We start from the raw sequence: 72,089 nt of genomic DNA on the forward strand, positions 1-72,089 counted from the left end.
TCTCTCACACACACACACACACACATACACATACACAAACACTCTAGCACACTGGGACCCTCGCCCAAACACTCTGGGATTCTCTCACACACTCTGGGACACTCTAATTCCCTTACACACTCTGGGACTCGCAAACACACTCTGGGACACACACACTCCGGGAATCCCTTACACACTCTGGGACACTGGGAGGCTCTCCCACACACTCCAGGTATCCAAACTGGGATTCCCTCACACACTCTGGGACACTCTCACACACTCTTGGACGCTCTGGGGTTGTCTCACAAATTCCGGGATTCCATTTCGCACCCTGGGACACGCCCTCGCACGCTGGGACACTTTGGGATGTGTCCTCGCCCGTTGGGACACCCTGGGACGCGCCCTCGCACTCGGGGATGTGCCCTTGCACGCTGGAACACCCTGGGATGGGCCCTCGCACCCTGGGTCACGTGGCAACGGGGTTGGACGGGATGGAGGAGGAACGGCGTTGCATGGGGTTGGGGGAAACGGCGTTGGGGGGGAACAGTGTTGCATGGGGTTGGGGTGGACGGTGTTGTGTGGTGGTTCGACGGGGTTTGGGGGTCGGTGTTGTACGGGTTTGGGGGGGTATGGCGTTGCAGTGAGTCTGTGGCGGGGAAACAGCATTGTACTGGGTCGGAGGGGGAAACGGCGTTGGATGGGGTTGGGGTGGGTGAGGGGACAGGAGCCCCCTGTAAATAAAGGTCCAGCCCCTCGGAGCCTCCTGTAAACACTGACACATTTCACCCACCCCACCCAACCCCTCCCTTGAAATGCCGTGTAAACACTGACATTTCCCCCACACCACCTCCCTCGGATCCCTCTGTAAACACTGACATATTCCTCTGGTGTATTAATCCGCTCCTATAAGTTTGTGTAATCATCCCCACAACCACGCTAAATCAGCTTCTCAAGCTCCCACTCACAATGAAAGCTGTAGCCCCCTTTTCAATTGGGTGAAATGAACAATCCAAATGATACCCTTCCATTCCCTACATCAGAGCAGTGACTACTCTTCAAGCTGACAATCTGGGCCTCCAATCAATCTCTCTGTTCTAGGAATTCACTGAGTAAATATTAAAGAAATATCCATTATGATCCTGACAGACCACTATGCAGGGATTTCCCCTGAGGGAAAATATGGGTATCTCCTGAATTGTCCCAATGGCTGGAAGTGTTTCTCCATTGACATCCTCTGATTCAGAGTGCAGAAACTGGGGTGTGTGGAAGGACAGGACTGTGTGAGCTACTGTACACCACATCTGACTGTGTCAGTCAGAAAAATAAATCTCTCGGTTTAGAGTCTTGTCATGGTCAGTGAGGATCAGTAATGGACGTTCGATTCCCTGTTTGGGAGAAAACCTTGCTATTTTGCAAGATCAACATTTTAAATTCAATATTCCCATGATTCAGAACTGCCTACAGAGTCAGCGATGAACAACGGACCCTAATTTACACCCAGACATCACTGAGACAAAGAAAGAGTCTTTGCTGTTTCAATAGCACAATCACAATGCCACAGTCAAGCAAATCAGGGGATTGTTTCTCCCCCCAAAAAAGTTAGTAACACAGACAGAAATATACCATTTAACACCAGGAGCCTGACTGCAGCTTAATAACATTCTTTGTTCTGATTAAAAGTTTGTGGGCGGCACGGTGGCTAGTCCTGGTGCCTCATAGCGCCAGAGACTCCCGTTCATTTCCCGCCTCAGGGGACTGACTGTGTGGAGTTTGCACCTTCTCCCTGTATCTGCGTGGGTTTCCTCCGGGTGCTCCGGTTTCCTCCCCCAGTCCAAAGATGTGCAGGTCAGGTGAATTGGCCATGCTAAATTGGCCGTAGTGTTAGATGTAGGAGAATGGGTCTGGGTGGGTTGCGCTTAGACGGGTTGGTGTGGACTTATTGGGTTGAAGGGCCTGTTTCCACACTGTAAATAATCTAATCTAAATAAATGCAAAACATTAACTCTGCTTCTCTCTCTCTACAGTTGCGGCCAGTCTGTTTCAAATTTCCAGCAGCCACAGTGTTTGTGTTCATTTTAGTAACTTCATTATTAACTTTTCAGAACTCACTCAGTTTCTGCAAGATCTTTTGATCCACTTAGCATTGCAACCATTGCAAATTATTGTCTGGAATGTAGTCAGTGGTTCCGTTCTTGAGGTGGAAATGATCACAGATTCCCAGGTGTTTGAGTGAAGTCATTCCTCCTTATCTCAGTCACTCAGTCTGCTCTCATTTTCTGAGACTGTGACCCATTGTTCTAGGTTCCTATCAGCAGAGACAGCTGCCAACATCAACCCTGCCAATCTCTTTGGTCATAATATCCAGTTCAATGAAAACACCTCTTATCACATGCAGTACAGGACCTCTGAATCTCACCCACTTAGTCAACAATCTCCAGAAACAGGAATAAGCCGGTGCCCCTCTGTTACAAACACTCTGATGGCAATGTGTGCTTCCTTCAGTGAGGAAAACAAATTTGCAACCATCTGTGTCCGTCTGTCTGCCTGAGGTTCCAATAAGTGCATTGATGGAAATCACATTGGAAAACCAAATCCCTTTCAGGTATTCAAATCACTTCGTGCAGAATTTACAGACAAAGGAAATCTGTGTTATCGGGAGCATAATCTTATTAGTGACAGTCTGTTGCACACAGCAACATGATCTTCTCACAAACACAAGCCATTGTTCTATGTTGAAATTGAAATGTGAAGCCAAAAAGGTCATGTAAACAATCCGCTGCTCGTCACTTTAATAAATGAACTTGCTGATCAGATAATACTCAAAGTGTTATAAAGTTGAAGGTGTGTACTGTATCTTTAAGAGGGAGAGAACACTCTTCTGAACTGAGAGCTTATAACTACCTGTGTGCCGTATATATGACTGGCCAGCAATCCCAGAGTGTACTGGGAAAGCAAACAAATGTAACATTTGGCTGTGAAATATAGACCTGAGTTGGTTGCTGTTTTGACAATAATTCAAATTTAATCTATCAGTTTAAATTATACCCCAAGATTCCAAAACCGAATCGAATTTGTATTTATTGTTTTGCCAGCATCAAGCCAATGAGATGATCTGTTGGGGGCATATAAAGTGCAGACATTTTAAAAATTGGTCAGAGAGTAACTGCTGTCTGGGAGAGTTAACATCTTGCTCACCAAGAAATTAGGAAAGTCTCTCAATCAAAGGGTACCTTTTCATATGAAACATACTCAGAATAAAAGAAGACAACGCCCCAGGGAGATCCTCAGACAGACGAAGAAAGACACAAAAGACAAGAGCCGCTATGTACTTTTGAAATTAAGTTGATGTAATTTTAATAAGTGTCTTATTGAAATAACATATTGTTATATAGCTGGAGGCTATAATAAACAGTGAAGAGAAAGAGGGAGCTTAGATTTATGATTAGTTGTTTAATATTCACTTTTCAAGTTAAAAATAATTTGATGCTATTTTCTTTAAATAGTGGAATTTGTGAGTTTTCTGTCACTCAGACTTTAACAGATTACGTGGTGAGGTGAACTTTTCTGGGTGTTTGGTTTAATTAACAGAGGGGTTCACTGTCATGTTGTAACAAAAGAAACACAATAAAGTACAGCACAGGAACGGGCCCTTCAGCACATAATGTTGTGCTGAATGTGACACCAAATTAAACTAATCCTTTCTGCCTATCTTTGTTCCACATCCTTGCATATCCACATGCTTACCCAAAAATCCCCTCTCATATCTGCCTCCTATACCATCCCTGGCAGCATGTTCCAGATTCCTACCACTCTCTGAGGAAAACATATTAGCCCTCACATCTCCTTTGAGCTCTCCCTCTTTCACCTTAAATGCATGTTCCATAGTAAAGATATTTCAGCTCTGGGTAGAACATTTTGACCGTTAACCCTGTGCATCTCATGACGCTGCGCTGACTGTCCCTAATTAGGCCATTCTTTCCCAAATGCGCATAAATCCTATCCATAAGAATTCTGTCTAAAGCTTCCCAACCACTGAGATGAGACTCACCAGGCTATAATTTCCTGGATTGTCCCTATTTCCCTTCTTGAAGAGAGGAACACCAGTCCTCTACGACCTTTCCAGTGGCTAGCGAGGACTCAAAAATCTTGGCCAGGGCCCCAAAAATCTCCTGTCTTGCCTCTCTCAATGACCTGGGGTAGCTACCATCTGGCCCTCGGGATTAATCCACTTTAATGCTCTTCAAGAAATCCAACGCTTTTTTCTCGACCTCAAAATTGCCCGAGCACATTAGCCTGCTCCACACAAATCTCAGTATCCTCGATATCCTTTTCCTGGGTGAATGCCGATGCAAAGTAATTATTTAGGATCTCGCCCACTTCCAGTGACTTCAAGCACAAGTTCCTTCCTTTAGACTTGACTGGCCTGACCTTCTTTCTAGTTCTGTGGAAGCTGTGGAAAGGGTTCAGAGGAGATTTACTGGGATATGGCCTGGTATGAAAGGAAGGTCTTACAAGGAAAGGCTGAGGGAATGGAGGCTATTTTAGTTGGAGAGAAGGTGGTCGAGAGGTGACTTAATTGAGATGTATAAGATAATCAGAGGGTTAGATCGGGTAGCTATTTTTTCCACGAATGGTGAAGGCTAACATGAGACGACATAGCTTTAAATTGAGGGGGGATAGATTAAGGACAGATATTAGGGGTACTGTCTTCACTCAGAGAGCAGTAGGCACGTGGAACGCCTGCCTGCAACAGTAGTAGAATTGCCGACGCAAAGGGCATTTAAATGGGCATTGGGCATACATATGGGTAATATTGGAAGGGTTTGGTTAGATAGGCATCAGATTATTTTCACAGGTCGGTGCAACATTGAGGGCCAAAAGGCCTGTACTGTACTGTAACGATCCATGTTCATATCCTCTTGTGGGTAATTATCTCCAGAACGATTTGGGATTCACTTTCACCCTACTTGCGAAGGGCATGCCCCCTCCTTGCTCTGCTAATTCACTGTTTGGGCTCCTTTGAGCTTTTGTTTTACACATTTCTCACGTGCCATGCCAATTCTAGCTTCCCAAAATTTGCATAGGCTTGTTTTTTATTCCCTTCTGACTAAATTCCCAGCCTCCCTCGTTATCCAAGGAGCCCTTACATTGCCAGCCTTGTTTCTCCTCCCTCCTGAAACATGCTGGTCATGAACTCCGATCAGAAAGCCTTTAACTAACTCCCACGTGCCCAATGTGGCATTGTCTGATGACAGCTGCTCCCAGTTAACACTGCCTCGCTCCTGTCTAATACTGACATCATTTTCAATCCCATAATTTAGAAACATCCCTCAGGGTCCTGTCCGTATCCTTATTCGTAGCTACCTTAAAAAAAACTTAAGTTGTGATCACTGTTTCCAAAATGGTCTCCCACTAAAAGGTCAGTCACCTGGCCAGGCTCATTCGGAAACAATGAAACCCTGAAGTGTTGAGCAGCCAGGTCTGTGCTTCTCCCAACCAAATTTCCGGAATGGCCACAATATCGGATCTGAGTTTATCTACCTTAGCTACGTTGCTCCTTGTGTTGAAATTAACACACTTCACCCCATTCGTACTATGGTGTTCATTTCTCTGTACTCCCTTTCTGATTGACTCGTTTACATCTTCCTTCCTTCCTTCCTCATCCCCAGCCCCCCAACGTGCTGCCCTGCTACTGTGGTTCTCATGCCCTTGCCATTCTAGGTTAAACCCTTCCCTTGTAGCAGGAGCGATCCTCCCTGTGAGGATATCAGTTCCCCTCTAGTTCAGGTCACCCATGCTTCAGAAGAGGTTCCAATGATCCAAGATCCTGAAACACCCACTGTACCAGCTCTTCAGCCATGCAGTCATCTCTGCTATCTTTCAATTCCTTATCTCACAAGCACATAGGACTGGTGGTAACGCAGTGATTACTACCCTCAAGGTCCTGCTTTTCAGTCGTTCCCTACTTCCTGTGCTTACTGCTCAGGATCTCATCCCTCTTTCTACCCATGTCGTTGGTAGCAATGTGCACCATGACCTCTGGTCTCCCATTCTCCCAATTCAGAATTTCATGCAAATGCTCAGAGATGTCCTTGACCCAGACACCAGGGATACAACACCCCATCCTGGAGTCTTGGACACAGCCACAGTAACACCTGTCTGTGCCCCCAACTAGCGGCTCTCCTCCTATTTTCGCTCCCTTGGATTTTGCCCGACCTTGTTCTACAGCAGAGTCAGTTATAGAGACATAGAGTCCTACAGCACAGAGAGAGGCCCTAGGAGCCAGACTGATCCCTGGCACCCATAATGTCCATCCGTGGCAACCCCATTTCCCTGCCCATGCCCCATATCCTTCTAATCCTTTCCTACCCATGTATTTGTCCAAATGCCTCTTAAATGTTGTTAATGTACCTGCCTCAGCCACTTCCACTGACAGCTCATTCCGTATGAGAATCAGTATCTGTGTAAAAAAGTTGCTGCTAACGTTCCCTTTTATTCTTTCCCCTCTAACCTTAAACTGATGCCCTCTAGTCCTCAATTCTTCAACCCTGGGAAAAAGACTGAATGTATTCACCCTATCCATGCCTCTCATGATCATTTACATTTCTATAAGATCTCCCTTATGTCTCCTATGCTCTGAAGAAAAATGTCCCAGCTTGTCCAACCTCTCCTGATAACTCAGGCCATTGAGTTGTGGTGTTATAGACCTGGCTACCGCTGTGCTACTCCCCTGAGAAGCTATCCCCAACAATACACCAGCTCTCCCTTCTTAAACATCCGCATCCAACCCCATCTTTATCCCCTGTATGATCCTCAGTGTGTCCTGCTGTTGCTCCAACCCGACCACGCGGACACCCACCTACCTGATGGAACCCGGATGTTTGGACTGGACAAGATCAGGGGTGTATTTAAACGCAATGAATGGAATTCTGAAATTACATTTGGAGTGAATGTAATGTAGAGCAGCGTGAAATGGAGGTGGATGACCAACGTGACTCGCTGTAAGGACACAGACAGGAGAATCTGAGGTGATCATGAGTATATGGAGGTAGAATGTGGGAGACAAGCTGGGACTGTATTGGAGTAGTCACTGTGAGAGGGAACAAATGCTGGATGGAGGGTTTCAGCAGCTGATGGATTGACGCTCAGGTGAGCCATCGGAAACTGAGCAAGTGACCACCATCTAATAGGACAGAGATACTGATCCATCAGCCTGAAACTGACTGACCACGTGGCTGTCAGTGACTCCAACACAAGTGAATGGAAACATTGCTCAGAGCCTGTTTCTGTAACATTCAACACAACCAGGAAATGGAAAGTGAATAATGAGCTGAAAACAAAGCCACTGCTCTGTTAGAGTCAAAATCATTCAATGTTCAGTCACTGAATATTCTAACCTGCAGAAAGGAATCTCCCAGAATCACAGCAGAAGGAGAAAACAAGCTTGGCAGAGACAGAATTAAGCCACCGCCTGCATCACAACAGCTCAGACCAAAGAGGCTGAATTCTCATCCAACTGACAAGCAATACAGATACTGTCAGAGTTACAGATCGAGTTCAGAATTATTCAGGAAACAGACTTACCAGATACACTGGTCGGTGGGGTGTGCCAAAAATCCATGAAATAGCTTTGTGATGTGCCATTTTTTCGTTGAGAAATGATTCTTTGTTTTCGCGAAGAAGAGCGGATGTGTAGTTCACTGATCACTAGATTTACAGACAAAGGAAACCTGATCAATGACTCACAGGTAAATTACACTGTTAGTGACAGTCCATCGCACACAACAACAGCCTGTTACACAGAGAACAAAACAGATTCTAGTTTAACAGAGACACTCTCACAATGAACATCTGTTGCTTTAATAAAAATGTTACCTGTTTGAAGAAAAGGAACATATCACCAATACAGCGAGACTTTTAAACTGCCCAATGTAACTACGGAGATTTTAACCAATTCAGTGATCACATTTTCTTTGTACTTTGAAGCTATTTTGAGCAGGGTATGTATCGTGGGTCGGTGTGGACTTGCTGGACCAAGGGCCTGTTTCCACACTGGAGGGATTCTATTCAATACAATTGTCAACCTGTCCCACAGCAGGATGGGTAAGGCCCAAGGGGACTCTGTACCGGACAGGGGTTGTGTCCTACAGCAGGATGGGTAAGGCCCGAAGGGACTCTGTACCGGACAGGGGTTGTGTCCCACAGCAGGATGGGTAAGGCCCAAGGGGACTCTGTACCGGACAGGGGTTGTGTCCCACAGCAGGATGGGCAAGGCCTTGGACAAGTCTGGAACCAGGATGGGTAATGTCCGAGGGAAATCTGTACCGGGGAGGCATTGTGTCCCACGTTAGAGTGGGTGAGGCCGGACGGGAATCTGTACAGGGGAGCGTGTCCCCCACAGCAGGATGGGTAAGGCCCGAGGGGAGTCTGTACTGGGGACGGGTTGTGTTCCACAGCAGGATGGGTAAGGCCCCAGGGGAGATTGCAACAGGGAGGGGTTGTGTCCCACAGCAGAATGGGTAAGACCTGAGGGGAGTCCAACCCGTAGAGGGGTTGTGTCTCACAGCAGGATGGGTAAGGCTTGAGGGGAGTCTGTACCGGGGAGCGGCTGTGTCCCGCAGCAGGATGGGTAAGACCCAAGGGAGGTCTGTACTGGGGAGGGGTTGTGTTCCATGGCAGGATGGGTAAGGCCCGAGGGGAGTCTGTACTGAGGAGGGGTTGTGTCCCTCAGCAGGATGGGTAAGGCCCGAGGGGAGTCTGTACCGGGGAGGGGTTGTGTCCCTCAGCAGGATGGGTAAGACCCGAGGGGGGTCTGTACTGGGGAGGGGTTGTGTTCCATGGCAGGATGGTTAAGGCCTGAGGGGAGTCTGTACCGGGGAGGGGTTGTGTTCCATGGCTGGATGGGTAAGGCCCGAGGTGAGTCTGTACCAGGGAGGGGTTGTGTCCCTCAGCAGGATGGGTAAGGCCCGAGGGAAGTCTGTATCGGGGAGGGGTTGTGTCCCACAGAAGGATGGGTAAGGGTCTGTGTCCCACAGCAGGATTGGTAAGGCCGGAGGTGAGTTGTACCGTGGAGGGGTTGTATCCCAAGCAGGATGGGTAAGGCCCGAGGGCAGATTGCACCAGGGAGGGGTTGTACCCCACAGCAGGATGGTTAAGGCCAGTCAAGAGTCTGTACCGGGGAGGGGTTGTGCCTCACAGCAGGATGGGTGAGGCCCGAGGGTACTCTGTACCGGGGAGGGTATGCGACCCAAAGCAGGACAGGTAAGGCTCAAGGGTAGACTGTACCGGGGAGGGGTTGTATCCCCCAGCCAGACGGTTAAGGCCCGAGAGGAGTCTGTACCTCAGAGGGGATGTGTCCCACAGCAGGATGGGCAAGGCCCGAAGGGAGTCTGTGCCGGGGAGGGGTTCGGTCCCACAGCAGGATGGGTAAGGCTCGAGGGGAATCTGTACTGAGGAGGGGTTGTGTCCCACAGCAGGGTGGGTAATGTCCGAGGGGAGTCTATGTGGGGAGGGGTTGTGTCCCACAGCAGAATGGGTAAGGCCTGAGGAGTGACTGAGAGCAAAGATTTACTTAGAGAGCTGAGGGGCAACATTTTCCACAGAGGACGGTTCATACACGGAATGGACTGCCAGTGGCGCATGGGAGAAACAAGAACAATTACAACATGGAAAAGACATTTGGGCAGGAACATGGAGGGGAGAAGGTTTGAAGGGCCATGGGCCAAACGCAGGGAAATGCAACTCATTCAGTTCAGGAAACCTGGTCAGCATTGATGACTTCGGCCAGAGAGTCATGCAGCACACAAACAGACCCTAAGTCTTGGGTTATTGGGGGAGTGGACTATCGTGACAAGGCATGTTGTCGAGCCTGAAGTAAGTTAGAGTGATATGTATGGTCGTCTGGACTGGAGCAGGTTTCAAATGTGTGAAGTGATTGGTAAGAGGGGAGGAAAGTACAGAGATAGGAACTGTTTTTGGCATTAGAATGATTGAAGACACTGATCCACAAGACAAGCCATAGATACAGTGTGGGAGAGGGAATACAGAATGGAACATTCCCAGAGAGCATTCCCACCCACTCGTGGAAGGCCTGCTTTCCCCTCTTTTGTACTAATGCTCACTAAGACAGCACAGGCTTGGATTGATAACTGTGACACTCCCGATGTTATCTTAGTACAAGAAAACTTGCAGTAAAGGCAGTGACTGAATCTGGGGTGTGTCTGTACTGTGCTCCCCCTCCAGCACTATAGCTATATCATGTCCTGTTAGCTGATGTTTGGAGCCCTCTCATTGCTCTCTGCTCTGTGCACTGTGAGTGATCTTACCTCACTGCAGGATTTATTGAAGGCTCCAGATCTCCCTGCCCTGTGTCTCTCTGGCTGACAAATCATCTTCAATGAGGGATGGATGAGACACCCAGCAGCTGGGAAGTCTATTAGATCAGGACCTTCCTGAGTACCTACAGACAGATAGACAGAATGGGAAATTAGACTGTTGCAGTGAGGGCTACTCATGTCAAATGGCACTGAGTCCCACAGAAATCTGGAACATCCCAGTCTCCATCGTCTATCTGGAGTGGAGAATTCTGTTTGCTCAGGATCTGGAGGAGCTACAAGAGCGAGGGACATTGACAGAGGCAGCAATTAGACCCACACAGTGAGGGATACCACATGGAGAGATACTAAGTGATATCACCAGAGTGCAAGATCAAACAATTGTGCAGGAAGAAAGGGTTTTGATTCATGTTGCACTGGGATGGGCAACCTGTGAGCAGGCGAAGTGATGGTCGAGTGGCATTAAGTGAGACAATTTATCCAGAAACTCAGCAAATGTTCACTGGACACAGGTACAAATCCCACCATTGCAAATGAGAAAATGAGAATTAAATGCTTCAAAAAAGATGTAATTAAAAACCTGTATGTGAGTATTAAACAATTGCTGATGTTATGAAAAATCCACCGGGTACATTCATGTCTTTAGTGAAGTGATCTCAGGTGGGTCTATCCTCCGATTGTCCTCGACCCCGATAGCCCCGCCCTCCTGCTCATTGACCTTCTCAAGATGGCGGCTCTGAGGCCCGCGCTCCCTCTTCCCTCAAATAAATGGCGGCCGTGACCCTGGGCCGCTTTCCCGACAGAGACCATCATCTCCTTATCCGGGTCTGCAGGGTCTTTTTCGGATTTTTTTCACCTATATCCGCGTCTTTTGAATTCTCTCCGCTCCTTTCTCCCAGCAAGTCTCCCACACACCGCTCTCTGAAGCCGATCGTAGCCGCACCCGGAGAAAGCTGCTCCATGACTCGCCGTGTCTTGGTTAATGTGACACTGCGCATGCTCTTCATAGAAACCAAACTGCGCGTGCGTCGGTGGTTGTCAGTGAGTTTATAGAGAATATTCATATCTACACAGAATCACGGGGGAAATATCCGACATTAACAAGTGCTCTGTCGAGTTACAGTCATTGAGATGGTTAATATGCAAATAGATTGTTTGGTCCAATTTAACCATACCAGCCAGGTATGTAAATTACCAATCGTTCTGGGAGTTTGAAAATAAGTTTGTTACTCAAGTTGTATAAATCGATTGGAAATATGTTCATTGTCAGATTTACATCTGAACTATTTCTTTAAAATCTCACATTGGTTTATGAGAGGTGTTTAATGCTCCGCTATGCCGTGGCAATGATCAATCCTGCAAAGCAGTTTGCTTTCTGACCAATCCTGAAGCGTTCACTCCACAGAATGCATTGGCCCGCTCCTCACTCATTCTGGTTGGAGGACCGGCCGCTGCTCGGTCCTTCAGTTCCGCCCCTTCCTTCCAAAAGCAGAGGTGATTCAGGTGCGACTCAGCAGTTAAGCAACAGAAACATTAAGGGACAAGGGAAGTTGGAGTCGATGCCTTGTGATGCAGGGAAAATATCCCGAATCTTGGACCGAGAGACCGGCGTTCAATTCACAGGTAGTGCAGGTGTGTGTAAAAACAACTTTGAACAGGTTCATGAGGGAAAATAAGGGAAGCCAGGAACCGAGTAAAAACAATAGAAAACCCATACAATGTGGTGGTGCTCTCAATAGTCAGATGATTTTAGTCTTTACCAAGTGTTTCAGGGTCCCAATACAGTCTGTTCCATTCCTCCTTGTGCACATATACCACGATTGTGGGGTAAAGTGTTGTGGTGGGATATAAAGGTGCTTTTCTAGAACTCACTCGGTTTTGGAGTTAAAAATGGGTGAGAAAGAGTAGGGTTTTGGATGGAGTTACCTGTTCCCCTCCGGCTGCAGCATCTCATTATTGTGCTGACTCTACCTCGTACATGTTTGGTAGAGAACACTGTCATTTCATCAGCCCACAATACAAGATCCGTCACTCTGTTTAAGACAGCAGAAATCTCTTTTAGCACTATAGTCATGACATGCATGAACCTGTTGCAGTGCTTCAAACTCCATGACAGGCTCGGTCTGGAACCTCCTCTATCCTTAAGACTTTATGCACTGCTTGCACTTTTCCATTTCCCCTTTGCATGTTCTCTTTCCAACCCACCCCACCTGTATCATTCCACAGCTGGAGCTGTCAAGGGCAGAAGTCTGCGGAATAGCCTCCCTAACCTTCTCTATCTTCCTTTTAAGATGTATCTTAAAATCATTCTCTTTAATCAATGTTTTGATCATCCATGAAGCACCTTAGGAGATTTGCCATTGTGAAAGTTCCATACAATGCAAGTAGTTGTTGTTATTGCCATACATTAGGTGAAACAGGAATGATGCAGTCAAAATTCTAACAAGAAAATCACTGATAGGCGCAATGTATAGGCCACCAAATAACTACATCACATTGGCATGGGCAATAAACAAATAAATAACTAATGCCTGTACAAATGGTACAGCTATTATCGTCGATGATTTTAATCTATATGTAGATTGGTCAAACCAGCTCAGTCAAGGTAGCCTTGAGGAGTTCACTAAGTGTATTCATGATAGTTTTTTGAACAGTATGAAATGGAACTGACAAGGGAGCAAGCTATCCAAGATCTGGCCCTGTGCAATGAGGCAAGAATAATTAATGACTTCAGAGTTAGGGATCCCCTGGAAAGAAGCGATCACCGTATGGTTGAATTAGAGAGTGTGAAGATAAAATCTAATAACTGGGTCCTGTGCTTGAACACTGGGAACTACAATAGAATGAGAGAGAATCTGGATAACGTAGACTGTAAACAAAAATTTTATGGTGGGAAGATGATCAGCAGTGGAAGATTTTCAAAGACATTTTACAAAGTGCTCAGCAAAGATATATTCCAGTGAAAAGGAAGGACTGTCTGAAAAGGTATTCTCGGCAATGGGTATCTAAGGAAAGTGATCAAATTAGACCCTAAGAACAAAAGACATAGGAGTGGAAGTAAGGCCATTTGGCCCATCGAGTCCACTCCGCTATTTAATCATGGCTGATGGGCATTTCAACTCCACTCACCCGCATTCTCCCCGTAGCCCTTAATTCCTTGTGACATCAAGAATATATCAATCTCTGCCTTGAAGACATTTAGCGTCCCAGCCTCCACTGCACTCCATGGCAATGAATTCCACAGGCCCACAACTCTCTGGCTGAAGAAATGTCTCCGCATTACTGTTCTGAATTTACTTCCTCTAATTCTAAGGCTGTGCCCACACGTCCTAATCTCCTCACCTAACGGAAACAATTTCCTAGCATCCACCCTTTCCAAAACATGTATTATCTTGTAAGTTTCTATTAGATCTCCCCTTAACCTTCTAAACTCCAATGAATACAATCCCAGGATCCTCAGCCTATCCTCGTATGTTAGACCTCCTATTCCAGGGATCATCCATGTGAATCTCCGCTGGACACGCTCCAGTGCCAGTATGTCCTTCCTGAGGTATGGGGACCAAAACTGGACACAGTACGCCAAATGGGGCCGAACCAGAGCTTTGTAAAATCTCAGTAGCGCATCGCTGCTTTTATATTCCAACCCTCTTGAGATAAATGACAACATTGCATTTGCTTTCTTAATCATGGACTCAACCTGCATGTTTACCTTTAGAGAATCCTCGACTAGCACTCCCAGATCCCTTTGTACTTTGGCTTTATGAATTTTCTCACCATTTACAAGGTAGTCCATGCTTGTATTCTTTTTTCCAAAGTGCAAGACCTCGCATTTGTTCACATTGAATTTCATCAGCCATTTCCTGGACCACTCTCCCAAACTGTCTAGATCATTCTGCAGCCTCCCCACTTCCTCAGTACTACCTGCCTGTCCACCTAACTTCGTATCATTTGCAAACTTCGCTAGAATGCCCCCAGTCCCTTCATCTGGATAATTAATATATAACATGACCACGCAGGTAACCATGCCTGGGATCCAATCAACGACAAGTCCAGCAGTAACTTCAGTGCATTTGCCGAATGGGCAGACTCTTCAAGTGCAAGGAGTTATCCAAGCAGCTCAGTCCTCAGTCATACAGTCCCCTCCAGTTCAGACTGTCCAGATCTCTACTATATCTGAATGTGAGGACTCCAAGGAATCTGTGGATAGCATGACTGACTCTCAGAAATGTAGAGAAACCCTATCGAGATGGCCTTCATTCAGGAAAATCCTGAATGAACTTTCTTCTGATCCCCTGGTGTGCCAAGAAATTGATGAGGAAAAATCAGAAGAAGAGTCTGTCTCAACTGTTACTACAATGACGATGCAGACACCCATCTATCAGACTATCAGCAGACAATACATTGCTATCACACAGCGGGGGAGCAATTCAGCTGGCCAACAATGGTTCAGATGGAGTGCAAGGACTCCAGACACTAACAATGACCAACGCAGCTACAGCCAAGGTTTGAGCAGCCATTGTACAGTATGCACAGAGCCCTGATGGACAGCAAATCTTTGTTGAAAATGTGTTGCTGGAAAAGCGCAGCAGGTCAGTTAGCATCCAAGGAACAGGAGAATCGACGTTTCGGGCATAAGCCCTTCTTCAGGAATCAGGCAGCATCCAAGGAATAGGAGAATCGACGTTTCGGGCATAAGCCCTTCTGTGCCAGGCAGCCAAGTGCTTGTACGAGGTGCTGCTGAAGATGTCCAAACCTATAAGATCCGTACAACTCCTAACTCCACTGCTGGCCAGGGAATGGTTATGGCATCTTCACCAGTCCTGCAAAGCCAGTCCCAGAATGCTGAAGAAACCACTCATAAATGTGAAATCTGCCTCATGAAAAACAGGGAAGCAGCTCGAGAGTGCCGTCGCAAGAAGAAAGAGTGTGTGAGATGCTTGGAGAATCGGGTTGCTATTCTGGAAAATCAAATTGAAAGAGAAGGTGTACAAAGTGGTCAAAAACAGCGTGAAACTAGAACTGGGAAAACGTTAAAAGTCAACTGAAAGCCACAAAAGAGCTATAAAGAAAAGTAATATAGAATATGAGAAAAATAAACTAGCACAGACTATAAAGACAGAGAGCAAATGTTTATATAAATATATATAATGAGAAAAGAATGGCTAAAGTAAATGTTGGTCCTTTGGAAAATGAGAAGCATTTAGTTATGGGATATCACAGTGGAGGATACTAATATCTTTCCGGTAACTAGCAAAGAGACAAAGGTAGGTGAGGATTTGGAAACTATCATTATTACGGAACAGCTAGCTTTAGACTGTTTGGAGGTAATTGAGCTAATGATAGAAAAGTCTTCTGACCTTGATGGAATGCCTCCCAGGGTACGAAAAGAGATGCCAGGAAAAATAGCAAATGCACTGGCAGTAATTTTCTAAAATTCACTGGACTCTGTGGCAGTCCCAGCAGATTGGAAAACAGCAAAAGTGATACCACTGTTTTAAAAAGGAGGTGGACAAAAAGTGGGGAATTATATACCAGTTAGTTTATTCTCTGTAGTGGGAAAGATGCTTGGGTCTATTATCAAGGAAGAAATAACAGGGAATCTCGATAGAAATTGTCCATTGTACAGATGCAGTATGGGTTCATGAAGGGCAGGTCATGCTTGACCAATCTTTTGGAATTCTATGAAGACATTTCAAGCAAGGTGGACAACAGAGACCCAGTGGATGTAGTGTACCTGGATTTCCAAAAGACCATCAACAAGGTGCTGTGCAAGAGGCTGTTGCACAATATAAGGGTGCATGGCGTTAGCGGTAGAGTATTAGCATGGATAGAAGATTGGTAAACTAATAGGAAGCAAACTGTTGGGGACAAATGAGTATTATTCTTGCTGACAATCATTGACACGTCGTGTGCCTCAGGGATCAGTGTTGGGACTGCAATTATTTACAACTGATACAGATGATTTGGAGTTGGAACTACATGTAGGGTGTCAAAGTTTGCATGTGATACCAAGATGATTAGCAGGACAAAGTGAGCGGAGGACTGTGAAACTTTGCAGAGCAACATAGATACATTGAGTGAGTGGGTAATGGTCTGTCAAATTAAATAGAATGTTTGTAAGTATAAAGTTTATACTCTTTGGTTGTAGTAACATTTAAAAATAAAATCACTTGAATGTTAAAAAGTTGCATCATTTGCTCTGCAGAATGACCTGAGCATCCTTCTGCATGAAGGTTGGTCACCAGGTACAACAATCAGTTCAGAAAGCAAATGGAATTTTGTCCTTCGTTGCTGAAAGGAATGTGTTTAAAGGCAGAGGTTATGTTCCAGCTGTATTTGAGTGCTGGTGAGGCCACCCCTGGAGTACTGCATGTAGTTTTTGTCTTCTTACTTGAGAAAGGATGTACTGGCACGAGAGGGGGTGCAGAGGAGGTTAACGAGGTTGATCCCGGAGTTGAGGGGTTTGGCTTAAGAGAGACTGAGTAGATTGGGATTATATTGATTGGAATTCAGAAGAATGGAAAGATATAAAAGATATAAAATAATGAATGGAATGGATAAAATAGAAATAGAGAGATGTTTCCACTGGCAGGTGAAGCAAGGACAAGACAGCATCACCGCAAGATTGGAGGCAGCAAATTTAAGACTGAATTGAGCAGGAACTTCTTGACCTCGATGGAATTCATTGCCCAGGGAAGTAGTTGATGCTAGTTCAGTAAATGTTTTTAAAGCTAGGTTAGATTTATTGAAACTTAATTAATTAATGGACACGGTGAGAACGTGGGTAAATGGTTCTGTGTCCACGAAATGATCAGCCGTGATCTTATTGAATGGCAGAGCAGGCTCGAAGGGCAGGATGGCCTTCTACTGTTCCTAGTTCTTCTGTTATACATCCCTCCCTCATTCGTGACTTGGAGGTGTTGGTGTTGGATTGGGATGGACAAAAGTAAAATTCACAGAACACCAGATTATTGGTCAACACGGTTATTTGGAAGCACTAGCTTTTCTGCTTCTTCATCAGGTGGTTTTGAGATGCTGTTGTGTCATTTTTAACTCTTGTAACTCATGAACAGCAACAAAAGCCACGACGCAATCCGTGTGCTCCAGCCAACAATGGGTCCCGGGTGATTGATGTCAGAGGCGGACCAATGGAAAGGCAGGGACGGCGCTGGAGGACCTGGCGAGGCAGTTGGTCCTCCGATCAATCAGGATGAATGAGGGGCGGGAGTAGACTATACCACGTGATCATCCTCGCGGTCGGTTCGGGATGTGTGGACAGAGAGCTGTTGGTAAAGATAGAAATAAACAGCAGCAAGCGGGTGGGAAATGGGTGTTGGTATGGGACGAGAGGGTTCACAGACATTTGGTGCAACATCGGAAACTACAAATTTGAAACTTAGAGTCCCGTTTTTGTAGTACACGGGAAAATGCCTCATCTCGCGATTGACTCGAGTAAGCAACACCATCTTTATTCGGGGCAACAATTCACTGGGCACGTGCAGCCGCCAGCTTTGTAGGGGGCAAAGTTCTGCGGGAGGCATGTGCAGCCTTCTCTGGTAGACAGTCATAGGGTAGGATTTACATAGAGCATATTCACACCCAGAGAAATGGATTTTTTTTTCTCGATTTGTTTTGTCATTCATTTAAATGATTTGGATGTGAATAGAGGCGGTACAGTTAGTAAGTTTGCAGGTGAAACCAAAATTATTGGTATTGTGGACAGTGATAAAGGTTGTCTCAGGGTACAATGGGATATTGATCGGATGGATCAATGGGCTGGGGAGTGGCAGATAGGGTTTAATTTAGATAAATGTGAGGTGCTGCATTTTAGAAAAGCAAATCAGAGCAGAACTCACACACTAAATTGTAAGATCTTGGAGAATCTTGCTGAACAAAGAGACCTTGGAATGCAGGTTCATAGTTCCTTGAAAGTGTCGCAGGTAGATAGGACAGTGAAGAAGGCATTTGGTATGTTTCCCTTTATTGGTCAGAGCATTGAGTAGAGGAGATGGACAGGACATTGGTTAGGTCACTTTTGGAATATTTTGTGCAGTTCTGGTCTCCCTCCTTTCAGAAGGAGGCACCGAAACTTGAAAGGTTTGAGAATTGATTTTCAAGGATGTTACCAGGGTTGGAGGATTTGAGCTGCAAGGAGAGGCATAATAGACTGGGGTCATTTTCCCTGGAGTGTCATAGGCTGAGGTGTGATGTTATAGAGGTTTATAAAGTCGTGAGGGACATGGATAGCATAAATAGACAAGGGTTGGTGGAGCCCAGAACTAGAGGATATAGGTTTAGGGTGAGGTGAGGGGGGAATTCAAAAGGAGCCTGAAGGACAACTAAAATTGTCACATTTCAAAGGCATTTGAATAGGAAGGTTTCACAGGGATGTTGGCCAAGTGCTGGCAAATGAGAATAGATTAGGTTAGAATATCTGGTTGGCATGGATAGGTTGGACCGAAGAGTCTGTTTCTGTGCTAGACACCTCTGACTGTGGGATCATAAAAGTGAACATTGCTCTGATTAATCTCCGGGCTCCTTGATGTCCATTTGTTTGTTATCTAGCTTCCTCAGTCTCTTGTGTGTATTTTTGCTCGGTGTAGTATTTTACTATTACGATCACAGACCTCTTTGTAAATGAATTGTCCACTGCTGCCTGGCTCCTGACCATCTGCTCCATTATCAGGTTATTTTTTCCACAATATCTTTGACAGTCAAGAGTTCTTTTTTCCAATAAATGAGTGGATTTTCCTTCCATTTCTGACAGTCAAATTCTGCACCATTTTCATTCCCTGTAAATCATATTGCACTCCCTGAAACATCATGTGTATTTCTCCTTCCACAGATACCAGTGATCAAGGCCAAAGCTCTGTTTCCTGTTGAGAAGGTGATGTTTGACTTCCTTGTACTGCTGCAGTTGGTATGGTGAAGGTGCGCCCACAACGTGGTTGGGTAGGAGACATTACAGTTTATTCACTCAGAGATAGTGCAGAGTTAAAGATATCTGTACAAATCAACACGTTTTAATTTCACAAAAATATTGAATTTTTGACATAAGGCCACAGATGGAGAATATTATGTCCGGTGACCAAAACTTTTGCGAAATAAACATTTTTTCAGGAACGACTTAAAGAAAGAAAGCAGATCTTAGAGGGTTAGGGTGGGAATTCCAGACGGTGTTGCCTTGGAATCTATAGAATCTATACAGTCTCACAGCTGAACTCAAAAATAAACACGTCATTGGGAGTCTGAACTAAAATGAGTTATTGAGATTTGAAAGGGTGTGTGGTGCAGGAAGATAGGAATGATTACAGCCAGGAATTAAACCAAGGGTGTGAAAGTAGACTGCTGTTGCTTATAAATGGGAGCCTTTTGATGGATCAGCAAGTTCTGGTACAAGTGAGTACTTGGGCGGTAGAGAATTCAATATTCTGGAGATTATAGGGAGGTGATTGTGGGATACTGGCAAGGAGTGGGTTTAGGTAATGAAATCTAGAGTTAACAAAATGAATGAATCAGTGTTTCAGTAAATGAGCTGAGACTGTGGTGAGGTCAGGTGATATCACTGAAGTCGAAACAGTGGTCTGGAATTCAGCTGTTTGTCAGTTTGTGAATCAAGTCTGTAACAAGACCAGGATCTGAGTGGCCCTGGCAGAACCCAAACTGGGTGTCACAGAAGGTTATTGCTGAGCAGCTGCTTGACAGCACTGTTGATGACACCTTCCATCACTTCACTGCTAAGCGAATGTCGACTGATGGAGGGAAATTGGCTGGGTTGGCTCTGTCCTGCATTTTTGTGTTGAACATCCCTGGGAAATATTCCACAATGTCAGTAGGTGCCAGTGCTGGACTTGTCTTGGTGGGCAGCAATTTCTGCAGCACAGCCATCAGTATTATTGCCACAATGCTGGCAGGGCCGACAGCCTTTATACTGCTTCTCCATTTCTTGATCTGATTTGAAATAAGTTTTCAACCAAGTTGATTCACGTCTGTGATGTCAGGGACCAATGTAGAAGGCTCATCCACTTGACACTGCTGGCTGAAGATTGCTGCAAATGCTGTTGTCTTGTCTGTTGCATGGATGTGTGAGACTGCTCCATCAGTAAGGGAGGGGATATCTGTGATGCTTCCTGCAGTGAGTTGTTTAATTGTCCATCACCATTCCTGACTGGGTGTGGCAGAACTGCAGAGCTCAGATCTGAACAATTGGTTGTTGGATCACATAGTTCTATTTGGTATTGCTTGCACTGTTTGGCATGTAGGTTGGGTAGCTTCACCAGGTTGGCACCACATTTTTAGGTATGCCTGGTATTGCTCCTGGCATGCCCTGCGGAACTCTCCATTGAACTAGGGTTGATCCCCTGACTTGATGTTAATGGTTGAGTGGGGGACATACCAGGCCATGAGATTTCAGATTGGGCTGGAGTACAGTTCTGCTGCTGCTGTTGGCCCACAGTGAGATAGAAGTTGCAGGGTCAAGAGGGCTGATTGTGTTGTTGTATTTTCCAGTGCATTGGTAGATGTAATGTTTTTGGTAGATGTAATGTTTCATTCCTTTGTTAGACTGTGCAGTGATTAATACAATGAGTGATTTGGTGGCCCCTGTCTGGAATTAGATTAGATTAGATTACTTAGATTACTTACAGTGTGGAAACAGGCCCTTCGGCCCAACAAGTCCACACCACCCCGCCGAAGCGTAACCCATCTACATCTACATCTACCCCTTACCTAACACTACGGGCAATTTAGCATGGCCAATTCACCTGACCTGCACATCTTTGGACTGTGGGAGGAAACCGGAGCACCCGGAGGAAACCCACGCAGACACGGGGAGAATGTGCAAACTCCACACAGTCAGTCGCCTGAGGCGGGAATTGAACCCGGGTCTCCGGCGCTGTGAGGCAGCAGTGCTAACCACTGTGCCACCGTGCCGCCCATATGCAACTTTTAAAAAACGGTTTTGTGATTTACACATGAAAGAAGTGAAACGATCATGGTATTCGAACAGATGAAAGACTCAACAGACAATCAAGGTATTTTTCAATGGAGAATTTCAGTTACATCACACTATAAATTTTTTTTGCTATAAATTCTGCCTTAGAATTGTGCCCTCCACAATCACCTGATGAAAGAGTGGCGCTCCGATAGCAAGTGTGCTTCCAATTAAATCTGTTGGACTATAACCTGGTGTTGTGTGATTCTTAACTTAGAATATGACAGCACTACTAACAGGACTGCATGTAAACAGGCTCAGTCCAGTTAATCAATACATTCAGAAGGATTTCCTCCAAGTTTGATGACGCAATATTAGTCAAAACCGTCAACTTCAACCTGCAATGATGCTCTTAATAAAAACTTCAGGCTGACACAAAGCTCCACACCCCACTGCAATGTGGTAACTAAGCCCGGCCCAGGAACTGGAACTGTGACTCAAAACTGTGATCTCAAAGGAAGTGAGCAAACACAATTCTGACAGATTCGTTCTCAGAGATGAGTAGCAAGTTTGAGACAAGGCAGGTGGTATGCCTTCTTGCATTTAGCTTAACTGCATTTCTTATTTACAGTTGTGTTTTGCAAAGTATAAAGAACTGTTTTTTTCCATAGTTGGGGAGTTTTATCCTCATTGATCACAGTTGCTGCCTCTCACTCCCCAAGTCAAATCATAGGATCTATAACAAAACAATACACTGCAGATGCTGGAGATCTGAACCCCAGAAACCAAGTGCTGGAGAAACGCAGCAGTTCTGAGGGCATCAGTGAAGAGAAAAACATGTTACATTTCAAGTTCACTGACTCTTTGTCTGAACGGACAAAAGGTCATGAGACTTTGAACTTACAATGTTTCTTTTCCCCTCAGAGATGCTGCTGGACCTGCGGTTCTCAAACTCTGTGCTTTCTATAGTGAACTTTATTTACAAAACAGATCGGAAAATACTAATCTGCAAAAGTGAAAGGTTCATTGTAAACATGACCGTGGTGTCCACACTTGAGTTACAGACGCACGCCTCAATTTAAAAAACAAGATTTAACTCTGTGACATTCCATCTCAAAGTTAGCCAAGTTACACCAGTAATAAAGCTCATCCACCCAATGATGCACTTCAGCACAACATCCTGCAGTGTTACACACAGCCACCTTTACCAAAGAATGATCACATGTCACAAAATTGAAGGCCGAGAGCATGTCTCTTTAAAGGAGCTGAAGTCAAACTCTCAATTTTTGGAAGAACTTTTATTAAAACTGAACATTTAAATCTCAGAGCATAATTTTTGCTTTTTAAAACAAAGTGTGTGGGAAACATCCCACATTTTGTTAAAGGTTCTGTTCAGTCTGATACATAGAGCCAAAGGTCAAGCAAACATTACACTTTCCATTCACTTCTACAAAGGGCTGACATCACATTTCTTCAGGATTTAAAGTATTTTATAAATTGTTAGTAAAATCATTTGTCACGTTAAAGAACTGGACAATAAATGTCATTGTATGCAATAAGAGTGAAGCCTGTGACAGCAGATTTAGCTTTGGAGGGCAGTGTATGTGCTTTCTAAATTCTGGGAGCACTTTGGGAGACTGCTCCCAGATGGTGATAGTGAGCATATTTGGAATGCACTGTTTAGATTTGGGAATCCATGGGAGACAATCTGTGGTTTCACTAATACTTGGCTTGCGTTGTTGGCGTACAGTAAGCAATTCATAAAGTTACTTATGTATTGTTGTTGACTACCTGAATGGTATTCAAATCTGCCAGGTTGCCTTCAATAGTGTGAATGCATCTATTGTAAATATTTGGAATATTCCAGAACTGCCCAGTGCTTGGCAAATTCAGGAGGGACAAAAAATAACATTTGAGTAATTTGAAATTAAGAATCTAAGAGGATGTAACCACTGAAGTATTCAATTCAAATAGTTAAATGGAGTGCTCACATTTAAAATACCTCTTATCCAGAGGAATGGATGGACTGACAGAATTGGGACCAAATTCCTAGCTGGGGCGTGTGAAATATGCTTTGATAAAGTCACCTGCATTTACCAACAATAATTTGGAAAGCTCGGAAATTTAAAAAAAACTATACGAGCTTCATTGCTGCTCCAGTCGGGTCACAAGCTCTGTGAAAAAATAACTATGTTCAGGTTTATTGCATACACTCTGAAACACGTGTTTCTTCTACAGATCCTGCAAGTTTCCCCAATGAGCAGAGTCCATCCAAATGATGTTGCTAACTTTGGCCAACTCATTTCTTTCCTAGCCTCTATAGCCTGAAGAGCGACCAGAAGCAATTACTCCACATTATGTGAGAACATTACCAACGAGGATTCTTTCATTCAGAATTGTCTTCCATATATTCAGTGCCCAGAACAGATAAAAAGCTTGTTACCTTTTATAGAGCAATGATTCAGTGGGAGTAAATCCTGTTCTTGCTTAACAATCATGCTGTCTAAATTTTAAACATGAACACTTCTTAATAGTTCACTAGATCCTAATGAAATATTTGGTGCGAAACAAATCACATGATACATAGTTATTCAGATAACAAAACAAGTTTGTTCATTGAAGAACCTAGAGGAAAAGGTCATGAAATAATGTGAGTTTGATATACCTCAATCATCATTGCAAGTGCATTCTCTGCATAAATTCTCCTTTTCCTCCTCGAACTATTCAACTTCTTGAATAATTGAGAGAATGAAGTCACAATTGTACAACACGAAATCAAACCCTTCAGTCCAACTTGCCCATGCTGACCAGATATCCAAAATTAATCTAGTCCCATTTGCCAGCATTTGTTCCATATCCATCTTAAACCCTTTCTACTGATTATCAGTTTGTTTTCCTTTATCAGCACTTGAAATACTGACATTTTCTTTTCTCCCAACATTGGTTAAAGAAATCATAAGTTCGTTCATCCAAGTTAATTTTGTAATCTTTCACAAAGAAACAAGTGAGGACAACATACAGCTGAGTGCAAAATAAAATACTGCAGCTGTGCGATATCTGGGAACACTCTAAAGGTAAGGCACTGATACTGCATAAGTTTGTCAGCACAGTTTCAATTACTGACAATAATTTAGTAATGTCTTAGCCTTCACATAGTTCAGGTAAATGTGAGATATCTGAATTTCATGAATTGGTTCCTATCGCACTTTGATCAACAAAAATTATTCTTGGTTTAATCTACTCAAAGGAGAAAGTGACGACCAAAGAAGCTGGACATCAGAGTCGAAAAGTGTCATGCTAGAAAAGCACAGCAAGTCAAGCAGCATCCGAGAAGCAGGAGAGTTGATGTTTCAGGCATAAGCCCTTCATCAGGCATCACAGGCTTCAGAAAAATAACTGGCATAGACTTATGCCAATACATATGTAGAAGGGTCAGACCATGTTCCTACCAGATTAGAGACTAATTTCAGATTTGGTACCATTTAGTGCAACATTTCAATATGATATTTACATATGTACATGAAAGAGAAGTTGTCTAAAATTACAAGCTCTAGAATGATTTTACGATTAAACTTGGAAATAAAGCTGGTGACCCAGAATGGCAAAGTGAAGTCCCATCAGTATCGCCTTGGGCAGCATCAAGTAAGAATTTGACAACAGAGTTGCCACTTTAGTGTAACCTGCAGTCTGGTCAAATTGCAGCAAAAATGTGTTCAATTTTATCTGCAAACTATTGAATGCAAAATCCTCCTTGCACAATAATGAGGCAGCATTTTGAGATGTCATTTTTAAAATATATTATTTTCAAAGTTACTCAATTAAGAGTGCTCATTTGGTGCTGTCTGCATAACACAGTACGAAAAGGAATTAACAAAAAAAAACATTATAACCCAAATTCAGAGTCACTAATTCATTGATATTGCATGGGTCCAGCATTTATAAGTAATCATTTTTAAAAAATAAATACAGATCCATTTACTAACTATATTGGAGTACAGTCAAGTTTCTTACTGAACAGTGACAGGATTGGACAGAGTCCACATGGATTTAAGAGAGGGGAATCATGCTTAGCAAATCTACTGAAAGAATCTACAGAGTCGAATATTAAATTAAGAAATTGCAGGACAATTCGAAAAGCTTATCAATAAACATGGTAGACTGGGTTTTGTGAAAGAGAAACTATATTTGACAAACTTATGACAATTCATTGAGGAGATAACAAGCAGGGCTGATAAAGGGCAATCCAATGATGTTCTGTATTTGGATTTGTAAAATGCAAATGATAAGGTGTTACATAAAAGTTAATTGCACAATTTAGGAGCTCATGGTATCAGGGTAATGTATTAGAATGGATTGAGGATTGGTTAACCACACTGGTTGTTGCTGAGTCCTCAATTGCAGTGCTGTATACAATGTTAGCTCCCATATTTAATAAAGGATAAACCAACATCAGAGACTATTCAAAAAAGATTCACTTAGCTACTTCGACGATGAAAGGGTTGACCTACCAAAAATAGATAAGCAGGTGTGATCTTATGGAAGCAAGATTCTGAGGAGTTTGACAGGCTGGATGTTGACTAGATCTTCTAGCACCAGTAAAGTCTCAAACCAGGGGACTTCACAGAAGGGATCATTGATTTTAGAAAAAGTAAGTGTTTTTTTCTCTCACTGAATGGCTAGAATTTTCTCGCCCGAACTTTTGTGAAAGTTAAATGTGGGAGGGGAATGGTTGGGTTACTCTTCGGAGGGTTGTTCTGGCTTGTTGGGCTGAACGGCCTGTTTCCACACAGTAGGGAATCTATGATTCTATCTCAAATTATTTTAAAAGAGGGCAGATAGATTTTTGAAATATTGAGCAGTTGAGGGCTATGCGGATCAAGCATAAAAGAGGTGTTGATGCCTGGGTTGGCCTAGCCATGATCTGATAGAATGGGGCAACAAGCTGAAAGAGATAAATTGCCTACTCCTGCTCCGATTCCTTGAGGCTCCGTTTCATGTTTTTCATGTCTCCACAGAAGAGTGCGATACAATGTGCTAAAGGTCTCAGATGTTGTGAAAATGGGGTGTTTATGTACTGATTCAGATGGCATTGACTCATCAATCACAGCTATACAGTCATGAGTAGGAAGGTAAGTCCCTCCATGAATATAGGAAATCTACTGCAGAGCTCACACTAAAGGAATTCCTACCCTCAGTAAACTCTCCCATCACTTTACCCAACACATCAGCAAAAGTAGGATACACTGCGCATGCTCTATCTAACAAAGGGCCCTCGGGTGATTGATGTCTACACCGGACCAATGAAAGGACGGTGGGCGGGGCTGGAGGACCTAGGGGAGGTTGGTCCTCCAATCAATCAAAGTTAATGAAGGGCGGAGCTAAACTAAACCATGTGATCACCCTCGCGCGCGGTGCAGAGTCGCTGTAATGAATGTTCGGGAAGTTATGGAGAGAAAGGATACGGTAAGGAAAGAAATAAACAGGGAAACGGGAGAAAAACTGTGTTGCTATGAGCGGAGAGGTTTTACAAATTGTGCACGTCGGAAAACATAAATTTGAACGTCCCAGTCCCGTGTTTGCAGTAAATGGGGAATTGCCTCAGCGCGGCTACAGGGCTGAGTGAGCGCCGCCATCTTTATTCGGGACAATGACTCACTGGACACGTGCGGAGCCGCCATCTTTGTAGGGGGCAGAGTCATTGGGATCATCGCATCCAATACTGCTGTGATTCACCTCTGGGCTCCCTCATGACCACTTTGTCAATATATAGCCTCGTCAGTCTCGAAAGTAATTTATAGACAAAGGGTTTTTCTCTGCGGTCCAGCCCCTGACCATGTACTGCTCTATTATCAGATTACTTTTTTCTTGAATATTTTTGACAGTCAAGAATTCTTTTTTCCAACAAGCAAGTGTATTTTCCTTCCATTTCGAACTATCAAATTCTGCACCATTTTCATTCCCTGTAATCCGTTTTGTACTCCCTGAATCATTAACTGTGTTTCTCCTTCCACAGATACCAGTGATTAATGTCAAAGTCCTGTTGCCTGTGGAGAGGGTGATGTTTGACTTCCTTGTACAGCAGCAGTTTGTGTGGTGAAGGTGCTCCGACAATGTGGTTGGATAAGAGACATTACAGAGTATTCATTCAGCAACAGTGATGATGATTTGAAAATAATGTCCAAATCAACAACTGTTTGTATTTCTATTATCATGCTTATAATTTCACAAAAATACTATTGAGAACTTTAGCCATAAGGCCAGAGATGGAGATATTAGGTCAGGTGACCAAAAGCGTTGCCAAAAAGCAGGTTTTGAGGGATGTCTTAAAGATGGAAAGCAAACCTGTGAGGTTTTGGCTGCGAATTTCAGACCATGCTGCTTCAGCAAGTGTAGAAACAGCCACACAGGTGAACTAATGAATTAACAAATGGTTGGGAGTCTCGAAGAAAATGGGTTGTCGAGGTCTCAAAGTGTGTGTGGTGCCGGGAGCTAGGGATTATCACAGCCAGGAATTAAATCAAGTGTGAAAATTTTAAATTGAAGGATATTGGCCAGGTGCTGGCAGGTAAGACTACATTGGGTTGGTGTATCTGGTCGGCATGGACAGGTTGGACCGAAGGGTCTGTTTCCTTGCTGTACATCTCTATGGCTGTATGCTGTTGATTCTAATTAGGAGCCTTTTGATGAATCAACAAGCAGAGATTTCGACTTTCTTGAGATTACAGGGAGGTTGAATGTGGGAAGCTGACCCTGAGTGTGTTTGGAAAATGAAGTCTGGAGATAACACACAACGGATGAGAGTTTCAGTACATGAGCTGAGATGAGGGTGGAATCAGCTAGAATTAGTGGTCTTGGAGTGGGACTGAGTTGTCACACTCACCTCACCTCACCTCTGGGATTCACCTGGTTGTCAGGTTGTGAATCAGGGCAGTAACACAATCGGGAGCTGAGTGGCCCTGGTGGTGCCTAAAATGAGTGTCGCTCAGCTGGCTGTTGCTGAGCAGCTACTGCTTGGTAGCCCTGTCAATGACATCTTCCATCACTTTACTGCTGGTCGAGTGTGGACTGATAGATGGAAATTGGCTGGGTTGGATTGCCCTGTGTTTTTGTGTTGAACATCCCTGGGCAATGTTCCACATTGTTGGTAGATGCCAGTACTGGAGCGGTCCTTGGCTTGGTGGGTGGCAAGTTCTGGAGCACAAGATATCAGTATTATTGCCAGAATATTTGCAGGGCATGTAGCCTTTGCACTACTTAACCATTTCTTGATATTATTCAAACTGAATCGAACTGGCTCCAAACTCACATCTGTGATGTTGGAAACCACTGGAGAAGGCTGAGATGGGTCATCCCACTTTGCACTTCTGGCTGCAGATTGCTGCAAATGCTGTTGTCTTATCTGGTGCATGGTGTGTGAGGCTCCTCCATCAGTAAGGGTGGGGATATCTGTGATACTTCCTCCAGTGAGTTGTTTAATTGTCCATCACCGTTCACTACTGGGTGTGGCAGAACTGCAGAGCTCCGATCTGTTCCATTGGATGTAGGATCACTTAGCTCTGTTGCTTGCTGCTGATGCTGTTTGATATGCAGGTAGTTCTGTTTTATAGCTTCACCAGGTTGGCACTTCGTTTTTAAGTCTGCCTGGTGCTGCTCATGGCATGCCCTCCTTTACTGTCCATTGTAATGGGTGAGTGCGGGATGTACAAACCCATGAGATTACAGATTGTGCTGGAGTACAGTTCTGCTGCTGTTGATGTCCCATAGTGCCTCAGAGATACCCAGTTTGAGATCCTCCATCTCTTCAAATCTGTCCCATTTAGAACGGTGATAGTGCCACTCAACACGATGGAGGTTTTTCTTAACTTTAAGGCAAGACTTTGTCTCCAAAAGGAATGTGTGATGTTCGCTCGTACTGATACTGTCATGGACAGATGGATCTGCCGCTGGTCAATTCATAACAATGAGATCAAGTATGTTTTTCTCTCTTGTTGGTTCCCTCCCCACCCGCTGCAGATTCCGTTGAGCAGCTATATCCTTTAGGACCTGGTCAGCTCAGTCAGTAATTCTGTTGCAGAGCAAGTCTCGATCATGGACATTGAAATCCTGTACCCAGAGTACATTTGACACCATTTTACTTCCTCAGTGCTTCCTCCAAGTGTTGTTCAAAATGAAGGAGAACTGATCCATCAGCCGATGGAGGACGGTACGTGGTAATCAGAAGGAGCCATGAGACCTACTGGTCTCCGGAGCCAATGCTGTGTACTCCCAGGGCAAATCCTCCCTGTCTGTACACCACTGAGCCACCACATCTGCCTGGTCTGTCCTGCCGGTGGGACAGGACATATCCAGAGATTTCAGGAGAAAGTGAAGACTGCAGATGGTGGAGATCAGAGTTAAGGGTCTGGTGCTGGAAAAGCACAGCAGGTCAGGCTGATGAAGGGCTTAGTCTTGAAACGTCAATTCTCCTGCTCCTCGGATGCTGCCTGACCTGTTGTGCTTTTCCAGCACCACACTCTCGATATCTAGGGATGCTGATGGTGGTGTCTGGTCATTGTCTGTAAGGGATGATTCCGTGGGTATGACTATGTCAGGCTGTTCCTTGACTAGTCTGAGACAGCTCTGCACATTTTGGCACCAAAATCCATATGTTAGTCTGGAGGACGTTGCACCATCGAGAGGGCTGATTCTGTGGTTGTAATTTCTGGTGCCGTGTTAGTTGCCAACTGGTCCATCCAGTTTCATTCCTGTGTTGAGACTTTGCAGTGATTAATACAGTGAGTAGCTGGCTGGGCCGCTATCAGGTTGGCAGAATTTTTTTTCGCCATTGACAATGGTTTCATGGAGATCATGAAATTCCTAATACATTGTTTTTTTTCTTGAATTCAGATTCCACCGTCTGCCAAGATGGGATTCGAATCAGGACTTCAGTCGTTTGTTTTAATATTCTGGATAAAAGCTAAATACATCAGGTTTGTTCACTTATTTTAAATTTCACTAACCCTGGTTTTGTTTCTTTGTAAAACACTGTCCATCACCCTGTCTCCTCCATCCTCCCCTCCAACAACAAGTGAGGAGCACATGGAGTTTCTCTGTCACTAAGACTGAGATAATCCGATCTGCTGTTTCTCTCCCTCCCACTAGCCCACTGAGCCAAACTGCCTCACGTGGTGTTCCTGGTTTTTGTCCTAAACCTACATCTTTCTCCAGTCTCTTGTCAAGCCTTATCAGAGCTCACCTTGACCCTTTACCCTAATTTCGTTAAACTCACTTTCCAACTCTCTTTCCTCCTCTGCCGCCTCATCACTCCCCTTTGCCAATTCATAGATATTGTTCCTTGTTCTGTCTGTTGGTCTTTTTTGGTTATGTCCTTCTCTCCCATTCTGTGAAAAACTAATATTTGACCTCACCGTTGTTGGAAAATCCTGCTCCATCTCCATTCTCCCTTTCCTTTCTTAATTCCTTGCATTTGGTGTCCCTCAACGATCTATCTTTGGTCTCTCCTGTATCTCACGTACATAGTGCCAGGAGGTGATATCATCCAAAAACACTGTGTTAGGCTTGACATGTACACGGACGATGCCCAGCTCGCCCTCCCCATCATCCCTCTCCATTACTCCACTGTTACTCAGTTATCAAACTGCTTATCACATTCCCACTACTCGATTAGCTGCAGTTTCCTCCAATGAAACATTGTCATGGTTAAACCCATTGCCTTACCTTTACCTTTCTGCTGAGCCCCTCCCTCCCACTGGGAACTCTCTGAAGCAGAACAACACTCTTCACAATATTGCTGTTATATCTGACCCCAAGGTGACCTTCTGATCAGACATCCACACAATCACAACACCAGGAAATCCAATCTCTTAAATGTTGCTTTTCTCCACCTCACCCCAGCTCCATTGCTACTGAAACCCCTTACCCGCGTCTCTGTTGTCTTAAACTTGAATCCAAAACAGAACCCTTGATTCCGTGACTCAGAATCTGGTTTCAGACTCCCCTCTCAGTATTTACCCTCAGACACATCCTCTCAGTATTTGTCCTGTCAAACCCCTAAAGAATCCCATCTGTCTCAATGTGATCACCTCTCTTTCTCCAAAATCCAGTGAGTAGAGTCCCAACCTTTTCAGCCTTTATTTAGAAGATAATCCCTCCAAACCAGGGATCATCTCATTGAATCTTCCCTGAAATGCCTCCAATAAAGTGACACATTTCCTTATCTAAAGGGACCAAAACTGCTCTCATTACTGCAGATATGGTGGTCTCACCAGCACTGCCACACGTTACTCTCAGGTAGAGACTCCAAACTCTAATACTGAAAACTTTTGAAACAAAACATTCGATTCCCCTTCTTGATTCCCTGTTGTAACTGTGTGGTAGCTTTCTGTGTTTCCTGAACAATTACCCCTGGTCCCTTTGTGGTGCAGCTTTCTACAGTTTCCACCATTTAAATAGTACTTTGTTCTTTATTATCTCCTCCAAAATGAGCAACTTCCCATTTTCCCAAGTTACACCCAATCTGGCAACTTGTTGCCCCCTTCTCCTGTGCATCTCTCTCTTTTCATAATCCTCTTAGACCTTTACAGTTATGCCTTTTCTAGGAGATATCCCCCCTTCTCATTCTTCCAAGCATTTACTGGGAGCCCTGGGCAGTGGGAAGCAGACAGAGTTGCTATCTTTTTAGGGATACGCTTTGGAGTGATTGGGAGGATCTTCCTACCCATTGGTCAGGATGGAGACAACTTGCCCATCGTTAGACATTAGCCTTTCACCCCCATGTCTTATTGATGAGGCAGAGCGGCAGCACGGAAAGAAAGAAAAGAAAGTCATTCTTGTTCCCCATATCTCACTGACGCTTGGATCATTTTCTCCAATGTGTCAAAGAACTGCTGTGTTCAGTCACATGAGATCTCCAGTTGGAATCTCCTAGAAACCCACAGATTTCCCTCTGAGTTGACTGCTGTTGTCCTCTAGGGTAATATGTACAGTAATCCTGGGCCACGAGGAGGGGATGGTGTGAGTTTCTAACTTGAACTGAGAGTGACAGATTTTATAAACTTGAATTACAGGATATTTATTATAGGTGGACATTCAGATGGTAATCTCAGTATATGTCTGCCAAACTCTAATTGCATTACTCAGTATATCAGGACCTGGATATTCGCATTGTGTGTGTGAGTATTGTGTTCCAGATCAATCCCATTTGCTGCTTAAAAATTCTCCTTTGAATCATCGCATTCTCTCAAAAGGTCTCCCCAAACCTTCAATGTGTCATGTAATCCTTTTATGATGACCTGATGAGTGTAAGGTTTATTATTCGAATGTGTAATTTTTGTATAAGGATGTCTCAGAGAGGGAGCAGAATATTCTTAAAGGGGAGAATAACCATTTTGAGGGGAGGCTGTTGTTTATTGGTATCAATAACATAGGAATAGAAGAGTTCACATTATTGGATCATTCGAATCTCTTGTGGGGTAGAATTGACCTCATTAGAAGGATGGATTGTACCTGCACTGGAGAGGAAGAGTTGCTAGTGCTATTCAGGAGGCGTTAAACCAGTGAAGGATTGTGGGTAAACTGAAAAAAAAGTGAGGAAAGAGCTAAGTCTGAGGCTGGTACAGTTCAGACGTCAAATAGTCAAGGCAGGCAAAGGCATGGCAGAGAACGAGGTAGGACTGAGCAGTTACACTGCATTTATTTCAGTGCAGGAGGCCCGATAGGTCAGGCAGATGAGCTCAGGGCATAGTTTTGAACATGGCACTGGGATATTATGCCAATTATAGAGGCATGACTCAGGGATGGATAGGACGAGCAGCTTAATGTTCCAGTGTATAGATGCTATAGCAAAGATAGAAAGGGGGCAACAGAGCAGTGGGAGAGGTATTTTTGATTAGGGATAACATTACAGCTGGGCTTCAAGAGGGTATTCCTGGGAGTACATCCAGGCAGGTTATACAGGTGGAACTGAGAAATAAGAAAGGGATGATCTCCTTATTGGGATTGTACTATTGACCCCTCCTCGCCCCATTCCCAATAGTCAGCAGGGAATTGAGAAGCAAATTTACGAAGACATCACTTATCTGTAAGAATAGTATGGTTGTATACAAGACTTGACCTTTTTTATTCATTCACAGGATGAGGGTGTCACTGGCTGGGCCCAAAGGGCAGTCACATTGCTGTGGGTCTGGAGTCACATGTAGTCCAGACCTGGTAATGATGGCAGATTCCTTCCCTGAATGATATTAGTGAATCTGATGGGGGTTTTTTTTTCGCAACAATCGACAATGGATTCATAGTCATTCACAGATTCCTAATTCCAAATTTTTATCGAATTCACATTCCACCACCTGCCCTGGCAGGATTCCCACCCAGGGCTCCAGAACATTATCTGGGTATCTGGATTATCCGTTTAGCGAAAATATCACTAGGCCATTTGGCAGGATGAGTGAGTGAGGTATCCGTAGGACAGCACATCGGCACCAAAATTCCCATGGTCTCTGCAGAACATAGAAAGGGCTGGGGAGGGAAATATATTCCTGATGGTAGGGTATGACTGTAGGTAGCAGAAATGGCAGAGGTTAATGCGCTGTATCTGGTGATAAGTGGGGTGGCAAGTGAGGACCGGTGGATTATATTCTTCTTGTGGTTGGAGGGGTGGTGTAAAGGCGAAGGTGCAGGAAGTGGAGGATCTGCATTGAAGGGCATTGTTGATCACGTGGATGGGAGATGTGGTCCTTGAAATAGGAAACCTTTCTGGGATGTCCTGGAGTGGAATTGCTTCTCCTGGGAGCAGATATGGCGGAAGCAGAGGAATCGAGAGTACAGGATCACGTTTTTACAGGAATATGCTCGAGGGTAATCAGGAGAGTAAAAAGGGGACATGACATATCTCTCGGAAATGGTTTAAGGAGAATCCAAAGAGATTCTACAAATACATCAAGGATAAAAGAATAACCAGACAGATTATAGGACACCTTAAAGACCGAGAAGGTCATCTATGGAACAACAGGAAGTGGGAGAGATACTATGCTATTCTGTTCTACAGAGTTTGGAGAAATAATAGTGATAACTTGAAAAGTGTCCATATTACAGAGGAGGTGGTACTGCATTTCTTAAATCTTAGCAAGGTGTATCCCAGAAATTTGTGGAAAGCTAGGAAAGTGATGGCAGTGCCCCTCCCTGAGATATTTATACCATCGTTTGTGACAGATGAGGTGCTGGAAGACATGTGTCATTATTTAAAAAGTGGTAAGGAAAGGCCAGGGAGCAAGAGGACAGTCACCCTAACGTCAATGGCAGGCAAGTTGTTGGAAGGGATTCTGAGGGATAGGATTTACATGTATTTGGAAAGACGAGGATTGATTAGTGATAGTCAACATGGCTTTGTGTGTGGAAAATTCTGTCTCTCTAACTTGATTGAGTTTTTTTGAAGGCAGACTGTGGACGTTGCCTATATGGACACTGAACGATGTTCACAAAGCAGACTGGTTAGCAAGGTTAGATAACATTGAATGTTGGGAGAACCCGACATTTGGATACAAAACTGGCCTGAAGGTAGGCGGCAGAGGGTGGTGATGGAGGGTTGCTTTGTGGACTGGAGGCCTGTGAGCAGCAGTGTGCTGCAGGAATGGATATTGGGCCCTTCAATAAATGACTTGGATGTGAATATATGAGGTATGGTCAGTATGTTTACAGATGACAGCAAAATTGGAGGTGTAGTAGGCTATGAAGAAGGTTAGTTCAGAATACGACAGGATCTTGATCAGATGGGCCATTGGAGCAAGGAATGGCAGATGGAGTTCAATTTAGATAAATGTGAGCTGTTGGATTTTGGAAAGGCAAATCAGGGCAGGACTTATACACTTAATGGTAAGGTCCTTGGGAGTGTTGTTGAACAAAGAAACCATGGTGTGCAGTTTCATTGTTCCGTGAAAGTGGTGTTGCAGGTAGGAAGGCTAGTGAAGGTGGCGTTTGGTATACTTATTGGTCAATTATTTGAATACAGAAGCTGGGACATCATATTGTGGCTGGACAGGACATTGATTAAGCCATTCAGGAATTCTGTTTTAAGTTCAAAATTCCCTGTTCTGGGAAGGATGTTGTGAATCTTGAAAGAGTTCAGACAAGATTTACGATTTTCCAGGGTGGGAGGATTTGAGCTAAAGGGAGAGGCTGAATCGGCTGGGGTTAATTTCCCTGGAGAGTCAAAGACTAAGAGTTGATTTTAGGTATTTATAAAATCACGAGGGGCATGGATATGGTGAACAGCCGGAGTCTTTTCCCCCCAGGTCCAAAACAAGAGCACATGGGCTTAAGGTTGAGAGGGCAAAAATTTAAAAGGGATCTAAGGGGCTACGTGTTCAAACTGAGCTGTGTGGAATGAGCTGCCAGATGAAGTAGTGGAGCCTGATAGAATTACAACATTTGAAAGGCATCCGATTGGTTACATGAATAGGAAGGGTTTCGAATGATACGGACCAATAGCTGGCAAACGGGACTCCATTAGTTTAGGATTCCTCGTTGGCATGGTCCAATTGGAACAAAGGTCTGTTTCTGTGCTGTATGTCTCTGACACTAATAAATGAAAATAAGATGTGTTCCTCTTTTGTGGAGAGCTAGCAGAAGCACAGATAATTGTCCTTGGAGCCGAGAAGGTTAAGCAATGATTTTGACCAGGTGCAGATTTGTTTCCAAGGTATTTAATTTGCAGAGAGAGAGAGAGGAATTGTTAACAACGTCACAATTTTGGTAACTATTTTCAAGTAATTGGCAACTATGCAGGGTGAATATGTGAACATTATTTTATTCAGTAAATTCTGAGCATCCGGAACAGTCTGAATAGCAGCTGGACACAGATTCAGCAGTTATTCATAAACAGATTCGGAATTTTACTTTTTAAGCAAAGATTTGGGGGGCTATGGGCAAATGGGAGGGGAGTTGGGACAGATTTGCAGCATCTCCAGAGGGAAAGAGTACAGCCCCAATGGGCTGAATAGCCCCCAGCCCCTGTGCTCTGTGATACTGCCCCATTCACTGTGAATGATGAAGCTCATCCCAGGGTAGAGAGGGAGGATACCACCACTCCACCTCACAATGGGCCTGATGTCAGTGTAGGCCAATAGGAGGCAGAGGGTGGGACTGGAGGACCAGGCAGTACCAGTTTGTCTTCCAACCAATCGGAGTGAATGAGGGTATCCTTAAGGCTGGATTTAAAGAAAGGCACATGTAGCAGAGATTTGAGAAACTGGAGGAGATTAGAGACAGGGAGCTTTCTGTGGCTGGAGAGGAATTATATAAATAACGAAGAGTTGTGAGGCTGGATGAGGTGACAGTGATCAGGAGAGTTGTGAGGATGGAGGAATTTGGAGATAGTGAGAATTAGAGTCCTAATGTTATACAGCAAGGAAACGGGCCCTGTGGTCCAACCAGTCCATGCCGACCATAATTCCAAACTGAACTAATTGTACCTGCCTCCGCTTGGTCCACATCCATCCAAATATTTCCTATTTACGTACTTATCTCTCTGAATGTATTTTAAATATTGTAATTGTATTCCTCTGGAAGTTCATTCCACACGTGTAATTTTTAAAAAAAAAAAACCCTAATGTCTTTTCTCAAATCTTTCTCATCTCTTCTCAAAATGAATGCACCCGAACTTTGAATTCCCCTCTCTCCCGGCCATTCACCTTTATCTACACTCTTCACGACTTCATAAACCTTGTAATAAGGTCACCCCTCAACCTCCTACACTCCAGTGAAAACAGTCCCAGCCTCTCCTGATAACACAATCCCTCCATTCCCATTAACATTCCAGTAAATCTCTTCTGAACCTGCTCCGATTTAATGATATCCTTCCTATAACAGCACAACCAGAGCTGGGTTTAGAATTCCAGAAGAGGCCTCCCCAACATCCTGTACAACCTCAACATTACGTCCCAACTCCTATACTCAAAGGTCTGAACAATGAAGGTAAGTCTGATTGAACACCTTCTTAACCACCCTGTCTACATGTAACACAAACTTCAAAGACGTGAAGCCCTTGGTCTCTTTGTTCCATATCACTACTCAACGCCTTACGTTTAATGAGTGTAAGTCCCGCCTTCGTTTGTTTTATCAAGATTTATTATTTTGCATTTATTCCAATCCAAAAATCCTTTAAGTATAAAGGCAGTAGGAATATAATTAAGAGGGAAATCAGGAGGCAAAAAGGAGACATGAGATAGCTTTGGAAAATAGGGTTGAGGATAATCCAAAGGGCTTTTATAAATACCTGAAGAACAAAGGCTAACTAGAGAGAAAATAGAGACCCTCAAAGATCAGCAAGGCAGCCATTGTGTGGGGCGAGATAGGGAGACAAGTATTTTGCATTAGTGTTTACTGTGAAGAAGTACATGGGAGATATAGAATGTGGGGAAATAAATGGTGACATCTTGAAAAAAAAGTCCATATTACAGAGGAGGAGGAGGTGCTCAATGAGTGGCTAAGGAGCTGGTGCAGGGGAAAAGGATTCACATTTTTGGATCATTGTTATCAACTCTGGAGTAGAGTTGACCTGCATAAGAAGGATGGATTGTACCTGATCTGGAAGGTGTCTAATATCGAGGCAGGGAGACTTGTTAATGCTACTCAGGAGGCAGTAAACCAGCGAGGAGTGTGTGTAATTGCAAATAGATACTGAGAAAAGAGGTATCTCTGAGGCTGGTACAGTTCAGAAGGCAAATAGTCATTGCAGGCAAGGGCAAGGCACAGAACAAGGCGGGGTTTAGCAGTTACACTGCATTTATTTCAATGCAAGAGGCCTGACAGGGAAGGCAAATGAGCTGAGGGTATGGTTTTGAACATGGCACTGGGATATCATGGGTATTATAGAAACGTGGCTCAGGGATGGAAAGGACTGGCAGCTTAATGTGTCCGGGTATAGATGCTATAGGAAGGATAGAAAGGAGGACAAGGGGAGGGGGAGTGGCATTTTTGATTAGGGACAGCATTATGGTTGTGCTTAAGGAGGACATTCCTGGGAGTCCGTACAGTGAAGTTATTTGGGTGGAACTCGGAAATAAGGAAGGGGTGATCTCCTTATTAGGGTTGTCGCGTGGGTTTCATCTGGGTGCCCTGGTTTCCTCCCACAGTGCAAAGATATGCTGGGTAATTTCGATTATCCAGGCTGAATTGCCACAGTGTTCAGGGATGTGCAGGTTGGGTGGATTATCCAGGCTGAATTGCCCATAGTGTTCAGGGATGTGCAGGTTGGGTGGATTATCCAGGCTCTGGATTAGTGGTGCTGGAAGAGCACAGCAGTTCAGGCAGCATCCAAGTAGCTTCGAAATCAACGTTTCGGGCAAAAGCCCTTCTCGAAACGTTGATTTTGAAGCTACTTGGATGCTGCCTGAACTGCTGTGCTCTTCCAGCACCACTAATCCAGAATCTGGTTTCCAGCATCTGCAGTCATTGTTTTTACCTCCTGGATTATCCAGGCTGAATTACCCACAGTGTTCAGGGATGTGTAGGTTGGGTGGATTATCCAGGCTGAATTGCCCACAGTGTTCAGGGATGTGTAGGTTGGGTGGATTATCCAGGTTGAATTGCCCACAGTGTTCAGGGATGTACAGGTTGGGTGGATTATCCAGGCTGAATTGCCCACAGTGTTCAGGGATGTACAGGTTGGGTGGATTATCCAGGCTGAATTGCCCACAGTGTTCAGGGATGTACAGGTTGGGTGGATTATCCAGGCTGAATTGCCCACAGTGTTCAGGGATGTGTCGGTTGGGTGGATTGTCCAGGCTGAATTGCCCACAGTGTTCAGGGATGTGAAGGTTGGGTGGCCCTGGGAAATGCAACGTTACGGGGGAGGTTAGGCGGCTCTGAGGGTCAGTGTCGATGTGATGGGCTGAATTGTCTCATTCCCCATTGTTGGGATTCTCTGATAATTCTATTAGTTTTAAAATAGTTACAGAAAATAATAGACCATATCTATAAGTTAAGTTTCTAAATTAGACAAAGGCCAATTTTGACAGCACAAGGGAAGCACTTTCAATCTTTGTTTGTGGGAGGTTATTCCCAGGGAAAGGGATGGCTGGAAAGTGGGAACATAAAAACATAAGGAATAAGAGCAGGAGTAAGCCATCTGGCCCCTCAAGCCTGTTCTGCCATCCACAAGATCAGGGCTGATCTTTTCATGGCCTCAGCTCCACATTCCTGCTCTCTCCCCATAACCCTTAATTCCTTTCCTGTTCACAAATCTACATTTTGCCTTAAAGGCATTCAAGTTGATAACATCAAATGCTGCACTCGGCAGGGAATTCTACAGATTCACAACCCTTTCGCTGAAGAAGCTCCTCCTGAACTCAGTCCAAATCTGCTCCCCCTTATTTTGAGGTTATGCTCTAGTTTCAACCGTCCCCAGTGGAAATAACCTTCCAGCTTCTATCTATCTTACCCCCTTCATAATTTTATTTTTTTCGTCTCCAACCTCCCATTCTTCTAGATTACAATGACTCTAGAACCAGTTTTCTCAATCTCTCCACATACACCAACCCTCAACTCCTGACTCAAACTAGTGACCCTCCTCTGTACTCCCTCCAGTGTCAGTCCATCCTTGCTAATGTAAGGGGACCAAACCTGTACACAGTACTCCAGGTGTGGCCTCACCAGCACCCTGTACAGCTGCAGCATAACCATCCCTCTAGCAATGAAGGACAATATTCCCTTCACTGCCATAATTACCTGCTGCACCTGCAAACCAACTTCCTGTGATTCATGCACAAGGACAGCCTGCTGCATGTTTTCACCATTTCATCATCCAGTTTGTTGTTAGTCCAACCAAAATGTATGACCTCACATATCCCAACATTGAACTCCATCTGCCAGATCCTTACCCACTCACTTAACCTATCTGTATCCCTGTGCAGACTTACAGTGGCCTCTGCAGTCATTGCTCTACCTCATCTTTGTATCAAATATGAACTCTGACACTGTACACTTGGTCCTCAACTCCAAAACATTTGTGTAAATTGCAAATAGTTGTAGTGCCAACACTAATCCAAACACCCATTTATCCCCATTCTCTATTTTTTGTTGGTTAACCGATCCTGTATCAATGATAACACATTACCCATAATGCTGTGCATCTTTACCTTATACAGCAGCCTTTTGTGTGGCAACTTATCGAATACCTTCTGGAAATCCAGGTACACCACATCCCAGGAGTCTGCCTTATCCAACGCACTCGTTGTATCCTCAAATAATTCCAGTAAATTCTTAAACATGACCTGTCTTTCCTGAATCCATGCTGTGTCTGCTAAATGAGACAATTTCTACCCAGATATCTCAACACTAATTCCTTGAGAGATTCAAGCATTTTCTCCACTACAGAAGTTAAGCTAACGGGTCCTTTTTGAAAAATAGTGGCACCACATTTGCAGCTTCCAGTCTGTCAAACCCGTCCCAGAATCCAACAAATTTTAGTGAATTATCACGAGTCTATTTGTTATTCACACACTCCTCTCTTCCTCCCCCCACCCCCCCCCCCCCACCTGCCATCACCTTTAGTCCCTGGGATGCAATCCATCAGGGCCAGGAGACCCATCTACCTTTAGGCTGTTATCTTTCCCAACATTACCTCTTTACTGGGAATGATTGCTTCTCTGTCCTCCTCTGCCATTGCCTCCATAGGCCTGCGACAATGAGAGTACACAGACAGTATGTTCCTGTTAAGGCCAAGGATGGTAGGTGTAGAGAATGCTGCCTGTCGAAAGAAATTGAGGGCCTGGTCAAGAAAATGAAGGAGGCACATGGCATGTACAGGGAGCTAGTGTGAATCCCTAGAGGAGAAAAGGGCAGTAGGAGTATACTCTGGGTAAACCGGGAGGGCAAAAAGGGGACATGAGATAGCTTTAGGAATTAGGTTTAAGGAGAATCCAAAGTGATTGTACAAATACACTAAGGATAACGAGTAACCAGGCAGAGAATAGGTACCCGCAAAAATCAAGGCTGTCTGTGGAACAGCAGGAGGTGAGAGAGATTCTGTATGAGCGGAGAGGTTTTACTAACAAAATATGCACGTCGGAAAACACAAATTTGAATGTCCCAGTCTCGTGTTTTCAGTAAACAAGGAATTGCCTCAGTGTGGCTGCAGGCATGAGTGCGCGCCGCCATCTTTATTTGGGGCAAAAATTCACTGGACACGTGCGGAGCCACCAGCTTTATAGGGGGCAAGGTGCAGCCAGGTGCATGTGCAGCCTTTCTCTGGTACAGAGTCATTGGGCAGGATTCACACAGAGCACATTCAAACTCCGAGAAATGGATGTTTATTTTTGGATTTGTTTCGTCATTCATTTGGTATCGTAAATGAGTTTGCAGGTCATACAAAATTGGAGGTATTGTGGATAATGAAGAAGGTTCCCTCAGATTACAATAAGATATTGATCAGATGGGGTTTAATTTAGATAAATATGAGGTGCTGCATTTTGGAAAAGCAAATCAGGGCAGGACTTATACACTGAATGACAAGGCCCTGGAGATGTTTGTAGAACAAAGAGATCTTGGACTGCAGGTTCATAGTCCTTGCAAGTCAAGTTGCAGGCAGGTAGGATGATGAAGAAGGTGTTCAGTATATTTTCCTTTATTGATTCGAGCATTGAGTATTGGATGTGGGAGGTCATGTTGCTGTACAGGACATTCGTTAGGCCACTTTTGGAATATTGTGTGCAGTTCTGGCCTGCCTCCTATCAGAAGGGTGCTGTGAAACTTGAAAGGTTTCAGAAAAGACTTACAAGGATGTTGTTAGGGTTGCAGGATTTGAGCTACAGGGTGAGGCATAAAAGGCTGGGTCTGTTGTCCCTGGAGTGCCATAGGCTGAGTGGTGATGTTATGGAGGTTTATACAATCATGAGGGGCATGAATAGAGTAAATGAACAAGATGTTTTCCCTGGAGTGGTGGTGTCCAGAAGTAGAGGACATTGCTTTAGGGTGAACAGATAAAATTTCAAAGGGGCCTAAAGGACAACTCTTTCATGCAGTAGGTGGAATGAGCTGCCAGAGGAAGTGGTGGAGGCTAGTACAATTAAAACATGTTAAAGGCATCTAAATAGACACATGATCTGATTAGGAAGCATTTACAGGGATATGGGCCAAGTGCTGGCAAATGGGAATAGATTAGGTTTGGATACCTGGTTAGCATGGATGAGTTAAACCGAAGGGTATGTGTCAGTGCTATACATCTCTATGACTGTGGGATCATAACAGCTTATACAGCTCTGCTTCATCTCTGGGCTCCCTCATGACCACTTTGTCAATATCTTGCTTCCTCAGTCTCGAACAGACCCATTGGTCTGTTTAGTATTTGACTATTATTTTTACAGACATTTTTGTAAGTTAATTTTTCACTGCCGCCCAGTCCCTGACCATGTGCTGCTTATTAATTTTTTTCTGGAAAATCTTTGACAGTCAAGAATTCTTTTTTCTAATTAGCAAGTGCATTTTCCTTCCATTTCGAACTATCAAATTCTGCACCATTTTCATTCCCTGTAATCCGTTTTGCACTCCCTGAAACATCAACTGTGTTTCTCCTTCCACAATTACCAGTGATTAATGTCAAATCCCTGTTGCCTGTGGAGAGGGTGATGTTTGACTTTCTTGTACAGCTGCAGTTTGTGTGGTGAAGGTGCTCCCACAATGTGGTTGGATAAGAGACATTACAGAGTATTTATTACAGCAACAGTAAAGATCTGAATATAATGTCCGAATCAAGAACAGTTTGTAGTGTTATTATGCTGCTTATAATTTCATAAAAATATTATTGGGAACGTTAGACATAAGGTCAGAGACTGATGGTATTAGGTCAGGTGACCAAAACCATTGCCAAATAAGCAGGTTTTGAGGAATGTCTTAAAGGAGGAAAGCAGACCTGAGAGGTTTTAGCTGCAAATTTCAGACCTTGTTGCTTTGACAACTGTAAAAGCAGCCACACAGGTGAAGTAATGAATTAACAGGTCATTGGGAGTCTCGAAAAGAATGGGTTGTCGAGGTCTCAAGGGGTGTGTGATGCAGCGAGCTAGGGATGATCACAACCAGGAATTAAATCAAGGGTGAGAATTTTAAATTGAGGGATGTGGGCCGGATGCTGGCAGGTGAGACTAGATTGGGTTGGAATATCTGGTCGGCATGGACGGGTTGGATTGAAGGGTCTGTTTCCAAGCTGTACATCTCTGTGGCTGTATGTTGTTGATTATGAATAGGAGCCTTTTGGTGGATCAACAAGTTTTGGTACAAGGGAGTACTTGGGCAGCAGAGATTTAGTTTTTCTTGAGATTACAGGGAGGTTGAATGTGGGAAGCTGGCCAGGAGTGTTTTTGGATAATGAAGTCTGGAGATAACACAAGGTAGATGAGAGTATATGAGCTGAGATGAGGGTAGAATCAGCTAGAAATAGTGGTCTTGGAGTGGGACTGGGCTGTCACCCTCACCTCACCTCTGGGATTCAGTTAGTTGTCAGGTTGTGAATCAGGGCGGTAACACAATCGGGAGCTGAGTGGCCCTGGTGGAGCCTAAAATGAGTGTCACTGAGCTGACTGTTGCTGAGCAGCTGCTGCTTGGTAGCCCTGTTGATGACATCTTACATCACTTTACTGCTGATCGAGTGTGGACTGATAGATGGAAATTGCCTGGGTTGGATTGCCCTGTGTTTTTGTGTTGAACATTCCTGGGCAATGTTCCACATTGTCGGTAGATGCCAGTGCTGGAGCGGTACTTGGCTTGGTGGGTGGCAAGTTCTGGAGCACAAACCATCAGTATTATTGCCAGAATATTGGTCGGGCCCATAGCCTTTGCACTACTTAACCATTTCTTGATGTTATTCAAACTGAATTGAACTGGCTTAAACTCACATCTGTGATGTTGGAAACCACTGGAGAAGGCTGAGATGGATCATCCCACTTTGCACTTCTGGCTGCAGATTGCTGCAAATGCTGTCATCTTATCTGGTGCATGGGTGTGTGAGGCCCCTCCATCAGTAAGGGTGGGGATATCTGTGATGCTTCCTCCAGTGAGTTGTCTAATTGTCCATCACCGTTCACAACTGGCTGTGGCAGAACTGCAGAGCTCCGATCTGTTCCATTGGATGTCGGATCACTCAGCTCCTTTGATTACTGCTGATGCTGTTTGATATGCAGGTAGTTCTGTTTGGTAGCTTCACCAGGTTGGCACTTCATTTTTAGGTCTGCCTGGTGCTGCTCATGGCATGCCCTCCTTTACTGTCCATTGTGATGGGTGAGAGCAGGATTTACAAACCCATGATACTACAGATTGTGCTGGAGTACAGTTCTGCTGCTGTTGATGTCCCACAGTGCCTCATAGATACCCAGTTTGAGATCCTCCATCTCTTCAAATCTGTCCCATTTAGAACGGTGATAGTGCCACTCAACACGATGGAGGTTTTTCTCAACTTTAAGGCAAGACTTTGTCTCCAAAAGGAATGTGTGATGGTCGCTCTTACTGATACTGTCATGGACAGATGGATCTGCAGCTGGTCAATTCATAACAATGAGATCAAGTATGTTTTTCTCTCTTGTTGGTTCCCTCACCACCCGCTGCAGATTCCGTTGAGCAGCTATATCCTTTAGGACCTGGTAAGCTCAGTCAGTAATTCTGTTGCAGAGCTAGTCTTGATTGTGGATATAGAAATCCTGTACCCAGAGTACATTTGACACCATTTTATTGCCTCAATGCTTCCTCCAAATGTTGTTCAACATGAAGGAGCACTGATTCATCAGCCGATGGAGGATGGTACATGGTAATTAGCAGGAGCCATGAGACTTCCTGGTCTCCGGAGTCAATGCTGTGTACTCCCAGGGCAAATCCTCCCTGTCTGTAGACCACTGTGCCACCACATCTGCCTGGTCTGTCCTGCCGGTGGGACAGGACATATCCAGAGATTTCAGGAGAAAGTGAAGACTGCAGATGGTGGAGATCAGAGTCAAGAGTCTGGTGCTGGAAAAGCACAGCAGGTCAGGCTGATGACTGGCTTAGGCTTGAAACGTCGATTCTCCTGCTCCTCGGATGCTGCCTGACCTGTTGTGCTTTTCCATCACCACAATCTCAATATCTTGCGATGGGGATGGTGGTGTCTGGTCATTGTCTGTAAGGGTTGATTTTGTGTGTATGACTATGTCAGGCTGTTCCTTGATTGGTCTGTGAGACAGCTCTGCACATTTTGGTCCCAAAATCCAGATGTTAGTGAGGAGGACGTTGCACCATCGAGAGGGCTGATTCTGTGGTTGTATTAAATGGTGCCTTCTTAGATGCCGAGTGGTCCATCCAGTTTCATTCCTTTGTTGAAACTTTGCAGTGATTAATACAGTGAGTAGCTGGCTGGGCCACTGTCAGGTTGGCAGGGCTTTTTCCACCATTGACAATGGTTCCATGGAGATCAGGAGATTCCTAATTCCAGTTATTTTTTCTTGAATTCAGATTCCACCACCTGCCAAGATGGGATTCGAACCAGGACTTCAGTCGTTTGTTTTAATATTTTGGATAAAATTTAAATAAATTAGGTTTGTTCACTCGCTTTAAATATCACTTACCCAGGTTTTGTTTTTTTGTGAAACACTGTCCATCATCCTGTCTCCTCCATCCTTCTCTCCAACAACAAGAGTTTGGTGCGCATGGAGTTTCTCTGTCACTAAGACTGAGATAATCCGATCTGCTGCTTCCCTCCCTCCCACTCGCCCACGGAGCCAAACTGCCTCACGTGGTGTTCCTGGTTTTTGTCCTAAACCTACATCTTCCTCCAGTCTCTTGTCAAGCCTTATCAAAGCTCACCTTGACCCTTTACCCTAATCTCACTAAACTATAGACTTTCCAACTCTCTTTTCTCCTCCTCCTCATCAGTCCCCCTCACCGATTCACAGATATTGTTCCTTGTTCTGTCTTTTCTGGTTATGTCCTTCTCTCCCAAAATCCTGCTCCATCTCCACTCTCCAACTCCTTTCTGAATTCCTTGCATTTGGTGTCCTTGGTCCCTTCTGTGTCTCACGTACATACTACCAGGAGGTGACATTGTGCAAAAGCACCATGTTGGGTTTCACATGTACACTGACGATGCCCAGCTCTCCCTCCCCATCATCCCTCTCCATTACTCCACTGTTACTCAGTTATTAAACTGCTTACCACATTCCCACTACTCGATTAGGTGCAGTTTCCTCCAATGAAACATTGTAGTGGTTAAACCCGTTGCCTGACAAATACCTTTCCCTTACTGCTGAGCCTCTCCCTCTCACTGGGAACTATGCAGACATCCACAATCCCAAACACCAGGAATTCCAATCTCTTAAACATTGTTTGTCTCCTCCTCACCCCAGCTCCATTGCTACTGAAACCCCTAACCCGTGTCTGTGTTGCCTTAAACGTGACGAATCCGAAACAGAATCCTTGATTCTGTGACTGACTCAGAATCTGGTTTCAAACTCCCCTCTCAGTATTTACTCTCTGACACATCAGTATTTATTCTGTCAAACCCCTTCAGAATCTGGTGGTGTGGTCTGATTGTAGGTGGTGGAAATGGCAGAGGATGATGTGTTGTATCTGGGTGGAAGGTAAGGACTTAGGGGAGTGTTCTATCCTTGTTGCAGTTGGATGTGTGGGTTTCAAAGGCAGAGGTGCAGGAAGTGGAGGAGATCTCGTGGGTGGTATTGACCACATGGGAGGGGAAATTGCAGTCCTTGAAATAATGGGGCCATTTGGTATGTTCTGGCCTCACTGGAACACTGCAGTAAGCATGAGACAGAGATGTTGGCCAGGGAACAGGCTCATGTATTAAAGTGACAGGCAGCTGTTTGATTCAGACAGGGGGAGGATCCCACCACTGACCTCACAATGGGGTCCAGCTGATTGGTGGAAGCTTCGAACCAATAGGAAAAAATGATGGGACTTGTGGACCAAGTGGAACCAGCTGGTCATCCAAACAATGGGAGTGAATAAGGGGCGTGGCCAGTGGGATGACACGTCACCAGTAACTCTGCCTGTGCAGTGCCACGTGACTCGGCAGTTTGTGAATGTGGGAGATGCAAACAGGGAAGGGGAGAGTGGCCTCGGAGTCAGGGAGGTAATGAGGCACTTTAGACTGGGAAATTTTAATTACCCTCTGTGCGGTTCATAAGTCTGAATTAGAAACTCTTAGTCCCGCGTTTGCAGCAGATGGGAAAATGGCTGCGGCCCTCAGGCGGTGACAGGTTCTGGGATATGGCCGCCATCTTTATTATGGGTAAGGTACAGTGAGGCGCATGTGCATGTCCCCTTCCTAGGATGGGGGGGGAGAGGGGGGGTGCGATTTGAAGAGAGGCATTTACACATCAAGCACATACCAAGAAAAAAGTATGTCTTTATATACTTCCTGTACTGACTGTGTGAGTTTTGTTTTGTGAATTCATTTCATAGGATATTAAATCGGAATAATTGAGGCTGGGATCTCAAAAGCAAGTTTTTACAGTCAATGGAGTCATCAGGATCTGAATATAATTGGCATTTAACTGTGGAAGGAGAAAGTCTGTCTGATCTGTTTGTGGGAAAATATCCCCAATATTTTTGTTAAGCAGAAAGATGTACAAATTCATGGTTGGGTCACCCTTTGGGTATGTGCTCTGTTCTGGGCCCTGCAGCAGAGGAAGGAGGTATTGGCCTGAGAGGGAGCACAGATTTATCCAGATTACACCTCGTCTCTTTGTAAGAACTCTCAGATTTAGACCCAATCACCCACTCCATGATGTTAAGCTGTAAACTTCCCATTAAAATTCCTTTTGGACTCAAATTCCAGTACCTTTTCAGGTGGAATGTTCCAGCTTCTGACAACTGTCTGTTCATTCAGAAACTACTGAGGTCCATGTTGACTCTGGGGTTACAAAGGGCTAAATTGAAAGATGAGGTGCTGTCCCTGAGCTCCCATTGAGATGCATTGGGACAGTACAGGAGACTGAGGGCAGTGTAGGTGTGAGCAGACAATGAAAATGACGGCTACGCTGTGAGGGCTGCTTGGCTCAATGAGAGTGTTCTGGAGTTGGGTGCAAACAGAGTGAGGTGAGACAGAGAGAAGGTGAAGCTGAAACTCCGTTTTAGTTCAGGCCTTTCAGAAATTCACAGTCCCAATGGGAACAGCCAGTTTTTAAGTGATACCTGCGGAGTATTTGTTAACAGTTTTTAAAGTATTTTTCCTGAGGGCAGTTAAGAGTTAACCACATTGCTGTGGGTCTGGAGTCACATGTAGGCCAGACCAGGTGAGGATAACAGTTTCCTTCCCTACAGGACATTAGTGAACCAGATGGGGGTTTTCTAACAATTGACGATAGTTTCATGGTCATCATTCGCCTTTCCATTCTAAATTGTATTGAATTCCAATGCTGCCATCAGCCATGTTGGGATTCTATCCCTAATCCTCGGAACACTGTACATATCACTCATCTGGCAGGAATACCATTAAGCCATTGCCTCCCTTTTTAGCAATGTTTAAAAGAAATTTCCTTCATTCTGCGTGTACAATTAGAGTTAAAATACTGTAACGTCCATGTGTCAGCCTCTCCAAAAGGTCAATCAAAAGAAATTTGTTTGGGAGTGAAATATTTCACTTTTTTGGGCCAGTTTATTCAACAAAAATTAATCTAAATAAAAATCTTATGCCTCGGGCATGTAATTTCTGAAGCCGGAGGGGGATTACAGAGACAGGGAGGGTTGTGGGGCCAGAGGGGGATTGTTGTCCAAACATCACTGTGGTGTACATGGACTGCAGCATTTCAGGGAGGCGGTTAACCACCACTTTCTCCAAAACAAGGAAAGGTGGCCAATAAATACTGGTCTGGGCAGCAAAGGCAACCCCCAGTGAATAAAACCAAGCAGTGACCTCTCTGAGCTGACTTGCTGTGAAGTTAAAACCTTCTCTGGAAATGGAGTGGGCAGAGATGAGAAACAGTGACATTTCACAGCTGGCCTCAGAGAGACCTCACCCTTGGAAATACTCAGAGCCGGGGATCAGCTCAGTGAGTTTCAGTCTCTTCAAATATCAATCTTTGTCGGTTTTATTTTATTTAATCTACAATCGTGAGTCCGGTGAAGATTTCTTTTTAATATCTTAGGGTCTCTTGATTCAATGTTTAAGATATAAAACGTAAGCATTAAGATATTCTCGGGCAGTATTTTTCGAGCAGTCAGACTGTGCCTTTGTCTTGGTCTGTAGATTGTGAAGGTGCAGAACTGGCCTGTTGTAGAGTGGCGTGCTGTTCCTGTTGGATGTGGGAGATTAGGGAGAGTTTCAATAATCTTGATGATTGTCTGCAGGAAGTGTGATTGCAAATCCTGTTGGATCACAAGAATTTGCGGAGGAGTGATTAAAGGCAGTGAGGAATTGACAGGAGCCGGGGAGTGTGATAGGTGGCAGTGTCAGGAATGCAGAATACTGCAGATACAGTCAAGTAGATGGGTTACCGCCAGGAAAGCGAGTAGTGCTAGGCAGGTACTGCAGGAGTCTCCCGTGGCTATCCCCATCTCAGACAAGTATTCTGTTTTGGAAAATGTAGGTGGTAATAGACTTTCAGGGGAAAGTCGCACTGACAGTCAAGTTACTGGTTCTGAGACTGGCTTCTAACATAATGTGAGGTATATCCAGTTCCACAGGATCGATGGTGATAGGGGACTCTCTAGTCAGGGGCACAGTCTGCCATTTCTGCAGCTGACAGTGAGACATCGGAATGGGGTGGTGCTGCCCTGGTGCCAGTGTCAAGGATGTCTCTGAGGGAGCAGAATATTCTCATAAGGGAAAATAACCAGTGGGAGGTCATTGTACATTGGTACCAATGGCATAGGAAGGGGAAAGCATGGGGCCCTGAAGAGCAGGGAGATTTGCTCGTGCCACTCGGGAGGCATTAAACCAGTGAGGGAGTCGGGGTAATCCTAAAGAGATAGTGAGAAAAGAGGTGAGTCTGAGGCTGGTACTGTTCACCAGTCAGACTGTCAAGGCAGGCAAGAGCAAGTCACAGAATGAGGTGGGACGGACCAGTTGCACTGCATTTATTTCAGTGCAAGAGACCTGACAGGTCAGGCAGGTGGGCTCAGGGTATGGTTTTGAACATGGCACTGGGATATTACAGCAATTACAGAGGCATCACTCAGGGATGGATAGGATGAACAGCTTAATGTTCCAGGGTACAGATGCGAAAGAAAGGGGGCAACAGAGCAGGGAGAGAGGTGTTTTTGATTAGGGATAACATAATGGCTGGGCTTCGGAAGGATATTCCTGGGAGTACATCCAGGCAAGTTATTTGGTTGGTCCTGAGAAATAAGAAAGGGATTACCATCTTACTGGGATTGTATTATCGACTCTCTCCCAATGGTCAGCGGGGAATTGAGACACAATTTTACCAGGACACCTCAGTTATCTGTAAGAATAATATGGATACAATGATAAGTGGTTTTAACTTTACCAACATGGCCTCGGAGTGCTGTAGTATTAAGGGCTTGGATGGAAAGGTATTTGTTCAGTGTGTACGAGAACATTTCAGAGTCAGTTTGTAGGATGTACCTGCTAGAGAAGGAACAAAACATGACCTGTTTTCTTCTTTCATTCACAGGATTCACAGGCTGTCACTGGCTCGACCAGCATTTATTGCTGCGTTTACCCAGAGGGCAGTTTACCCAGAGGGCAGTTAAGAGGCTGGTACACGTTGCTCTAGGTCTGGAGTCCCATGCAGACCAGACCAGGTAAGGATGGCATTTTCCTTCCCTAAAGGTCATGAGTGAACCACATTGGTTTTTCCAACAATTGACAATGGACTTCTTGTCGTCACTAGATTTTTTTCCAGATATTTATTGAATTCACGTTCCAAAATCTGCCGTGATGGGATTCAAACCCGGGTCCCCAGAACGTTATCTGGGTCTATGGATTAACTGTCGAGCGATAAGTTCACTCCGTCATCGCTGCCTGTTAGGAAATGAGGCAGGGTGAGTGACTGAGGTATCAGTGGAGCAGCGCATCAGCACCAAAGATCCCACAGTATTGTGGCTCAGTGGTTAGCGCTGCTTCCTCAGCACCAGGGACCTGGGTTTGATTCCAGTCTCGGGCAACTGTCTGTGCTGGAGTTGGCACTTTCTCCCCAGTGTCTGTAAGAGTTTCCTTCGGGTGTTCCAGTTTGCTCCCACAGTCCAAAGATGTGTAGGTTAGTTGGATCAACCATGTTATATTGCCCATAGTGTCTAGATGCAGTATGAGGTTTTGGGATGTGCAGGCAAATCTCTGCCTGATGTGAAAAGCTCCTTTTGGGGAGGTGTGTCCGCATTTCCCATGGCGGCAAGGGAGGGTCAAGGGTGTGGAGCGTGGGTTGGTGGGAGGGTGTGGCCCGAACAAGGAAGGCGCAGTGGGAATGGTCTCTGCGGAACACAGATAGAGGTGGGGAGGGAAATATGTCTCTGGTGGTGGGGTCTGACTTTAGGTAGCAGAAATAACAGAAGTTAATGCGCTGTGTCTGGAGATGAGTGGAGTGGAAGGTGAAGAACGCAGGGTTATATTCTTTATTGTGGCTGGAGGGGTGGGGTAAAGGCGGAGGTGCGGGAAGTGGAGGGTATGTGTTGGAGCGCATTGTTGATCAAGTCAGAGGAAAATTACAGTCCTTGAAGTCGGCCTTTCTGGGATGTCCTGGAGTAGGATCCAAAGAGATTAAACAAATATATCACAGACAAAAGATTAACTGGACCAGAGAATAGGACCCCTTAAAGGTCAACAAGGCTGTCTATGGAACCACAGGGGGTGCAAAAGATATGGAAATATTTCACGTCATTTTTACTGGAGAAGTGTATGGAAGCTGGAGTGTTTAGAGAAATAAACAGTGATAACTTGAAAAGTGTCCGTGTTACAGAGGAGGTGGGACTGGATGTCCTAAATCGCATCAATGTGGATAAAGCCCTGGAAAATGATCAGATGTATCCTAGAACTTTCTGGAAATCTAGGGAAGTGATTGTTGGGCCTCTCCTGAGGTATTTGTATCGTTGATAGCGACAGGTGAGGTGCCATTATTTTTTTTAAAAGTGGTAAGGAGAGGCCATGGAACAAGACAACAGTGAGCCTGAAGTCGGTGGCAGGCAAGTTGTTGGAAGGGATTCTGAGGGACAGGATATCCATCTATTTGGAAAGGTAAGGAATGATCAGGGAGAGTCAATGTGGCTTTGTACATGCACAATTGGGTCTCACTAACTTGAGTGAGTGTTTTGAAGTGACAAAGAAAATTGATTAAGCCAGGCGGTGAACGTTGTTAATATGGACATTCAACAAGGTTCCACAAAGCAGACTGGTTCGCAGGGTTAGATAACATGGAATGCAGGGAGAGCAAGCCATTACAAAACTACCTTGAAGGTAGGAGACAGAGGATGATGATGGAGGGTTGCTTTGCGGACTGGAGGCCTGTGAGCAGCAATATGCTGCAAGGATGGATATTGGGCCCTGAAATAAATGACTTGGGTGTGAATATATGAGATATGGTCAGTAGGTTTACAGAAGACACCAAAATTGGAGATGTAGTGGAGAGTGAAGAAGGTTAGTTCAGAATACAACAGGATCTTGATCAGATGGGCCACTGGAGCAAGGAATGGCAGATGGAGTTCAATTTAGATAAATGTGAGCTGTTGTATTTTGGAAAGGCAAATCAGGGCAGGACTTATACACTTAATGGTAAAGTCCTGGGGAACATTGCTGAACAAAGGGACCTTGGAGTGCAGGTTCCTAGTTCCTTGAAAGTACAGTCACAGGTAGGCGGGGGAGTGAATGCAGCATTTGATACGCTCCCTGTTATTGGTCAATGCATTGAATGCAGCTGTTGTGACGTCATATTGTGGCTGGACAGGGAACTGATTAAGGCCCTTCTGGAATTCTGTTTTCAGTTCCAATCTCCCTGTTCTTAAAATAATGTTGAGAAACTTGAAAGGTTTCAGAAAACGTTTGCAAGGATTTTGCCAGGATTGGGACGGTTTGAGCTATTGGGAAAGGCTGAATAGGCTGTGAGTATATTCCCTGGAGAGTTGGAGGCTGAGAGGTGATCTTATAAAATCATAAAGGTATGGATAAGGTGAGCAGTCAGGGACATTTTGCCAAGTTCGGTTGGTCCAGAACTAGAGGGTACAGGCATAAGGTGAGAGGGAAAAGATTTAAAAGGGATCTAAGGGACATCTTATTCATGTTGAGGGCATTGCAAGTATGGAATGAACTGCCAGAGGAAGGGGTGAAGGCTAGCACAATTGCAGCATTTAAAAGGCATTTGATTTGGGTACATGAAGAGGAAGGTTTTAGAGGGATAAGGGTGAACCGCTGGCAAATGGGACTCCATTAACGCTCTCCGTTATTGGTCAATGCATTGAATACAGAAGCTGGGATGTCATATTGTGGCTCAACAGGACATTGATTAAGCCACGTCTGGAATTCTGTTTTCAGTTTGAATTTCTCTGTTCTGGGAAGGATGTTGTGAAACTTGAAAAGGTTTGGACAAGATTTACAAAAACGTTGCCAGAATTGGAGGATTTGGCCTACAGGGAGAGGCTGAATAGGCTGGGGCTATTTTCTCTGGTGAGTCCAAGACTGAGAGGTGACTTCATGGAGATTTATAAAATCACGAGGGGCGTGGATAAGGTGAGCAGCTGGGGTCCTAATCCCTCAGGTTAGGTGGGTCCAAAACTAGAGCACCTGGGTTTAAGTTGAGAGGGCAAAGATTTAAAAGGGATCTAAGTGGCAACGTTTTCAAGCTGAGTGTGGTGTGTGTATGGGAGGGGCTACCAGATGAAGTAGTGGAGGCTGATAAAATCACAACATCTAAAAGGCTTCCAATTGGGTACATGAATAGGAAGGGTTTTGATGGATACAGGCCAATAGATGGTAAATGGGGATCCATTAGATTAGGATTCCTTGTTGGCACAGACGAATTGGACCAAAGGTCTGTTTCTTTGATCTTAATAAATTAAGATGCATTCCTCTATTTTGCGGAGAGCTAGCTGAAGCACAGATAATTATCCTTGGAGCTGAGAAGGTGAAGCAGTGATTTCGACCTGGTGCAGATTTGGTTCCAAGGTCTTGAATTTGCAGAGAGAGAGAGAGGAATTGTTAACACTGTCATAATTTTTAGTAACTACTTTCAAGTAATTGGCAAATAATACAAGGTGAAAATGTGAACACTATTTTACTCAGTAAGTTCTGAGCATCTGGAACAGTCTGAACGACACAGATTCAGCAGGTATTCTGAAACAGACTTAGAATTTTACTTTTTAAGGAAAGATTTGGGGGGCTATGGGCACGTGGGAGGGGACTTGGGACAGGCTTGCAGCAGGTTGAATAGCCCCCAGGCCCTGTGCTCTGTGATACTGCCCCATTCACTGTGAATGATGAAGCTCATCCCAGGGCAGAGAGAGGGATCAGCCCTCCACTCTCATCACAATGGGGCCCGGCTGATTGACGGCAGCTCCAGACCAATGGGAGGAGAGTCTGTGCGCTCCTGCAGCCAATGGGATTGAATGAGGGGTGTGGCCAGCAAGACAACACATGTCCATGAGCTGTGCAGGTGCAGTGTCACTGTTTGGGGTTGGGAGAGACAGCAGAGACTGGGACAGAGGCTGTTGGACCTGAATTACAAACTCCCGGGAAATTAAAACCAAAAGAACTGTGGAAGATGTAAATCAGAAACAACGGGATTGTTGTAAAGGAGTTCATTCTCGGTCATGGATTGTAATCCATTGGCATTGTCACGTCGGTTCCAGTGCCGTGGGGAAACACTGGAAATATGATGAATGTAATGTAGGTTACATTCATCAGTTATTAAACTGTACAAAGTGCAGAACAATTTACAAGGATGTTGCCAGGTCTCAGGGGTCTGAATTATAGGGAGAGGTTGGACAAGTGAGGATTTTATGTTCAGAGCAGAGGAAACTGAGGGGGTTCTTTTTTAGAAGTGTATAAGACCATGAGAGGCATGGATAAGGTGAATGCACTCAGTCTTTTTCCCAAGAACTCAAGGATTTGACGGCTTGATTGGATCAGTTTAAGGTTAGAGGAGAAAGAATAAAAGGGAAGCTGAGGAGCAACTGTTTTACACAGAGGGTGGTATGTCTATGGAATGAGCTGGCAGTGGAAGTGGTTCAGGCAGGAACACTCACAACAGGTAAAAGATATTTGGACAAATACATGGATAGGAAAGGGTCAGAACCAAATGGGCCAAGTGCAGGATGGACAGCGTGGATGGACATTCTGGTCGGCATGGGCTAGTTTGGGCCAAAGGGCCTGTCTCTGCTGCAGGATGCTATGACTCTAAGTGCATTTGCTATTTCTCCGATTAACTCTGTTGGTATCCTGGGATGTATTCCATCAGGGCAATGAGACTTGTCTACCTTCAGCTCCATTAACTTGTCCAGCTCTAACTCTTTTGTGATAATGGTTATTATCTAGATTCTCACCTTCCTTAGTCTCCTTATCAATTACTGGCATGTTCTTCGTATCCTCCACTATGAAGACTGACTGCTGTGTGCTCATATTCCTGAACCCTGCTGGATAGGAATAACTAGGCACAGAACTCTGAGAGGTCTTCTTTGAGTCTTTATTGATGAGACACGGCAGTTACATGGATAGTGTACATGCAGAACACCTCCAGGCAGCATCAGGGAACCCCCCGCCTGTCCGATGTACGGCTCCCATTCTTATACCTTTGTGGTTTGGGACTTTGAATAGAGACTGTCTCTCAGTATTATCTCCATGGCAACGGCAGTTAGAAAGTCTAGTTCAGTTCAGCACTTTGTGGTTAAACCACATACCCCACCCCCACGCCCCCGTGGCTCCCTCAAGTATCTGAAAGGCACTTCAGTTTCAGTGGGGTATCTATCAGGATTCTGATGTGGAGGAGCCGGTGGTGGGGTGGACAAAGTTAAAAACCACACAACACCAGGTTATAGTCCAACCGGATTATTTGGGAGTACAAGCTTTTGGAGTGTGCTGTGATTTTTAATTTAATCAGGATTATCTCTATGGTAACAGTTAAGTGCTTCAACAATTACAGAGGCAATATGTTCCCCTCTAGCAGTGTGAACTGATATTCTGGCCCTGGGGATAGTTATTCATCACTTTTCTCCCCCAATCCCATCTAGCTTTGTATTGATCTTTAAAGTTTTTCTAATCTCCTTGGTCTTTGCCAATCTGTGTGCATTCTATTTCAGTTTGATAGACTCCCTTATTTCCTCAGACACCCCCGGCAGATTATTCCTTTTCCTACAGTCCTTCCTTTTCCCTGATATATACTTTTGCTGAGCATTTCAAAAAAATTGTTTTGATATTCCCGCACTGTCCGTCAACTTTCCCACCATAAAGTCTTTGTTTTCAATCTACATTAGCCAACTCCTGCCTCATCCTATTGTAGTCTCCTTTTGTTTAAGCACTGGATCTTGGGAGTGGATCTAATCTTTCAGCTTTCCATCTGTGTTCTAAGTTCAACCAGACTTCTCAGAATTCTTTTATCCGATTACGAGGGGAGGCGATGTTTCCTGGGTGTTTTGGTTTTCATTGTCAGAGACCTTGGCTTTGTAATAAAGTACAGGATAGATATTCACAACAGAGTATTCTGGACGCTGCGAATGTATGACACAATCTAAAACCATAAATCACTCTCTCCCATCAGTTTAAAATTGCAAAATCATTATCTCCTACACACTTCCTCACGATCTAAGCTTGGAATGCTAATCCACCTGACTATCTGTCATTTTCCGAAAATCTCCTTTGGTGAAGGTGGTGAGTTTTGGATTCAGCTTTCCAGTTATTACCTTAAGAAGATAAGCACTGGGCACAGGAGAACCAGCCCCACCATGTAATACAGTGATGATTGAGCTCACCTCGGTCTCAGCTGGATTTTCCCGCCTGCTCTCTCTCACGTTTCAACTCATTGCAAATTAAAAATCTGTATCTCATCATTATAATTGGCTCATTGCCCTGGCATCCACTGCATTTTGAATAGGGAATTCCACAGATTCACAACACATTTTGACAAGTACATTCTTCCTCATGAGAATAGAATAGAGTCCCTATAGTGCAGAAACAGGGTATTCATCCATTGAGTCCACACCAACCCTACAATGAACATCCCATTCAGACCCACTCGTTCCCTGCAGCATTCCATTTCCCATGGCTAATTGTCTAACCGGCACGTGCATGGACGCTATCAACAATTTAGCATGGGCAATCCACCTAACCTGCACATCTTTGGACTGTGTGAGGAAACTGGTGAACTGCACGAAACCATGCAAACATGGGGAGAATGTGTAAACTCCACACAATCGCCTAAGGTCCCTGACGCTGTGAGGCAGCAGTGCTCGCCACTGAGCCACCTCTGCTTCAAACCTACTGCGCCTTATTAACCTCCCTATCCCCCAATTGGCTGAATCTATGTTCCTTACGTCAGAAATCAGGTTGTCCAAGCGGATGTCTCAGTAAATCCCAGTGACAGCCCACATGTCCCGTGTGTCTGAATGGGGATCCGATACACAACATCCTCCATCCAACACTTTTCATTCACGTTCCAGAGACAGGGCTCCAGTGGCTGCATGAGGACTGCAACTCCCAAATTCCGTGGCAGGGAGCGCACGTTTGTGGTGAACCTGGCACTGCACACATACAGAATGTGGGTGTGTTTTGGAGCGTGTGCTTTGGGGTAAGTAGTGGAAAGTATTTCACACTGTGATTGTCTGGAGGAGGAACGTATTTGCTTGTAGTATTGATCTGTTGGAGGGTCAAAGTGTCACCACACCCACATGGGACCAAGTTACATTCCCAACTTGTCATAACACTGGAATCGACCAATGAGAAACAAAGAAGGATGTGACCCATTCTCCCAGACTGAAGGTTCCTCTTCTGTCCTGGATCTGCCACCTCCCTTTCTGTTTCCTTTTGTTTCATTCTGCTGTTACATTATTGACTTGCAGCAACTGAAGGGAAAGGAAGTGAACCCAGAAAGGGTGCAGAGTCTAACCAGGGACGGGATGTGGTGGCATAGACCTGTTTATCAACAACTCCATGAGAATGGGGAGGGTGTACATTAGGGGGCAGCAGAGTCAGAATGGTGAGAGAGAGTAAGTGGGCTGGAGGGTTACAGCTTTGGGGGGAGAAAGGGGAAATAGATATTCCAGAGAAACTAGAATAGTCTGTTCTGAGTTTCTCATCTGTGCATGTTCCTTTATACAGGGTGCTAGATGGTGAAGATTTGCAGACTGAAATATCAACATCAGGTGCCGATCCTGATAAAGTTAATCAGAATTTGAAGAATCAAAGATGGAGAATCACTCGGCCAAAATCCTGTAACACTCTCCCTCCCAGCATTGTCGGTCTATCTGCGCCAAATGGACTGTGAATTGTACAAGACAGCAGCTCACGACCATCTTCTCAAGGGTAACGAGAGATGGGGAATAAATGCTGGCTGAGCCACTGATGCCCATATCCTGGAAACAGTTTCTATCTCTAGTTGCTGAAACCCAATTGATGTTACTGCAGGATGATGAGGGATGCTGAGTGCATTCTCCAGGAGGCAGCACCATCACATTACCCCACCTACACCCACACAGTAACACCGCAACATCACTGGAACAAAAGGCAGTGAAGCCAAAGGAGGACTTAGATATAGTTCTTCGAGGTAAAGTCATGAAAGGGGATTGGAACACAGCAGGAACAGGAGACTGAGCTGGATGGTCAGCTGTTTCCCATTGAATGGTGGAGCAGGATTGAAAGGCTGAATGGTCTCCTGCTGCGATCTCCTAGGTATGTATATAGTCATGGAGCCTGGGTAGGAAGAAGGGGGCAGGAATTCTCCAGGAGATTGCACTTCCACATCAGTTTTCAGTGAGGGATGGTTTGATGGATTTTATTTAACATTTATCTTTAACACAAGGTTTGTGAATTTGGTTTTAAAATATTGTAGCTATTTATTCCACAATAAATAAAACTAAAAGAAAAGAAATGAAACTATCTGAATATAACAGTTTTTAATTTCAAACGCCCTGTAAAACAAAATCCTGTGTATTCCCAGACACCATCCCTTTCCAGTTACTCAAACTCCAGGGAAATATTTCCTCCCTGTCTGAACCTTTGGTTTGATTTAACTGTTTTTCAGTTCTCCTTCTGTGAGCTGTGAAGTGTTCTTTTTTCCCCCAATTTCTCCTACCCAGAAGTGTTATCTCACACAACTGAGCAACCTTCCCACGTTCATCATTACGCCATTTTGGGTTTTTGTTAATATATAATCACCAGCAGTAAACCACCCGTGTAACCAATCGAATATTTACACACAAAGCCCATTACGGGCAAAGCAAGCTATTACAAATGACAGAGTGGGAAGGGACCAAATCAAAGTAGAGTTAGGGGTGAGATGGCAGCAGTGGAGATAAAGCACTGTATCCCCTGCGATGCCCACCTCTGTCTGAAGGCATCGAGAGCATTGATACATACCACATGCTCCTTCTCCAAGGACACCCTGCTTTATCCTCAATCATAGAATAGAATCCCAACAGTGTGGCAGGAGAGAATTGGTCCATCAAACCCCACCAACTCCAAAGAGCATCCCACCTGGAGCACTCCATCCTTTTGACACTGCATTTCCCATGGCTGATCCACTGAGTCTGCACAATCCTGGACACTGTGGACAATTTCGCACAACTGCTCCACCTAACCCACAAATATTTGAACTGTGCGAGGAAACCAGAGCACCTGGAGGGGGCCCACACAATCTTAGGGGAATGTGCAAACTCCAAACAGACTGTTGACCAAGGCTGGACTCCAACCTTGTACCTGGTGCTGTGAAGCAGCAGTGCTATAATCACATTTTAAATCAAAACAGATGATCCCTGCTCATTGTCACATTGCTGTTTGTGGAGACTTATTGCCCAGAGAGACATCCTGAGATGCAGAAAGAGGCAATATAAATTTAGTCAACTCCAGCCGAGTTAATGTGATTAACAACAACATCAATACTCCAACAGTGCCATCAGACCTCGTACCTACTCTATCATTTATGATTTTTAATCCATGGGAAGTTTGTTACCAGCTTCGATGACAGCCATAATGCTCTGACCACTTTGATGGAGTCAGTGCAAGTCAGTTCTAATAGTTATCAACAGATTGAATCTAAACAGGATGCCCCACAACAGGAAGTGCTCTGACACTCAATGCCCGTAAGCCAAGGTCATTTTCCTAAAACCACTCACGTCTGGTAATACCATTGAAGATATTTTACACAGTAACCTTTCAGTCTCAATTGTCAGTTCCAGTCCATGAAGCAGTCAGTAACATGCACCAGTGAATTGAATTCTAACAGCAGCATTGCCCTGCCAGGAGAGATTGAGGAGTTTGAAGCTGTCTTCTCTGGAGTATCTAAACATGAAACACTTCAAATGAACAAAAATCTTAAAGTGCTCGAGAGGATAGATACAGGAAGGATGTGCTCTCTGGCTGGTGTGCCTGGAATAAAATAAGCACTAACTACGGTATCTTCACCCAGCATCCCCTTTAGCTGCATAAAAGTTTAATATTTATTTGCTGCTCTAATTACACTCCCAGTTTTAACTGCTGTAATGTTGATGACTATGCAAATGTATAAAATATAATTTAATCCATCCCAAAACCTCTCTGTACCTGTGTCTCACTTGTGCTCACCGAGACACTCATTCAATCTGACCTCTTTACAAACCCTGCCCGGATATTTCCTTAGAGGGCTCAGAATGAAATATTCACAGAATTGTTACTGTGCAAAAGGAGGCTGATTGCCTCATCAGCTCTCCAAAGGATCACCTCACTGAATGCTATTATTCTCCCTTTACCCCATAAACCTTCCCATTCGTCCGATTCTAATAACACCGGCGAGTTCACAAGTAACCACAGCGATTGGATTTGTTTTGTTTGTTCATGGGATCATGGCATCACTTGCTGGGACAGCATTTGTCATCCATTCTAACTGCCCAGGAGATGGTTCAGAGTCAACCATGTTATTCAGTGTCTAGTTTCATATGTAGACTGGACCAGGTCAGAGTTAATACAGTTTCCCAGACCCAATGACATGAAGAGTTGATTTCTGGCCTACTATCTTATTTCTGAAATGATAATGAATAATTTTTGCAGTTGAATTAAAAGTGAAAGACCAAAATGTGTTTTATTCTGATTGACCACATCTTCCTATTTTCTCAGTTGTTATTGACAGTCTCATTCCTCTCGCACCAGAACCTGTTCCAGAGAGTGTTACAGAAAAGGCAGAATGGTCAGCTGCAGGTGGTCACTTGACCGGTCACTGGATCCAAAGGTTCACTCTCCACAGATGCTACCAGATCTGCTGAATTTTTCCAGCAATTTCTGTTTTTGTTCCTGATTTCCCAGCATTTGCAGATGTTTCGTGTTTGAATATTGATCTTGCCTGTTGCAGAGGAGTTTATTGATGAGTTTGGAGAGTTTTGAACATTGCAACTTAGGCCTCAAATCAGCCACGATCTATTGAATGGCAGAGCAGGGTTGAGGGGCTGAATGGCCTCCTCCTGTTCCAATGAAAGTTACCCATCGGCAGCTTGTTGTTACATTTCCCCTCACTGCTCACTTCACCTCCATGTCTAACACACTGTTACTGACTGAACAAACCTCCTGCTCATGTTCAGTGGCTCCCTCTACTGCCACCCGGATTTAACTCTCATCATGGGATGCTGTCTCGTGTTACTGCGGGAATGCCCACAAGGACTCATCCTGGAGCGTTATCCCGTGGGATCCAAAAATCCCGTTTATTTCCTTCTTCCTATTTCACTCTCAGTTTAAACCCATTCTCCTGTCATGCTCTTCAACATGCCCATGTGGGTGGACTAGAGGCAGCTGGCACCTGAGATTGAATCTGCCTCCCCCCACAATCAGGGATTTGGGAAAACACTCAGACAATGATCTATCCATCTGATTGTTGACTCAGACAGATAGGCAGAAAGAAAGATGCACATTTAGATAGCGCCTTTGATGACCCGGGGCAATGAAACATGCTTCCAACCCAATGATTTCAACTTCAATCTCTGAAACACAGACACAAAGCTTCCTACTTGTACCAGGTTGCCTCTCAGCCTTCTCTTTTCTTAAAAGTTTTAAGCTGTTAAGCCTTTCCTGGTGATTATAACCTCTGTGTTTCTGTCAGAGTTGTGACTGAACCTTTATTTTCCTGTTGTGAGTGATGCTAGTAGCAGAAACAGTTCCTGACTTGTGAGGGGTTTCGGTTGGAGTATTTATATTTACACATTCTTTCCCACCCTCACATACAGTGTGAAATTGATGTTAAACAGAAGGAAAGGATTGAGTGAGCACCCACAGAAACACAAAAGGCAGCATGTGTACCTGAGTTGAATGAACCTGGATTTAGGAAAATGTTACAACAATCACAACTAGTTAGAATTACAGAATCCCTTAGGCGCACAAAGAGACTATCCAGTCCATCGAGTCTGCAATGAACTGCTGTCCCACCCTACCTCCATAACCCCACATTTAGCATGGCTAACCCAACCCACCTAACCTACGCACTACAGGCCACGTTAGCACGGCCAATCCATCAAACCGGCACATCTGTGGGAGGGTCACATATTATGTCTAAGTGCTCAGGATTGTGGATGAAGGCTCACAAATACATGTCTCTGACGCTAATCCTCTTTTTTTTCAAAATAAAATCTGGGGGAAACTGCAGCCAGAAAGATTTCCAATTATCTCATGAGGAAGAGAATTCAAAACTCGTGCCACTGACCCAGGGGGCGCAGTGAAGTCACAGAGGTCTGGGAACCATCAGAAACGTAATGAGTTGTGAGCAAGGTGGGGGTGAGACAAGGATAAAAAGACAGTCTGTCACATGGGGGAAGGCAGGAGAGATTAAACAGTAGAAATGGTAGTCCCTCAAGGCCACAGCGAATGGAGTTAGGGCTTGGAAAGAAACAAGGAAACAAGCTGTCAAATAAATATATTTAAAAAACAGATTATAACAACATAGAGGGCAGAGTACACAGTCTGAAATTGCTGCTCTCGTTGGTGAGTACAGAACGCTAAAAAGCCTGGGTCATTCTATTACAGCCAACACATGCAGGATAGGCCAAGTGGCCTCGATCTGTGCTGTAACTTTCTGATAAATTTATTCTGACATTTGGAATTCAGGTCGGATGATGTTCATAAATTCTCAAATTGGACTTGAGTTTAATATTCTGGAGAAATGTTAAATCAATCACAATGATCCCATTCTGCAGACTTTAGTCCACAGCCCTGCATGTTCCAGCATCTCAGTTACATCCATGTCCTTTTGTTCTAATGTGATGCTGGTTACTGCCTCTGCCACCCCATCAATGCGTTCCTGCTCCCCACCATCTCCGAGTGAAATGAATTCTTCCCTCCCTTCTTTCTGGGAATTAGTTTCAATCTAAATCCTCCAGTTTCTGACCTCACAGTTAATGAATAGCTCCTTCCTATCCACTCGATCTGGATTCCTCAGCATTTTATCACTTCAATTAAATCTCAGCTCATCCTCCTCGGAAATCATCCCCAGCCTATCCAATTTTTTCTCAGAGCACAAATTTTCCAATTGTAGAAGTATTCTGATCAATCTCCTCTGTACCCTCTGGTGTGATCACATTAACCCTGGAATAAGGGGATCAGAAGTGTGTGCAGTACTTAAACTGCAGTCAAACAAGTGTTCCTGACATTTCCCATGTCACCTCCGTGTTCTTGTGGTTGTCGCTCAGACAAGAAGTGTCCTGGTTTTCCCACATGGAATTGGATGTGCACTCCATGGGGCTGGGATTCCATACCATGTGTTTATTTGTTAATTAATCCTAAATTAACTTCAGATTAAAACAAGATTATCAGCTACCCATTATACTCCAGCCACCGTACTTTTTAAAATCTCTTTAAAATTATTACTATCTCAACACAACAGGCTTTAAGTTGCTGATCAAGTATTCAGATGTCTCCACTGTTACAATCACTTGAAGATTATCTTTACCTTCAGCTACATTTGGTGAATTGAACACTGATTGTAAATATATGAATGACAAACGGACTTGAGTTTTATGGTAATTAATCCAGTCTGACATTCTTCTTGGTCAATATCTTGAAGAGAACTGTCCTCAGAACTCCAGGTGTGCTCTGACTTCATTCACAACTGGATGTGGCTGGACTGCAGATCTTAGATCTGTTGTTTCCTGGATTGCTTTGCCTGTCTATCACTTTCTGCTTATGCTGCTTGGAACACAAGTAGTCCTCTGGTAACTTCATCAGGTTAACACCTCATTTTTAGGTATTCATGCTGCTGTTACTGACATGCCCTCCTGAATTCTCTCAGTTGAATGAGGATTGATCCTCTGGTTTGATGGTAAGAGGCAAGTTGGGGAATATGCTGGGCCGTGATTCTGTAAGTTTTGTTGGAGTACAATTCTACTGCTGTTGGTGGAAGGAAAGGGCTAAACTCTTGCACTGTAAGCCATATATGTAAGAAGCTACATGCAGTATCATGAACACTGATTGGCCAAGAAATGAATTGCGAGCATCACTGTACAATGATGCAGGATCATAACTGCAGCAAGGGGAGATTAAGAACCAACTTGACATAGGAGTAGGGAAAGAAGCAGCTGATCACATTGTCTCATTAATAGTCACAAAGAGACAATGTGAGATTATTGTACTGTTGGAGTTGAGGATGGAGGAGATCGGGGAGATGGAGAGCCCTTCTACAGAAACTAATCTGTCTGAGAGTTATGGGATCGACTTGATTGCCATGCATTTAATAGAAAGTTAATTGAAACTGTTTTTATCCCCAAAAGATAACAAGACAATAGAAACAAACCCCAGAATACATGGTTCAGAGATGGATGTCAATAGACCATCAACATCCAACTCCTGCAATTATTCAGCAAACGTATGTGTGATTACCCTGTTCTGATGAACCAGAAAATCACTGTTCACTCTGTGCAGGTGGACAGCGATGTGGGGAAGGATTGGCCGAGTGGTATTGTCACGAGACAGTTAATCCAAAGCCCCAGATAACGTTCTGGAGACCTGGGTTCAAAGCCTGCTGCAGCAGATGCGGGGGATTTGAATTCAATTAATAAAATTTCTGGAATTTAAGAGTTTAATAATGACCATTAATCGATTGCCAGAAAAACCCATCTGGTTCAGTAATGCCCTTTCAGGAAGTAAGCTGCCATCCTTACCTGGTCTGGCCAACATTGTGACCTCAGACCCACAGCAATGTGGTCGACTCTTACCTGCCCTCTGGGCAATTAGTGATGGGCAGTAAATGCTGCCGGGCCAGCGACACCCTCATCCTGTGAATGAATAAAGGAAAATAAAAATCTCTACCCAGTGTGAATCTGTACATGTTCAACAATGTTGTGAACATTTCCAAAGCTAAGATCTCTATGTGCAAAACGTTATGAGCTGCCAAAACCATTGTTCATTACTTGGCGTGAACAAGAGAAAAAGATCCTTCAACTTGTGGTTATGAGTAAATTCATTGGTGTCTCAGCAGGATGGATGCCTGAGTGAATCCCTTCACACAGAGCAGGTGAACAGCTTCTCCCCAGTCTGACAGGTTTGGCCAATTTCTAGGTGGGATGGGTAAAGAATTCCCTTCTGGCATTCCCCACGTTTCCAGAGTCGGTCCCTAGTGTGCCTGCACTGGTGTTTTGCCATTTCAGATAAATGCTGGCAGAGTGTTATACACACCGTTACACCCCCCCTCCCCTCCCCTCCCCCACCCCAGAACCAAGTATAAAACAGTAAACATTATCTCCTGCTGTGGAGGGACAGCCTGTCTTGGTCTGAGTAGGAACATTGAGCCGATTTACCTCAATGACAATTTAATCGGTGACCAGAGCAAGTTAAGCAAGTCCAATTAAAATGCATTGTAGCACAGAAAGAGGCCCATCAAATCCAAGCTGGCGCTCTGTAGCAGAATCTCACATTCTCATTCCCCATATGTCTCCCAAACTCTGCAAGTTTATTTCCCTCAGAACTGATCTAATTGTTTTTATCAATCATTCATCTTCTCTCCCTGCACCACCATAATAGGCAGCATGTTCTGCATATTTCCAGCCAATACAGTCAGCAGAAACACTTGCTCATCTCCTGCTGTCTCAAAATCTCATATCTGATCTTAATTCTTGTGCCATCATCTATCGAATACAGATATTTTTGTCTGTTATATCTCGGTGTGTTATAATCTTATACAGCTTTATCAAAAATGTATTTAACTTATTTACTTCCATGAAAATAGCAATCTCTTCAAATCAATCCAGTGACTGCATTTTCATCATCAGTGAACCACTCCAGTAAGTCTGTACTCCACACCCTGAAGATCACTCATATCCTTCCTTGTTAATGTCTGTTTTGTTCCACAAATCCAGACGACACAAGTTTTCTGCACAACAGCAGTGGCTTTATTATTGGACAGCTGGCAAGAATTTCAAAGCATCTCTAAAGTTGCCGAGTGTCTACTTGTACAGACTCTTCTTCATGAATCTCTGCCTTACCCACAGAGACAGTATATTTAATAAGAATTAGACAAAGGCATATCAGTCACATGGGTGATTGTCATTACATAGTTTAAAGCAGGTAATTATGAATTTACAAAGCTTGATGAATGCCAATGTCCTGTGATAATGTGTGATGGATTACAGAAACGGATTATCGTATTGTCCACGATTATGTGTTGATGGGAAGAGATTAAGGCAGAAGGGTTCTTCTTTCAGTGAATGGGGGATTCACTTACCTATGCTCATATGGAGGGGAAGTAGTGAGACAATGGGAGCAGGAGGCAGTTTAACAGGGTTGTGCCCAGGACTCTCAGTCTCTGATTATCTGTCCGTCTGCAACTTCCCCTCTCAGCTCTTGCAGTCGCTTTGTCAGTTCTTTCACAAATTGTTTCACCCTATCCTTGCCATTGTACATCTCCTGCCCTCCCACTACCATACCCTCTGGCAGCTGCATAGTCCATCCGGTCACTAATTCAAAGGGGGATTGCTCAGTTCCCTTTGCTGGGGGTGACGTCAGTTTCATTAGGATTGTGGGGAGTACCCTAACCCATCCCGGCCTGTCTCTGTCAGGGCCTTAGTCAGACTAGCTTTCAGTGTCTGCTTCATTCCTTCTTCTGTCCCTGAGCTCTGGGGGTGGTGTGTGAGATGGGATTTCTGCTCAGTACCAAACAGGCCACAGAGCTGCTTAACTTCGTTTCCTGGAACATGTGTCCCTTGGTCAGAACCTGCAGGGGAATGCTTCCACCCTCTGAGTAAACCTGTTTATTAAGACCCAGCAGGATTTCCTTCCCTGGGATTGAGATGGGGGTGTAGGTAAAATCCATCTGTAATTGTTCCCCTGAGTCCCTGGGTCCCTTCGGCTGCCTCCATTTTATCCTGATTGTTTTCCCTGGCTCACACTGTGTACAGACTACACCCCTTCGACAAAACCTTCTTGTTCCAGAACACCCCTGTAGTTGATCATTCGATATTGCATTTTATCCTGCTCAATATGGGCCAGCCCATGATATGTTTTTAATAATGTTTGTCTTATACAGTGGCACTGCTGGATCATCCTATGTCCTATTACTGCCCCACCCTTTTCCCATTCCTGTTTCTCCTGCTATGGGACTGTTTCTGGAAATGTCTTTAAACTTTCCTTTCTCGCTTCTGTAGCTACTGCCACTGCATCCTCCTCAAATGTCTGCACTGTTTCAGTAAGTATGCTCACCCATGCTCACCAACTACCCTGTTGGTGTGGCGTTTCTACTTTCCTGTCAGCTCTAATCTTCATTATTGCTGCTTCACTGGGAAAGTTAGCTGCTTCCAATAACTCTCTGACCTGTTCTTCATGCTCAATGTGGTCCACAGACAGGGTGATATACCTTCACCGAGCCCAGTCATGAACTATACCAAAGGCATGCTGACTGCGTGCATTTTGCCCCCCTCACCCCTGGTTAATGTCCGCACTTCTGCCAGGGCTCCTGATGGTTCTCTATTTCTGGATAATTCCAAAACAAAATTCTCACAATAATTAAACAATCCTAAAGTTTGCCTGATCCCTGTACGGTGTGCGGGTGGATAGTTTTATAATCATAGTTTTTGTTCCCGCTGGGTCTGTTCCCTCTCCCTTCCTGATTTGATCTCCCCAATGTGATATCCCCGTTCCGTCTCTCCCTACCTTCCCAGTTTCACTCTCTGTGTGTTAATTTTAAGCCTGGCCTGGCTAACCTGATCCAATACTCTGTATAATATCTGGATATGTTCTTTCTCACTGCTTGAGGTGATGAGGTGTTGGTAAGATCAGTGTGACGAAATCCATCAAACACACATCGGTGGGATATACTGGAATATTGCGGGATCCCTGAGGTAATAGTATCCTGGTGGACTGTTCTCCTCGGTCAGTAAACACCACTCTCTTCTGCCATTCAATGTCCACAGGTATTGACCCAGACTATTTCCAGCTTCTGTCAATCTATCACTGTCACAATTACTGCCTCTTCAGCCCCAGCTTTGATGAGATCCCATTTGTGTGGGGAATGAGAGGGCCCTCGATCTCTACAGAGTCGATAGATAACAACCCACTATCCTGTTTGATTTACACAGACCGCTGAGTGGGTCCGAGCTATAACCCACCAGATTCTCTGACTGTCCCAGTCTCCCTGCAATGTAGCTACTCCGGAGAGGTTGCCTCTCCTTTTCTTTCTGTCCCAGTCCTGGCTGGAGCATCCCCATGTTTAAATTCGGGTGTTGATGTCAATAGTTGCCATTTTAGAAAAAATAGGAACAACTCCCAGAATGGTCCCTTCTTGAGTGTCACACCTCCATACCTGAATACGTTTTGTCATACTCCTGGTCTACATCGGGACAGGTTTGCTTCATCCACCTTCCTAGGTTCCCTCTCCGACTGCTCTCATTTTAGTAATTGAGGGGGTGAGGGGTAAATCCTTATCGGTAACTGACAAAGATGCTCCGGTGTTAGAATCATGCAAGTGTTGGCCCCTTAACAGCACGTCAATGAATATTCATGGGCTATGCATATACCGACATGAACACAGGCCACTCACAATATGAACACCTATCTCCCTCTCTCTGCCTACATTCCTTGTCGATGTGCTCTTTCCTGCTTCCCTTGTAACATTGTGGGTCTGATTACCCTCCCTGTACTGCAGCTATTCCCCTGTGTTTCTGTGTTTGCCTCAGCTCTCATGGTCCAATTCAGAATGTGGTTAGAATTATCTCCCACTGAGAGTCCCATGTTTATAATTACAGTTAAATAGGGTCCCATGTCATCTTTTAAATGCATCAAACCGATATCATCATCACAGTTTGGGGTGTGGTAATCCCCCATAGTCCTTACACACCTCAGGCTTCCTCTCTGTATGATCCTCGATATTACCCTTGGTTCCCTGAGACACCAAGGTTATTTTAGCCCATTCAGCCTGTCCCCTCCCCAGTGTGTCCCTGTAATATCTGTAAATGCCTGGAGGCACTCATCAGCTGTGCACTGGGGGGAACCGTCTCGCACCCCATCCTCTCATTGCAGGTACAGTTTCTGCTGTACACTTCAGGGCATCTTGGGCCGAGGGAGGGTCCATACATCATCTTCGGTGAGACTGTGTACCTCTCCTAATTCATCCATATTGTCCCAATAAGGCCCATTATTACCATTTCTCTATCAGGCTGGGTGTTCATTCACCAACATCTGTTATTCAGCGGGTGAACGGTTCAGGTTTGGTTTCTGTCAGTTCCCTTTGTTGCTCCCTACTGTTTAAGTTGAGCTTTGATGCCCAGTGGTGCCATAGAGAGGGCCTTCTGGGCATTATAGGGCAGTGGGTCATTCCACCCATTGCCGTCCCTCTGTCCATACGTGGGCGCTTTGTCATCTAACCCGTTCCAGTCAGTGTCACCATCCTCACTGCCTTCTGAGGAGAGCGGGGCACTAGGTACCTCCCCCCACTGTAACTACCACCTGGCCCTTTGGCTTTAAGGCCTCACGTCTGAGAGCCACCACCTTCACTTGTTCCTGTTTCCCATAATAATGTAACACATCCTGTCATTCCTGGAATAAAACAGAGCAAAATGTAAATTTGGTTTTACTTGAAATATTAATAATTTGACATTTACTTTACATATCTATAGAGGTGAAAATTCTACTATGATTATTTAAGTGAATTTAACGTGATCATACAATGAAAATAACTGATAGTCAACGACAATGAATGAACTGAATAATATGTGATTATTTGTACAAGTTCTTGCAATGAAAATTCAATTTTATTTAATGTTTGTCACCCATTACAACATGGGCATTGTTATTAGGGAATAAATTAATGGAAGGATATCAGAGAAAATAAATAGACTTTAATTTTAGCTTCACTGCAATAATGAACCAAAACAATATTTAGAAATATGGTTAAACTACATAACAAAGTTTCCAGTGTCATTATTGACATGAAAACAATTTTAGTTTGCAAGTTGTTTTATACTAAGAATAATTGAAAATGAATTGTGATTTGGAATACACCATTTAAAATATATTTTGAAGAGAATAATCAGATACTTTTTTGGAGGAAATTAGGAATGGCAGTAAATATATATTCATTGATATTAATAGTTTTAAATGTTGAGAAGTTGACTGGGATTATTTGTTTGAGAGTGGCTGCATGATTATAAAGACCAATTCACCATTTTCATTGCACTGTTGGTTTCACTAGAATCTGTTGTGGTCTGAGCTCTTGTTCTGTGCAGTGGACTGTCACTAATAGCTTAATTAACCTGCGAGTCCCTGATCAGGTTTCCTTTGTCTGTAAGTCAGTCTGTAAGTGAGCAACACACCTCCTTTTGTGGGGGGAAATAAGTGGCAGATCACACTGAGAATGGTTTCTAGCACACACCATCAGCAGGGAAGGGTTTTTTCTAAAGATTTCCAATCTCTATCTACAAATCTGATTTGTCATTTTGTGGAGGATTCAGCCCCTTTGTTCTGAGCTGTTTTTATACAAGCAGTTGGTTCATTATGTCTTTGCCAAGAATGTTATTTACTTTTCCCTATTACTGTGATTCTGCAGGTTCGCATATTCTGTGAGTCAGTAATGTTCAGTAACTGAACATTGAATGATTTTGTCTCTAACAGAACAGTGGCCTTGTTTTCAGTTAAGTATTCACTTTCCATTTCCTGGTTGTATTGAATGTTCCAGAACCAGACTCTGAGCAATGTTTCCATTCACTTGTGTTGGAGTCACTGACAGCCACATGATCAGTCAGTTTCAGCAGTTTGAATTCAATAATCATCTAGAATTATGAGTCTATTGATGAAATTATTCTCGATTGTCAGGAAAAACCCATCTCGGTCACTGATGTCCTTTAGGGAATGAAGCTGCCATCCTTACCTGATCTAGTCTACATGTGACCCCTGACCCACAGCAATGTGGTTGACTCTTACCTGCCCTCTGGGTAATAAATGCTGCCCATAGCCAGTGGCACCTACATCCAGTGAATGAATTTTCAACAAAGCTCTTAGTCCTGTGTCATGTGAGAAAGAAGCAGAAGGTGACCTTTCAGCCCCTCAAGTCCACTCCATCATTCAATAAGGCCAGGCCTGATCTGTTAGTGATTTGTGTTCCATCTTCCCCCAACGTCCCTTAACAAGAACCTATCAACCTGTGTCTTAAAAATATTCATTGAGCCCACCTTCTGGGGCAGAGAGTTCCAAAGTTGCACAGCCCTCTGGGAGGAAATAAATCTCCTCATCTCTGTCCTGAAAGGGTGAATCTAATTTTAAAGCAGTTCTCTTGAGTTCACGTATGACC

General features: G+C 44.4%; 2 long non-coding RNA genes and 1 pseudogene across 2 annotated transcripts; all 3 read left to right on the forward strand.

Annotated features, from left to right (window-relative positions):
- The first annotated feature begins 14,335 nt into the window (after positions 1-14,335).
- Positions 14,336-17,527, forward strand: LOC140458702 (cyclic AMP-responsive element-binding protein 1 pseudogene; annotated as a pseudogene).
- Positions 17,528-26,622: 9,095 nt separating this feature from the next.
- On the forward strand, positions 26,623-45,803 carry LOC140458774 (uncharacterized). The gene is made up of 4 exons (XR_011953686.1): positions 26,623-26,709; positions 30,133-30,215; positions 37,108-37,212; positions 45,709-45,803. It is a non-coding gene; the product is annotated as an uncharacterized lncRNA (long non-coding RNA).
- Positions 45,804-50,862: 5,059 nt separating this feature from the next.
- Positions 50,863-59,236, forward strand: LOC140458775 (uncharacterized). The gene is made up of 3 exons (XR_011953687.1): positions 50,863-50,979; positions 57,811-57,938; positions 58,469-59,236. It is a non-coding gene; the product is annotated as an uncharacterized lncRNA (long non-coding RNA).
- The last annotated feature ends 12,853 nt before the right edge of the window (positions 59,237-72,089 follow it).

This window comes from Chiloscyllium punctatum, chromosome 34 (assembly GCF_047496795.1).
Source record: "Chiloscyllium punctatum isolate Juve2018m chromosome 34, sChiPun1.3, whole genome shotgun sequence".
Taxonomy (NCBI): domain Eukaryota; kingdom Metazoa; phylum Chordata; class Chondrichthyes; order Orectolobiformes; family Hemiscylliidae; genus Chiloscyllium; species Chiloscyllium punctatum.